Source organism: Pinus tabuliformis, chromosome 6 (genome assembly GCF_031772625.1).
Source record: "Pinus tabuliformis cultivar Carrire ecotype Pingquan chromosome 6, CPIR1, whole genome shotgun sequence".
In the NCBI taxonomy this organism is placed as follows: domain Eukaryota; kingdom Viridiplantae; phylum Streptophyta; class Pinopsida; order Pinales; family Pinaceae; genus Pinus; species Pinus tabuliformis.
In genome coordinates, this window is record NC_142292.1 from 1088182576 (window position 1) to 1088254664 (window position 72089).

General features: G+C 38.3%; 1 long non-coding RNA gene across 1 annotated transcript; it reads left to right on the plus strand.

The window, feature by feature from the left end:
- The first annotated feature begins 45137 nt into the window (after nucleotides 1–45137).
- LOC149262701 (uncharacterized) lies at nucleotides 45138–46396 on the plus strand. The gene is made up of 2 exons (XR_016249508.1): nucleotides 45138–45723; nucleotides 45856–46396. It is a non-coding gene; the product is annotated as an uncharacterized LOC149262701 (long non-coding RNA).
- The last annotated feature ends 25693 nt before the right edge of the window (nucleotides 46397–72089 follow it).

Below are 72089 nucleotides of genomic sequence, written 5' to 3' on the forward strand. Positions count from 1 at the left end.
GATCTGTGGGATCGATTCTGGTGGTGAAAGAAGATGGTGAGCAATGGAAAGATAGAGATTGAGAAATTTAATGGTCAAATTTTTGAGTTGTGGAAACTCAAGATGGAGGATCTGTCGGTGGATAAAGATCAGGGGATCGCGGTAGATCCGGGTATTAAACCAACGGGAGTGTCTGATGAAGAATTGGAAGAAGTTGAATCGGAAGGAAAAGAGCACAATACAATTGTGTGTCTCAGATCCAGTATTGTTGAATGTATCAGGGGAAGCTGCGATGAAGGCTTTGTGGGAAAAGTTAGGGACTTTGTACCAATCTAAGTCTCTGGTGAATAAACTGTTCCTATGGAAAAATCTGTATAACCTGAGGATGAAAGATGGAGACTCAGTGATAGAGCATTTGAATGCATTTAATACAGTGGTAAGTCAGTTATCGTCTGTTGATATCAAAATTTCAGATGAAGATAAGTGCATTAGTTTGTTGTGTTCTCTACCAGATTCGTGGGATAGTCTGGTTATTGCAATAGGTAGCAATGTAATTGCCTTGCAATTTGATGAAATAGTCTCATCCTTTCTAACGGAGGAGATGAGATGGAAAAATATGGAGAGCCAGAATGGTGATGCATTGTCTGTATAAGGACGGTCCCAGAATAGAAACAAAAATAAGTCATCAAGTGGGAGATCTAAATCTCCAGGAAAACCTCTAAAGGTGGTGTGCTGGAAATGCGAAAAGGAAGGGCAATACAAAAGGGACTGTAAATATAAAGCTCCTGATAAAGGAAAGGGATCTGATGATGCTCCTTCTGCAGAGGCAAAAACCACCTCAGATGAAGGTGGGGATGTGTACTTGGCTTCTTCAAGTGCACATGTAGATCATGAGGCATGGTTGATTGACTCAGGTGCATCCTTTCACTTCACTCCCCATAGAGAGTGGTTCTGCGAGTATGAGAAATACGATGGTGGTGATGTCTTCTTAGGGGATTATAGGAAGGCCAGAATCATTGGTCGCGGAAAATTAAAGTTGAAGTTGCAAGGTGGAAGGGTTAGAACACTTCCGGGTGTAAAAACAGTGTTTGAGAAGGATACCTACAAGATGGTTCGAGGAGCACTGGTATTGATGCGGGGAGTTTAGATTGGAACTCTGTACAAGCTACAAGGTAGCACTATTGTTGATGGGTGCAACAGTTATGTGGTTCCTGAAAGTGGAGCAGAAAATCTAGTGGTCTCTGGAGAGAAGACCATGTTGTGGCATCAAAGGCTTGGACATATTGGAGAGAAGGGCCTTCGAATACTTCATTGTAAAGGTATGGTAGAAGGTATGAGTAATAGCTCTCTAGATTTTGATTTATGTGAAAATTGTTTATATGGGAAGCAGAATCAAGTGAGTTTCCCCTCTGGTAGTAAGAGGGAGAAATAAACATTAGAGCTTGTGCACAGTGATGTGTTTGGACCTATGAAGGTTCCATCACTGGGTAAGTCTGTGTACTATGTATCATTTATAGATGACTTCTCAAGGAATACATGGATATATTTCCTTAAGAAGAAATCTGAAGTCTTTGACAGGTTTAAAGAATTTAAGGCTATGGTGGAAAACCAGATAGAGTAGAAGATAAAGGTGCTGAGAACAGATAACAATGGAGAGTTTTGCAGTAAGGAATTTGAATAATTCTGTAAGAAGTGTGGTATAGCAAGGCAGAAGACTACTCCATATACACCTCGGAAAAATGGAGTTGTAGAAAGAATGAACAAGACGTTGATGGAAAGGGCAAGAAGCATGCTCAGTGGTGCCGAGTTAGGACAGGAATTATGGGCAGAGGTGGTGGAGACAGCATGTTACCTGGTCAATATATCATCTTCATTAGCGTTGGAGGATAAGACTCCATAAGAGGTATGGACTGGTAAGAAACCCTCTCTTTCACATCTGAGGGTATTTGGATGTGATGCATATGTACATGTTCCAAAGGAGAGACGAACCAAGTTGGATAGTAAATCTGAAAAATGCATCTTTATTGGGTATAAGGATGGTTTAAAGGGTTATAAGCTTTGGAACCCAATAACAACAAAGGTTGTGTACAGCCGAGATGTGGTGTTCAGAGAGGTGAAAGATGTTATTAAACATGAAGTCCAACCAAAGGAACTTGAGAAGATAGAGTTTGAGCTAAAGGAGAAAGAATCAGACTCTACAGCAGAGGAGGAATCAAAATATGAAGAGCCACAAACTCTGGGTGTGAGAAGGCCAATTCGAGAAAGAAGGTAGCCAAAAAGGTATAGTCCATCTACTTTCTCTTCAAATTTTTCTTTATCTATTACTGATGATGATCCCAGAACTGTGAAGGAAGCAGAAGATTCAGAGGATGGTAAACTCTAGAAAGAGGCCACGGTTGATGAAATGACATCTTTGCACAAAAATGAAGCTTGGGATCTGGTGGAGTTGCCGTCTGGAAGGAAACCCATTGGTAGCAAATGGGTGTTCAAGAAGAAGACAAATGCAGAAGGAAAGGTGGAGAAATACAAAGCTCGATTGGTAGCAAAAGGTTATTCCCAGGTGCCAGGAATTGATTTTGGTGATATTTTTTCTCCTGTTACCAAGGTAACTTCTATTAGATTACTTTTATCTGTTGCTGCTACTTTTGATTTTGAGGTAGAACAGATGGATGTGAAAACAAAAAATTTTCACGGGGATCTAGAAGAGGAGATCTACATGAAGCAACCTAAAGGATTTGCAGTGAGGGGTAAGAAAGAACTAGTATGCAAGTTAAAGAAGTCTCTGTATGGGTTGAAATAGTCACCAAGGATGTGGTATCAAAAATTTGATACATTTATACGGGGACTTGGCTTAACCAAAAGCAAAGCAGATCACTATGTGTATTTTAAATTAGTTGGTGACCGTGTTATTTATCTGGTCATGTATGTGGATGATATGTTGTTGATTGGAAATGACAAATAAATTATCCAGGATTTGAAGACCCATTTGTCCTCCAAATTCGACATGAAAGATCTCGGTGCTGCAAACTATATTTTCAGCATGGAAATTAAAAGAGATCGAGAAAAGAGGAAGCTCTGGTTAAACCAGAGGAAGTATGTCGAGACAATATTGCAGAGGTTTAATATGTAGGATAGTAAACCGGTGAAGGTTCCTATTCATGTAGGTGTAAAGTTATCTATTGAATAGTGTCCCAAGACACAAGAAGAGGAAGAGGACATGTCTCGTGTTCCATATGCAAGTGCATTTGGTAGCCTGATGTATGCGATGGTATGTACTAGACCAGACATTGCACATGCAGTGGGAGTATTGAGCAGGTTTATGTCAAAACCAGGGAAGGAGCACTGGACATCAATGAAGCGGGTTTTTAGGTATTTGCGTGGCACTAGTGATTATGGTTTGTGCTACCAAGGAAGACCAGGATTGGACAGGGTGTTGGATATTCATGGCTTTGTTGGTGCAGACTGGGCTAGAGATCTGGATCATAGAAAATCTACAAGTAGGTGTGTGTTTAACCTATTTGGAGGTGCAGTCAGTTGGATGAGTAAGAAACAATATGTAGTGGCACTATCAACTATAGAGGCAAAATACATGGCAGCCACTCATGCAAACAAGGAAGCAGTTTGGTCATAGAGATTGTGTTCAAGTATCGGGTTAGTACAAGGAGCTATAAGGATAGACTGTGACAGCCAAAGTGCGATTTTCTTAGCAAAGAACCCTACATATCATTCAAAGACAAAGCACATTGATGTTTAGTATCACTTTGTGAGGGATATGATAGAAGACAAAAAGGTGTTGCTGGTAAAGGTGGACACTTTGAAGAATTCTGCAGATGCATTGACAAAATCTATGAGCTCTGAGAAGTTCTCTTGGTGTATAGAAATAGTGGTCGTTGCAGGGCTAGATAAATGATTAAGCTCTCTTGTGGCCCCCTGTGGAAAGAAAACAACAAGTGGGATAATGTTGGGTTGTGTTATATTCTTTCAACGACTATCCCACGTAGTTAACCAGGGGGTTAGAAGGGGGGCGGAGCCCCCCCTTTGTTGCGCAAATTGCATAGCGAGGGGAGTCACAAGGGGTTTGAGGGGTGCAGGTAACCCCACTATATGGGGTCTGGGGCAGCACCCCAGAAAATTTTTGTTTTGGACCCTATGTTAGGTTGGGTAGACCTATCTATGGTTTTGTGCATGATTTTCGCACATGGTTTTGGACGCGATGGTTTTCGGTCCATGGTATTGGATGCTTCGGCATGTATAAATATGTATTGTAACATTGACAGGAACATAATGAAAATTCAAGCTAGTAGTCCCAGTTTTGGGATCCAAGGGAAAATCTCTATGTATATGTGTTTTATGTGTTATGCTCTCGCATTGTTTATTTTATGTGTTTTAGAATTCCTATGCAGGTAATTTCTGTACTGGGTTAAAACCTACACAGATGAGTTTCGTAAGAAGGAGTTGATGCTAGATGTTCCTTTGTATACTCAAGAAACTCTAATAAAATGCATATGAGGTTTACCTGAGTATATTCGTAATATTGTATTTATGTTCAGTCCTACTAACCTGGATGAAGAGGCAATACAAGCAACTTACATTGAAGTAGGTAAGTTAGGAGTTGAGGTATCATCAGAATCGACAACCAAAAATGAGAGCAAGGGAAAAGGAAAAGCGAAGAAAGTAAACTACAATAATATGGAGGTTGAAAACCTCTCTTGTAAACATTGCAAGAAAGAGGGCCATGACAAAGATCATTGCTGGAAATTTCATCCTGAAATGAAACTAAAGTGGATCAGAAAAGAGAAGAAAAAGGTTGCACCAACAATGAAACCGGTGGACTTAGGGTAAAATTCAGGTGATGAGGCATAGATCACATCATTGGTTATGACCGTAAATCTGATGAAGGTAATTATTCTAACAGTTCCAAGCACAAGTTATTTAATATAAGGGTTGTTATGAAACATACAAAGATCGACAACATTACTAGATAATGGATCTAAAGCTAACCTAATTTGAGAAAAGGTGGTTAAGCAATTGGGATTGAAAACCATAAAGCATTGTAAACCCTATACTTTAATTTGGATGAGAAGAAACCAAAAATTGTGAGTGACTAAGCAATGTATGTTACCATTCGCAATAACTTCTCAATTTAAGGATAAGGTGGTGTGATGTGGTAAGACTAGATACATGTGGGATGGTCTTGGGTAGCCCATATTTATATGATCAAAAAGCAATATTTTTCAAGGAACAGAATCAATATCACTTGTTCAAAAAAGGAATTGAATATATTGTACATTCACATCCCATAAAAGCAAATAAATCTATTTTCACAGTGAAACAGTTAAAACAAGCAGCTTATACCAGTAAAAATGTTGTTGTACAACCTAAAGTACCTAAGCATGAGATCATTAAAGTTAATCACAAACAAAGAGACATGGTTAAGGAATCCAAAAGTACACCAACAAGAGTTGCAACATGATAAGTTGAGTTTTGTTTTATCTATGAAGAAAAAGCATGGTATGGATTCATCTATGTCAATACTTTCAATGTTGTTAATGGGTTTATTACTGTTTAGTGGTGCCTAGATATTAGTAGCAAATATGAATGTAGATGTGGGTGAAAAGGGACTTGATATACTTTGTAGTTTGTGTGTTTTACTAATGATTGTATGGATGAGTAAAGCGTACATATTTAGAATAGAGTGGACATATATCGGCCAAGTGGGAAGATAATACCCGCATTTGTTTTATGGAATTTAAGACTTTTGGTGGTCCAAAAGGTCTCAGCAGGGAGGAAATGATCTGAAATTGATCAATGGATGATCAAGGATCCAGAAAAGGCCAAAAATTCAAAGTTGTTGGATTCAGGTGAAAATAGTGCCATTGCGTAGAGATCACAAAAACGATTCCAATGCAACTTGAACGGGAAAAATCTGAGTCCATATGTGAAAGTTATTCAAAATCAAATTTTTTAGGGAAAACTCGAAAAATTCAACAGGCAGTCAATGGTCAATAGGCATTCAATGGTCAAGGTTTGACCGCCACGTAGCAGCACGAGAACGTTACAAGTGGCAGGTTAAGATTGGCATGTATGGACCAGTGCTATGTTGACAAGTGGCAGGCTGCGGTTGGGTGCATGAGGACCAATCCCAAGGCGACACATAGACCTATCAGAGGGTGACACTTGGCCTCGTCGGATTCTCTAAAAGATTTTTTAAGATCTCAGCACAGCTATTGGGATTCAAACCCGTGACCTCTTAATTACAAACTCCACACCTTACCAATCGGGCTATACAAGATTCTTGCTATAATTTTGTCATCACATATATTTAATGGATATATGTTGTTATTAAACAAAAAAAATGGCAGAGTCCACCATTAATGGTGGCCCCTCCATACCTCTGGTATAACAAACCTTATCTGCTATTATCATTACTCGCCAGCGCATCTTAAATGTAATGTATATGTGGAGTGATAAGGGTTATGGTTATACGCATATGGTTATACATTAATCCTTCTCCGCTATACATTTGCCACCATTTAGTATATGGTTCTATGCAAAGTGTGGTTTGGGAGGGGCGGGTCCAAGGATCCCGCCCCCTATTATTGTTTAAAATGTATTACAAATAACAATATAGTTGAGAATCTGAACCTAACAATAATGAGGTCGAGATTTGATCCCCTGACCTCCTACCTATAAATTAAGTTTTTCAACAGTGCTCCAAAGGGAGGAGTGGTGACATTTTATGCAGCGGAGAAGTTTTTGAGTAGGTACAGTTAGCAACGCTGAAACTTTGAATGCACTTTTGGGGAGATCCGAGAAGCCTTTTTCAGAACTGAGAGTTGCTATAGGATTATGAGACAGAGCAAATTACAGCAGGATTGTTCAAGATTGTATCTAAAGCAATTTTATTTTATGTATTTATGGTTTTGAAGTTTTAATATAAAGGCCTCCCCTGCTGAAGATCAGGGCCCAGAGATGTAGGCTTGAAGATAGCCGAACTCCGTTAACAAACTTTTGGTGTCATTGTGTTCATGTGCTTGTTTTTATATTCTCTGAATTGTTGCTATTTACATTCTCAAGATCTTATTCTCAATTTCAAGTTTTTGAAGCAATTTAAATGGTGTTTTAAAAATTCATCCGTTAACACTTTTTAAAAGATAATAAATCACATTTCAGTAAAAGATCAGATATGGAATCAACTATATTTTTCTTTGCTTTAGATAATTACATTTCACCAGTTACACATTGAATTCACCCCAAACATCATAACATTATTCAACAACATATGCATTTATATAGAAAGAAAAATATCATCATCAATGTAGTGGAACATAAAGGAACAATAGAAGAAAATCATTCACACAGACACGCCAGGATGGGCTAAAGACCAAGGAAAAACCCACTATGAGGAAAATCCTTTCAAATTCTTCTACTTACTAGATTGTCATTGAATGATTTCTCAAAAGAGAGTATAATGATCCATTCCTTTATTCGTAATACTATCCAGAAAAAATAACTAAACCATATCTAATAGATGAACCCGACACTACGCAAAATTAAAAATATTGATTCAGAAGCCTGTGATCAACTATCGAACTCTACAGTCAACCGATGAAATCTGTGGTCAAATGTCGAACTCTATACTCAACTGATGAAATTTGCGGTCAACTACAAAGTTCAAACTCTAGTTTCCAATTGCACACAAAGAGTGTATGTGTGTGTGGTTGAAGCCCTCCAACCACACACATGAGCCTACGAGCCTGCAGTTGTGACCGAAACCGCCTATGTCATCCCTCCAGCTAGAATCAAAACCCTAGATCTCACATGTGGGCTTCCGACCCTGTAATTTTGGACCTGTACGAACCCATCTCCATCAACCATCTCAGACCTATGTGAGAAAAAAAAAAAAAAAAAAGAAGAATTATCATGATGATGTCCAAATGTGGGTCACTTGACTTGTATTGATAGTCATCCATGGTTGTCCAATTTCTCTTTTGGGTTGACTTCTCCTTTTTTTCGCATGTGGGCTTTTCTTCAAAATACACTTTCCCTTGTCCTAATTTAGTGCTTCAATAGTCAAAATTGGTCCTCTCAAAAGGAGGAATCTAGTCCCATGATTGAAATTTGTCACTAAGTTTCGAAATTAACAGTTGGCATGTTCCCCTTGACTTTATTTTTATTTTTTATGTTTTATTTTTTTCTTTAAAAAAGGTAAGCCCTTTTCTTCTTTTTTCAATCGAATTTTCTTTTTTGTTTGACCCAAAAAAACACCTGTAAAAAATTTCCCTTGGCCCCAAGAAAAAATTTCCACCTTTAAAAACAAATTGTTCATATGATACAAACTAACTAAACTTTGGCATTATGATATAAACCTTGACCTGTAATTTTGAGATCAATTCAGTGTTTTAGCTCTGATACCATGTTAGAATTTTAGAACCCAGCACCCAGTATTCAGTTCCCAACAATTAATAAGTGGAACGAATGCACAACCAGATTCCTAATTCATAAACAAATATAGCAAAAGAAAAAAATCACTCGATTTGAATCACACACACACATAAACAAATTTATGCCCAATCACCTGTTCTTCATTAATAAGTTAATCACAATAAATTACTTTGGCTCTCGTACTAAAGATAATGGCCCAACTGAGAAAACAAAATATTGATCACCAGCCTCACTACACTCTCTTAGACCTAGTAAAACGCTAATTGAGAAGCCTTTTTCAATATTGTGCTAATGTTATGTGTCTTTGCAGCTCACATTAGGCTCAAGTTTTAAATTTCCTAAGCTATGATTGAAAACCAAAATTAGCTCATCAATTTAATTGAAGATGAGTGACATTACTTTAGTTAACTACCCTATCTTTAGCTTTCTCTACTTTAAATCTAGCACAAGTCATAAATTTAGCTTTCCTTATATGCGCAATGCATCAACATGCATGCAACTCACTTTCACACTCTACATGTTGAATGAAAGCTCCTAACAAGGAAAACCAAGGTCCTTCTAGTCATGACACAAGACTAGAAGTACCTTCCTAGCCACGAAGCTCAACACTCAAAGCTCTGCTACAAAACACATATGATGTGTACTTTCCATGCACAGGTTGCTAATATCTACCCTTTAACCCTTTGTTCAATACATCAACACATAGGTCATTCAATCTAGCTCCATGTGTAGTTTTATTCATTTTTGTAGATCACGTCACACTCTCTCTAACGTTGCATGCACCCTATGCTACACAAACAATAATTTTTTATCCATACACAAAATCTCAACGCATTGGCATTTTAATCAAATCTCTACATCATGCCATCAATCTCTATCACTCCATTTGCAACTCCTCTGCTCAAACACATTGTCTACAATTGACACAAGTAAGTGGATATACACTTTGTCTGACCTTGGAGTCGATTCGATGGAATTTAACAACAATTCCCTTCACTTACATTGAACTCAATCCACACCTCAATTAATGGACAACTAGATCCACAACTAGGCCACTATGCCTTTCATTCATTGCAATGACCACAGAGGACCAAATCAAACCACTAACATTCAATCCAATCAAATAATGAATTCCATGAACATATCCATCATTAACACAACATTCAAATATTAAGTGTGTCCACATTCATTTAGAGGACCAAATACATTAATTCAACATGAAAGTTGAAGACTCAATCAAGACTCTCAAATCTCAAACTTCTCGTGGGATTTTTTTTTGGTTTTAGCCCAAAGTATTTCTCTTTGCATAGGTGTGAGAGTGTTTTTGTCACCTAACTGTCACCTTGCAGAAAACTCCATGGGCAGAGCATGGCAAGAGCACAACACTAAGCTAGTGCCACATTGTGACCATAGGGATACCACATCACTACTCCAAAGTAAAGGATAATTAAACTTTATCTTATCCAAGGCTCTGCCACTTGCTTCAACATCTTTCTAGGAACCTCCAAGACTTGTACACACCTCAACAAACCTCAAAAGCCTCTAATCATCATCACAAGCCATCTAAGCATTTTGACATCAATGCCAGCATGGCTCCATGGTTGACATCAATTTCAACACCACGCTTCCAAAATTATCCCCTTTTAGCATTGACGGAAACCTTTAGCCACATCACCCAAACTAATCTTCATCACTGCTAATTGGTTGATCTCATTCTCCACTTGTGGTTGTGTTACTCTCTCCCTTTGACTTCGATGGAAAAGGATGATTGCATCTTCATTCAATACACCATGCCGATACCAATAGGCAAGTATGATTCCAATAAGTTTGTTGATGAAACTTGATCGACTACCAACATCCCTACAAGATAAGCATTAGAAGCAAGTAAAATTGTTGCCACATACCAATTAAGCCTCTTTGTCTGTTATGAAACCAGCTCACAAAAAGATAGAAAATATAGATCAACGCCTTAGAATTCAGCCTCTTCGAGGGGGCAACCTCCTTTACATTACACGAATGAACAATTCTTGGATGATACAAATGACAAGACCTCCTTTCTATATATAGGAGTCTAAGGGGTCATAATATAATCAGAGCCGACGTAACAATAATAATGTAAGGGCACAATAATAAAAATAGTGGGCTTCTATGGGGTACAATAATAACAATATGGGGATTACATGGGTACAACAATATAATAAGGGGGTAGTACTAATAACAATAAAGGGTTACACTAGTAGTATAGGGGCCTAACATGCCCTTCTCCTTCAAAAAGTGTTATCCTCAATACTTGAGTAGTTATTGATGCTTCTGTATAAAATTCTTGTTCTCCCATGTGGAATCTTCAGCGGGTAAGTTCTTCCACTTGATGAGATACTCTGAAATTGATCGATTTTGTAGTTTTTGGGTTCTTTTTTCTATGACTGCTCCAGGTTCCAATATGATTTTTCCTTCATCTTCGAGTTCTGGAAATATTGTTTGAACTGGGATCTTCTGCAACTTTTGAATGAGTGGCCACACTTCTTCGTCCTTCTTCCATTCATCCCTTGCTTCATTTATCCAATCTTGTTGGATAATAGAAATAGCACAAAACAATGCTTCCACATCCTCATCCTTTCTTGAGAGTGCATCTGCAACAAAATTTTTCTTCCATTTTCTGTAGATGATGTCAAAGTCATAACCCAACATATTTGTGACCCATTTTTTCTGTTCTTATAAAGATAATATTTGTTCTAAAAAGTATTTAAGACTATCATGATCCATTTTTACCTTGAAGTGTCTTCCCATTGAGTAAGGTCGTCGTTTCTTAAGTGCATGTAGTATTGCCAACATTTCCTTCTCATAAATATCTTGCTTGAGATGTAGTCGTAAAAATACCCAATCACCTACATCAAAACTTTTTTCACTGCAATGTTGATCTACCTGTTGTTTCATTCGATTCTACACCAAAGTGGTGTTATCCTATAAAAGTTGGAGAACTTGTTGTTGATGCTCGATGTGATCTTTCACTACTTGAATCTTTTTCTTCTTAATATGTCCTTCTATCTTGAGAGTTTGAGGAGTCGTAATTTCTTCCAATGCATTACAAGATATGGTTGGATTCATTTCTTAATGCTCGATGTGATTTTCACTTCTTCAACATTTTTCTTCTTGATATGTCCTTCTGTCTTGATAGTTTGAGAAGTGGTAATTTCTTCCAATGCATTACAAGATATGGTCAAATTCATTTCTTGATGCTCAATGTGATCTTTCACTTCTTGAACATTTTTCTTCTTGATATGCCCTTCTATCCTGATAGTTTGAGGAGTGGTAATTCTGGCCAATGCATTACAAGATATGGTTGGATTCATTTCTTCTTTCTCGATGTGATCTTTCACTTCTTTCACCATTTTCTTCTTGATATGTCCTTCTATATTGAGAGTTTTAGGAGTGGTAATTCTTGCTAATGCTTTACAAGATATGGTCAGATTCATTTCTTCTTTCTCTGGGGTTGGGTCCTGTTATCACCCCAAGAAACTCTCCTAGGTTGTATCTCAGAGATGCTCGGGAACATTACAAACTCAACAAAAATGTTGGAAAATGGTGGATGAATGAGAGAAATGATGCATATTCAAGCCAGATAACCACTTCTACTATGCTTGACCCCAGACATGGGTGAACACCCCCAACTACAAGGCTTTAGACCGCCAATTGCTCACAGTTAGAGGAACGGGTGAAAATGGAGAATACTGATCACACCAGCAGATGCACAGGACCCTATGATGGCCAGCTGCAACCAGTTTAAAGGTCTGTAAATCTATTTCCTAATGCATAGACAAGATGACAGCTCTCTGGCATCAAAACAATAGAAACCTGCATATACATTCAATAATACATACTAGATTCCAACACAAAGGTGGGATGACAGCCCCTCTAATGCTAAACATCAAGAGTACATGAAAAATGCATAACAGGCACAACCTAGAACAAAGAAGTGGAAAGTGAGCAATTAACAACAAAAGAAGCTTGCATTAGCTGAAAATGAAGACCAAAAGCTGTAGGTATCATAATAGTTACAGTCTCTAGAAGTTGAACTTTACATCAAGATAGCATTCATCAACCCTCATTACATCTTCTTTCTGGGTATATATGGAGTTTGTTTACAAAATTGCTCTACTTCTCTATGCGTGGAGGGGTCATAATGGACCACCAACCACATTTACAATCAGATATGGGTTTCTGCTGCAAACTGTGTGTTTTAATGAACAAAATCGGCCTTTCTGGTACTCTGTTGTACTTCACGAACTAGTGGAATGTCGTGTTTATCTGCTCAAGGTTGTACTTCTTGTCCTTCAGATGTACAATGTGTTGAATGTAGTGGTTGAAGCTTAATTGCGCTGAAAGCTTTTAGGTAATCACCTTCTTCCTTTGGTAGCGCAGCGCATTCCAGGGTGATGAAGACTTCATGGCGGAAGCATAGATAAGACCAGGACAACATCAGCCGTTGCATCGTGCAGATGAATGGCTACGATCAGCTCACAGAGGGTATTGGGAGATATGCGGATGGAGGAGTGTGGGCCGTCAGATCATGTAATCAAATGGTGGAGGACAGTTTACGGAGGCTAACGGAAGATAGGGGAGCAGGGAGATCACGACCATTGGATCGCGAGATGGATGATCGGATGGTCGACGAGTGGCTAACATGCGCGGGTGATAATGAGCGGGGGCCGTACGGGAGGGCGGTAAGCAGTTTCCCCGCACCGCTTATCGGAGGCAGGCGATATTCGTACGCGACCATGCGATCCAAAAAAATTGCGATGCGTGGCTGGAGGGTCTGGCGGGAAACCGCTTTCCCCGCAGGCTATCGTACGTGTAGGTTCACAGGGCGGGAGCTGCGAATATCATCAGATCCGCGGGAAATGATCAGACAGCCCAGGTTAATCACGCATGTTTTCGGGATTGATGTGACAAGGACAGTGACAACGCGCGGTTAAATGCATATGGTCATGTGGGTTTAGACCTTGCGCCTGAGATCCGAGGGAAAACGGTTTTATACGGGGTTTATAGGGTTTATAGAGGAAAACATAAATAATGGAGTTAGGGAGAATAAGGAGAATGAAAGGGAAGGAGGAAATAGGGGTAGCAGGAGTTATAAGGGTATAAAGCACATAAAGGGGGGGGGGAAGATAAAATGAACAGCTGCGAGCTCACCTTTTTACAAAAAACACATGGCCACAGTGTCTTTGATCCAGCAAATGTCGAATTATGCAATAGAGCTAACACTAGCTCGTTCTGGGGATGAGATCCTCCCTATGAGGGCTCAAGAACCTACAAACCATTGCCCACCCAGTTGAAAACAAATTAGCCAAAATTCCTAGTGTTCCATTGGGCATGGAGTCTACTTTGCCTACACAAAACTGATAAAAACAAAATATTTACAATCTTTAAGGCCAAAGACCTTAAACAACATAATTTTTTAGAAAACGCCCATTGAATGGGCCATCAAAAACTACCTCTCCTCCCATACTTTTCAGTATGAAGGTGTTGTTCCCCTGAATCTATGAAATGATCAAAGGCCTTGTCCAAAAAGTATCAAATTTCCCATGGTTGCCTTTCTTTTCCTTCAATGCATCCCACTTCAAAACCAAGTCACCAACCTGAAAGTTATTTGTTTTTGCCTTCTTGTCAAAGGTTTCCTTGATCTTTCTCTGATGTGTTGCAGACTTTTCAACCAGTTGTTCTCTAATTTTATGTACCTCTGCTAAATTAGTGATCCTATTTGTCATTTCTTCTTCCTCATTCTGTTCTATTTGAAGGAATTTTGCCACAGGGAGAGTTAGCTGAATTGGGAATACAGCCTCAATGCCATATACCAGCTTGAAAGGAGAATTCCCTGTGGATTTTTTAATAGTCACTCTGTCAGCCCACAATGCATACTTGAGCTTTGAATCCCAATTCTTTTTGTTGTCCTCTAACAACTTCTTAATTATCCTGATTAGACTTTTATTAGAGGATTCCGCTAGACCATTTCCTTGAGGATAATATGAGGTGGAATGAACAAGTTTAATACCCATAGAATCAAACATTTCTACTAATTATTTTGCCCTGAAGGCTGTTGCATTATCTGTGATTAATTTCTGTGGACAACCAAATTTGCTGAAGATATTCTCTATCAAAAACTTCATGACCACATTATGATGAGCCTTTCTAGTAGGAATTGCTTCAATCCACTTAGTGAAATAATCAGTGGCTACTAATATCCACCTGTGTTGGCCACTGGAATGAGGATTGATTTCTCCAATAAAATCCAAGCCCCACTGTTGAAAAGGTCCTTTTTCTTGTATTGGTTGTAGGGGCAGGGACTTCAACTGCTGCTTTCCTTCAAATCTTTGGCACCTATCACAATATTTAACAAAAGAAAATACATCAGAAAATAAAGTGGGCCAATAGTACCCGGCTCTGAGGATTTTATGGGCTGTAGTCTTCCAATAATGGTTCCCTCCACACATACTGGAATGAAATTGTTGCATAACTTCTTTTGACTGTTCTTTGTCCAAACACCTTAAAAGCACTCCAAATGGATCCCTCCACTAGAGAAGATTTTTATTAATGCAATATTTTGCTGCCCTAAGTTTTAAATTTATGGCTTGACTTTGAGTAAGGTCTGAAGGGATTTCTAGCTTCAACAAGAAATTAATTATTGCAGAATACCAACCACAAGAAGCTAGATTTTCAGCCACTAACTGCTCTCTTTTTGGTTCAGCTGCTTCCTCTTTTTCATCTGTCTGACCAATTTCTGCAGTTGTGCACAGGAAATCAATGTCCAATGATCTGCAATTTTCTTCAGCCAATCATTTCGCAAGACCCTGACCTCTGACCAGCTTGGTGGGCTTTAATTCTATATTAAATTCAATCAGCTTTGCAATCCATTTAGCCCTTCTTCCATCAGCATCAGGTTGTGTTAAGACATCTTTGATTGCAGCAGAGGATACATATGCAATTATCTTGGAATGCAAAATGTAAAATCTGAAAGCTTTCAAGGATTTGACAAGAGCATATGCTTGTTTCTCAATAATATCATACCTTAGTTCAGTATCCCTTAAGTTTTTGCTGAAACATGCCACAGGATGCTCTGAACCTTCTTCATCTGCTTGCAATAGGACTGCTGCAATGTTATCTTCAGAAGCAAATGAGAATACATGGAACTTCTTGTTGTAATCTGGACTTATCAAAGTGGGAACCTCCATAATAGCTTTCTTGATGGAATCAAATGATTTTCTTGTTGTATCAGTCCACCTGACCTCTGATCCTTTCTTCAACATGGAGGTAACATGTTTCACCAGTTCTGCAAAATTTGGTATAAACCTCCTCACAAAATTAATTCTGCCCAGAAAGGACTGGATATCTTTCTTTGATCTTGGGACAGACAAGGCCTGTATTGTTTTTACTCTGTCTAGATCAACCCGGACACCTGCAACAGAAACTATATGTCCCAACAGCTTGCCTTCTTCTAAAGCAAATTGTGATTTTTTAGGACTGACTGAAATCCCAAACCTTCTGCACTTCAGAAACACTTTTTTTAAACGCTGCAAATGATTTTGATGGCTGTTGCAGTATACTGTTATGTCAACAAGGTAGATAAGAACAAATTTATCCTTCTCTCCTAGAAATGCTATATCCATAGCTCTATGAAAGGTGGTTCCAGCATTCATCAATCCAAAAGGCATCTTAGCATACATAAAATTGCCCCAAGGAGTGGTAAATGCAGTCTTTTCTTGGTCATCTGGGTGCACAGCAATCTGATTAAAGCCTGAAAATCCATCCAAGAAAGACATTACTTTAGCTCCTGAGACCTTTTGCAGCAAATGCTCCATCTTTGGTAGGGAATAATTGTCCTTTTTTGAGCACTTGTTCAAGTTTTTGAAATCAACACACAGTCTGATTTCTCCATTTTTCTTCCTCACTACCACCAAATTTGCTACCCATTTGGAATATCTAAGAGGAACTATAATCTTGGTAGCCAATAACCTCTTAATTTCTTCTTCAATTAGAGGAAGAAGCATAAGATTTATTGATCTCAGCTTCTGTTTAAAAGGAATGGTGTCCTTCTCCAGAGGGATTTTATGCTGGATTATGTTCTTATCATATGTTTTCATATCACTATACTCCCAGGCAAACACATCAGCAAATTGTCTCATTAAATTGCAGTATTCAGCACTTTTATCAGCAGACAGATGAGTGGACAAATTTATGTATCTAGGCTGACCTAGACTTCCTATATCATGCTTATAGACTGTAGATTGGTCTTCTTTTTGGGCAGCCTTGTAAGGTACATCATTTTGGTCGAACAATCTTTCAAGAGGAATTAGACCCTTTGGAATATGATTACTAGGAAGCTGGACAATGCTATTTTTGCCAATTTTATTTCTAAGCTGGGATTGGGGGTTTTCTTCCAAGGCTACATTTTCTTGGTCAATTTGCATTTCAGGAAACTCATCAATGACTTGTAGAAACCTATTTATCTCATCATCATCTTCAAAACCTTCCAATGGTAAACATTATCAGGCAAGGATGGTCTGTATTTCATTTAGACTTCATAAACTAGTCTGGGAAGCATTGGAGGGATAAATAGACTAGTAGAAATAGCCAGGGAATCAGAAAGCTGATTTTTGGCTCTAGGGATGTATTAAATACAGAAATAATCAAAAGAGTATCTGATTCTCCATACCTCTTCTCTGTACGCTTTCAGCCTTGGGTGCTTTACCTGAAATATCTTATTTACTTGCTGAATGATCAAATCAGCATCTCCAAATACCTTCATATTCTTGATTCCTCTGTCTTTTGCTGCATTAAGGCCCAATAGCAGAGCCTCATATTCTACTATATTGTTTGTGACTTGGAAAACCAACTTAAAATACAGCTGAATGCTTTCTTGTTTTGGAGATACTAGCACCACCCCTACTCCTGCAGTCTCCCTGGAACATGCTCCATCAAAGAACATCTCCCAAACTCGACCTCCTTATTCTTCCTCAGCCTGAACTATTGGTTTCATGTTCTGCATTGAGGCCTTCTGAGATTCTTCTATTTGGAGAATACATGCTCCAAAATCAGTGTCCACTGCATATATGGGATGATTAGTAGAATTCTTCTCATCACTGATGATGTATGCCAATTGTGCTTCTCTGTACAATCTCCTACTCTCTCCTCCAAAAAATGGGACAGTGGCATAAGATAGATCATTTTGTAATATCCCACCTAGTCTCTTAATCCATCCTCTGGACAACAACATGCCAAACTTAGGAAGGACATCTGCTACCACAATATCCATCATCATACTCTTCATGGGCAGCTGAGTTAGGGTAATGGCCAGATCTTTATTAAGCCTAGGCATTTTACTTTCCTTGAATCAAAAGAGAATAAATCATGATATGGTCTAGTGATATCAAGGCCTAACTCTTCCATGACAGCTTTAGGCATCAAATTGTGGTTGGCCCCTGTGTCTAGCAGGCAATTGTGGATGATTTTGTCATGAATGGTCAAAGAGACATAAAAAGATGGAGAATTATTATCAGCAGGTTCAATCATGGGACTAAGAACAATAGCAAGCTTATCATCTTGCAAATTGACAGAGTCAGTCGAGGTTTGTGTGGTTTCCAGCTCAAGAGATTCAAGGACAAGCTTTCTAAATACTTCACTCTTTACCAACTCTACCAGAGGCACATATATTTTCAATTTCTGAACTTCTGACTCAAAGCTAAAAGAAGGAGATAACTTATCAGAACATTTTACCTCTTGAACTGGAGCTTTGAGGATGACTAGATCAACTGTTGGTCTTCTCTGTTTGATATTCTATGATTCTATTTGGATAGCAGCTCTTTGGGCAGGATTCTCCTTGACATTTTTTGCATTCGACCTCAGGTTATATCTCTGCTATTGTTCAGTTTGTAGAATAGCTTCTCTATCCCACTGCTGTTGTTCAGTTTGTAGAATAGCTTCTCTATCCCATTGCTGATTGTCTTGTTCCTGCAGCAATGATTCTTCATAAGCAGCCCAAGTCAAAAATGCAGCACTGCCTTTATCTTCCATGCAGTGAATTTCATCCTCATCTTCAAATTGTTTCTCCTCCATGACTACATTTTGAAAAGGATATTTAACTTTCTGTTCTTCTTTTGATTCTTCACCCCTTTGAATTATTTGCAACTGTTCATTTTCTCTTCTGAATGGATTTGGATTTCTTGGAGCAAATGTGTTCTGCTGCCTTGTTTTTCCTGAATTCTGCTCAACCTTTAGCTTAGAAATTTCAGTAGCCAATGACTCTATCATCTTAGTCATTTTGTCTAATTTAGGCTCTGAAGATGATGTAGAGGAAGTAGAAGCCTGACCTCCCTGCCTCCTTCTGTCAGCTTGACTTTTAAGCTTTTCTGCAGCCATAATATTAGACTCTACTTCTAGGGTTGCATCATGCATGTCTACCAGGGTAGCACATCTCCTTTCTCTCAATAACAAGCAGAAATCAGAGTCAAAAGCATTGGCATAAGTGATTTTGGCAGAGGTTGGGGTAGGCTTGACCTCAGCTGGTATCTTACTATACATACAGTTGAATCTTTTATTAAAATCAGGCAATGATTCCCCATTTTCCCTCTTCAGGTTACCAAACTCTGTATGGTAATACAGCAAGTCCTTTTTATCTCCCTGGTGCTTCAAAAATGCATCATTTAAGGCTTCAATATCTGTTATAGATATCTGGGGTAATTCTCTAAACCACTTCCTAGCCTCTCCATCAAGGCTCTGGAAAAAAACTCTCATCCACACATCATTTTCACTTATATCTAAGTTATCAGCATAAATGTAAAATGCTTCTAAGTGTTCTTCTGCTGTCACTCCCTCTGTGCTAGTGAACTTAGGCATATATTTCTAATATTCTCCCACAAGCATAGGATTTAAAGGAACAGGCAAGACTAAAGGTCCATATCTAGCAGCAACAATTCTTTCTATCTTCGTGGGTGCTTGCTGGCCTGCCATTATTGGGATATGAGGAATGATAGTAGCAAATTGAATGGTAGGAAGTAATGCAATGGATGGCAGAGACAAAGGGATGTTTTGGATTGTATGGAAAGTTTTCTTTGGACTGAGATTCAAAGGGGAACTAACTGAACAAGGGGCTGTATTAATCTCTGAAGGAATTTCCTTATTAACAGTGTTGGGCTCTAAATCTTCAAACTGTATATCTTCAGCTATAACTGTATCTTTCAGAGATGAATGAGATTTCTTAGGCTTACCTGATCCTGATGCCCCTTTCTATGATGCTTTCTTCGATTTAACGGTCCTCTTAGGGTCAGGCACTGGTTCAGCTGGTGATTTCTGAGGATTTCTTAGAGTGTGTCTCACAAACTGAGCCAGAACTTCAATGTGGAGTTGCCAAAGGTTGGTCTTCCTCCAGTGGAGTCGCCAGATAGATGATTACAACCAAAAATGTTCCCAGACCTTGTCTATCATCAAAATCTAGAACTGTGTCATTCTCCCAAGGAAGCTGAGCTTCAATTCTCCTCTCCCCGGTAATGGCGCCAATTAATGTTATTACCCCAAGAAACTCTCTTATGTTGTATCTCAGAGATGCTCGGGAACATTACAAACTCAACAAAAATGTTGGAAAATGGTGGATGAATGAGAGAAATTATGCATATTCAAGCCAGATAACCACTTCTACTAAGCTTGACCCCAGACATGGGTGAACACCCCCAGACTATAAGGCTTTAGACCACCAATTACTCACAGTTAGAGGAACAGGTGAAAATGGAGAATATTGATCACACCAGCAGATGCACAGGACCCTGTGATGGCCAAATGCAACCAGTTTAAAGGTCTATAAATCTATTTCCTAATGCATAGATAGGATGACAACTCTCTAGCATCAAAACAATAGAAACCTACATATACATTCAATAATACATACTAGATTCCATCACAGAGGTGGGATGACAGCCCCTCTAATGCTAAACATCAATATTACATGAAAAATGCATAACAGGCATAGCCTGGAACAAAGAAGAAGTGGAAAGTGAGAAATTAACAACAAAAGAAGCTTGCATTAGCTGAAAATGAAGACCAGAACTGCAGGTATCATAATAGTTACAGTCTCCAGAAGTTGAACTTTACATCAAGATAGCATTCATCAACCCTCATTACATATTCTTTCTGGGTATATATGGAGTTTGTTTACAAAATTGCTCAGTTGCTCTATGCGTGGAGGGGTCATAATGGACCACCAACCACATTTACAATCAGATATGGGTTTTTGCTGCAAACTGTGTGTTTTAATGAACAAAATCGGCCTTTCTGGTACTCTGTTGTACTTCACAAACTGGTGGAATGTCGTGTTTATCTACTCAAGGTTGTCCTTCTCGTCCTTCAGATGTACAATGTGTTGAATGCAGTGGTTGAAGCTTAACTGCGCTGAAAGCTTTTAGGTAATCGTCTTCTTCCTTTGGCAGCGCAGTGCATTCCAGGGTGACAAAGACTTCATGGCAGAAGCATAGATAAGACCGGGACAACATCAGCCATCGGATCGTGCGGATGAACGACTACGATCAGCTCACAGAGGGTATTGGGAGATACGTGGATGGAGGAGTGTGGGCCGTCAGATCATATAATCAAATGGTGGAAGACAGTTTACGGAGGCTAACGGAAGATTAGGGAGCAGGGAGATCGCGGACCATTGGAATGAGAGATGGACGATCGGACGGTCGACGAGCAGCTAACAAGCATGGGTGATAATGAGCGGGGATCGTACGGGAGGTTGGTAAGCGGTTTCCCCGCACCGCTTATCAAAGGCAAGCAGTATTCATACGCGACCGTGTTATCCAACAAAATTGTGACACGTGGCTGGAGGGTCCAGCGAGAAACTGCTTTCCCCGCGGGCTATCGTACGTGCAGGTTCACAGGGCAGCAGCTACGAATACCCTCAGATCCGCGGGAAATGATCAAACATCCCATGTTAATCACGCACGTTTTCAGGATTGATGTGACAGGGACAGCGATAACGCGCAGTTAAATGCATATGGTCATGTGGGTTTAGACCTTGCGCCCGAGATCCGAGGGAAAAAAGTTTTATACGGGGTTTATAGGGTTTATAGAGGAAAATAGAAATAATGGAGTTCAGGAGAATAAGGAGAATGAAAGGGAAGGAGGAAACGGGGGTAGCGGGAGTTATAAGGGTATAAAGCACATAAAGTGGGGGAAAAGATAAAATGAACAGTTGCGAGCTCACCTTTTTACAAAAAACACACAGCCATAGTGTCTTTGATCCAAAAAATGCCGAATTATGCAGCAAAGCTAACAGGTCTTGGCATATATCCTCTTCTTTTGATGTTTCTTGATCCTTTTCTTCCTCCTCTTCATACTCTATGTAAAATAATTTCTTCTCATCATACTTATGACCTTTAGTGCATTTGTTATCACAATTGTAACAAAGCCCTTTGTCTCTTTTTTCTTCCAATTGTTGTGGTGTAAACCTTGTAGGTTGTGGAAGGCTAGGAGAAGAAACACTTCCATAATTATAGTCATGAGTGGTGGGATTCCTTGTTTCCATAATTTCGCTTTCAATTTTTCTTGCCCACCTGAATGCCTTCTCCAATGAATCAGGTTCCCAAAGACGAACCTCATGTTAAATGTTATCCTTTAAAGTACCTATGAAGACATCAATCCTTTACTTCTCTAGAATATCATTTACCCTTATATTAAATTTTTGAAAGTCCTCAATGTGCTCTGCGATTGAAAACTTTTGTTTGAGATTTATTAATTGGCTAAAGAAGGTGTTTCTCTTTGTATCCTCATAATGTGCTATCATTTCCTCCGTGAAAATTAACCACATAACAAGTGGTTTACGAGAACAAAGCCCTTTATACCATAAAAATTGATCTAGTTCTAAATATGAAGATGCAATACATACCTTTTGTAATAGTTGCACCTCATGCAGATCAAAATATTGCTCCATCTGTAGTATCCAATTTACTGGATCCTTGCCATCAAACTTTCTCATATCACCTTTTCTTGATTTTAGGAGCTTGATATTGAAACAACTATAACTCTATAAGTTCAGCTCTTCTAGTACTGCAATTGTGACCTGAAGTAGCCCTCTGTGTCCTCTTTCCAATGCCACCATTCTGATCAAAATTGGATTCTCCAAGAAAGAGTTAATGCACAATCTCCCAAGATGACCTGATTATATACCTTTTCCGAAGAGCGAACTTGTATGAAGTGCCACGTGTCCCTGTTTTGACCTTTGGATATGAAAAATATACACAAGTAATTACAGTCTGTCCTCTTTCTGCAACTTCTTACAAAAATTCAATTTGATACTCAGAGCGAAAGTTATGACGATTTTCCCAAGGTGACCTGTTTGGAATGTAATTTGGGGGTCTGCAAAAACCCTAACTTCCTCAGATTATATCTCCAAAAATATAGAGATACAGGAACTGAAATTTGGAGCCAAGGTTCAGACCTATTTCATCTCAAATTGATTTTATTTTTTTTAGCTTCTGAAACTTTGTAGCGAAAGAATTATAGCACAAATTCCATGATGACCTATTTCAGAGGAAATTTTGGAGCTTGCAAAAACCCTAACTTCCTCAGATCATATCTCCGAAAATATAGCGCGAAAAGATTTGAAATTTGAACTCGAGGTTCAGACCGATATCTTCTCAAATGGGTTTGTTTTGTAGCTTCTGAAACTTCGTAGCGAAAATATTATAGCGAAAATGCCACGATGGCCTGTTTGGGGCAGCAAAACCCTAGAATCCACATCTCTGATACCAAATGTTATGAAACCAGCTCAAAAAAAGTTAGAAAAGATAGATCAACGCCTTAGAATTCAACCTCTTTGAGGGAAAAACCTCGTTTACATTACGCAAATGAACAATTCTTGGATGATACAAATGACAAGACCTCCTTTCTATATATAGTAGTCTAAGGGGTTATAATATAATCAGAGCCGACATAACAATAATAATGTAAGGGCACAATAATAACAATAGTGGGCTTCTATGGGGCACATTAATAAAAATATGGGAACTACATGGGTACAAAAATATAATAAGGGGGTTGTACTAATAACAATAAGGGGTTACACTAGTAGTGTAGGGGCCTAACATTGTCAACACCATACACTTCTCATTTGTTAAACATGCTCCAGATCTTCTATTCCAAGCTATTGTAAAATGATTTTTTCTAAAATCCTTTGCCTCCTTGCCACATGCAAGAGGCTACTCAATTGGACCAAGACTTCAACCAACTATGACTAATGACTCCATGCGATATCAATACCAAATGATGGACATTGAGATACAGGGCTTCATAATGAAATTACATGGTTAAAATGGATGTATCATTATTATTCATGTCAAGACTCACGACCCATGACTTCCTTCTCTCTCTCTCTCTCTCTCTCTCTCTCTCTCTCTCTCTGTTAAGTTATGGTATGTTCTATGCTTATAACAGTTTACTTCTTTTTCTTATTATATTCCACCGATTAGCAATCACATGTACATAAAGTAAAGTGCAGATAGAACATTAAACGATTGACAGAAAACAAGCCAAGACAAGAGACACAAGATGTGGCGGCTAGCCAGGGACAAACCCCACAATGTGTGGGGAAACCCTTTGATCAAATCTTCTTTTATCTTCAATAATTCAGCAGAGAGAAATAGTACAATAAATCTTATTCATATCAGTAGTAGCAAACCCTAGATCAGTAGCATCAGCATTAGCGGCTTCATTATCAAAATAGGGCAGACCATATCTCACAAACCGATAGTCGGATTGACTTCATTCCACCACAAAAAGTTACGGCTTTCAAAGGAGGTTCAGATGAACCTACAGCATAGTTCCAAAGAGGAGATATTCTAGGCCACGCAAGTCAATCTTTACTTCTGCAGTTGCAGCTTCAGTTTCAGCAGTTTTCGGCTTCAAACTAGGGCAGTCGATATCTTGCAAACCGTTCGTCGGATTGACTTCATTCCACCACCAAAAGTTGCGGATTTCAAAGGAGGTTCAGATGAACCTACAGCGCAGTTCCAAAGAGGAGATATTCTAGGCCACGCAAGTCAATCTTTACTTCTGCAGTTGCAGCTTCAGTTTCAACAGTTTCCAGCTTCAAACTAGGGCAGTCGATATCTTGCAAACCGTTCGTCGAATTGACTTCATTCCACCACAAAAAGTTGCGGCTTTCAAAGGAGGTTCAGATGAACCTACATCACAGTTCCAAAGAGGAGATCTTCTAGGCCACGCAAGTCAATCTTTACTTCTGCAGTTGCAGCTTCAAATTCAACAGCTTCCAGCTTCACATGTGTGAGAGAGAGAGACCCATTTCAGCGCAGTAGAGAAGAGACTCATATCTGCGCAGTAGAGAGAGAGAGAGATGTGATGAGATGAGTGAGTCCAAATGAGGAAAAGTCCTCTTATATTTATACACAATGTTGGTGGGTGAATAGATGCGACTGTTGGGCTTCTGAGCCTACATGAGTTGTAGGTCGGCTTGATAATAATTCCATAATCAAAATAAATTCATATCTCCATGAATACTTATCGGAATTGGATGATCTTTATATCAATCCTACACCTCTCGACGAGTGGAATCTAATAAAAATATTATTAGCCATGAATAAGATGACCCACATGAAGTTTTCCCTGGTTGCCAATTTTAACACTCCCTCTCAACCATGGATAACTTCATCTGCAATCTGTCTATCGGTCGTTACTATTCATCCATCAAATGCACTGCCTTGTACAGCCTGACCCTTGCCCTGTTCTGCTCTATTTTGCCTGTTCTTCTTTGTCTTGTTCTGCCCTGCATTGATCTGTACTGTTTTGTTCTGTTCTGCTCTGCTCTTGCATTGTTCTGTTCTACTCTGCTTTTGTCCGAATTATGAAGAAGAAGAAATGATCGAGGATGTATCATACTGACTCAAAGTCAGTCTCAGAGTATGTACTACTGGTCCCAGACCAGTCTCAACCAACCCAAAGTCAACGTCATAGTGAGTACAACTCCAATGGTCCCAGACCAATATCATCCTCCACTTACTCAAAGTCAGTCTTAGAGTATGTACCACTGATCCCAGACCAGTCTCAACCAACCCGAAGTCAGCGTCATAGTATGGTACAACTCCTACCACTGGTCCCAGACTAGTATCATTGATCCTAGATCAATGGAGGTCATCCTAGCGTAGGGAGTACGGTAGTTACAACGATGCGTCCATCGGTACTACTATGGTCCCTAACTTCATTTCCTTGCTCATTGATCAGATGAGAGGTACTTCCCATGAGTCCCAGACTACATGGGTAGGATGCCTCGACAGGAGAACTAATTAATCCTGTCCTCATAGGAGAACACATCAATCCTGCTACAATCGCCATGGAGAACACATCAATCCAGGCCTCACAGGAGAACTAATCATCCTGCTACACAGGAGAGCGAATCATCCTGTTCCACAAGAGAGCGAATCATCTTGTCCCACAAGAGAGTGAATCATCTTGTTCCACAAGAGCGCGAATCATCTTGTTCCAGTGCGCACCACCAGGGGAGGGTGAGTCACCCTGTGGTCGAATGTTGCTCCAGTAAGAACCACAAGCCCTCAGAGCTCCCAGAGCTCAATGTATGCAACATGCAGGACCCTTGTACAAGGGTTTCTTGATGACTCCAAGTCGTTTGGGAAAATCACAAATTAGATCTTTCCTCAGGGCTTTGACAAGGTGTATCAACCTGTACATCATCTTAATGCGATGGAGCCTCCTTGCTCATCAACTTACCATATCCCAGATGATGTCTATCTGTTGGAGCAATCGACGAATACGGGATTCCTCAATAATCGAATCCCACCTCTGGTTGTTATAGAGAATCACAATGGTATCCAAACAGCTCACTGAAGAGCTTTCGCAACCAGACTGCCTCACACGAGGTCATGCTAGCAACAGTATATCCTGCTTCAGCGGTGCTCAAAGTCACCGACTTCTGCTTCCTGCTCATCCAGGATATCGAAGCAGATCCCAAGGTGAAACAGCACTCGGAAGTGCTCTTACGGTCCACCACACTGCCTGCCCAATCAGCATCAGTATATCCAAGTAGTCTCACATCTTCGACATTGTATCTTAACCCATTGTTCCACGAAGATATCTCAGAAGATTCTTGGCACCAATCCAGTGTATGTGGTGGGGTTCAACCATATGCTGGCTCAACGTGTTGACTGCAAAGCATATATCTGGACGGGAGTTCACTAAGAACATTAATGCTCCGACGAGTTGCCGATACTCGGTAGCATTTCGTAACACAGGTCCAGCAGCACTACCGCTTAACTTCTTGAAGTCAAGCTCCATCGGAGTAGTTACAGGCTTGTAGTCCACCATTCCGAATCTTTCCAATATCTTCACCACATATTTTCCTTGAGATAGGAAAATTTCTCCTGGCTTTTGCCACACTTCAAGTCCTTGGTCCTTCATTTCAAATTCAGAAGCCATCTCCCCCTTACATTTGTGAATGAGAGGGTTTGCACCTGTAGAAAGAGGTCATCCACATGCAACACCAGTATGATAGGCTTTTCATCTTCAACCTTAAAGTAAAGGTTAGGATCGGCTTCTCTCCTAGTGAATCCCAACTTCATCAAGTAGCTATCGATCCTCTCATACCATGCTCGAGGTGCTTGCTTCAGCCCATAGAGAGCCTTCTTCAACCTGCATACATGAGATTTTCAATCATAAATCTCAAATCCTTCGGGTTGCTCCACGTAGACCTCTTCTTTGATAAAACCGTGCAAGAACGCAGTCTTGACATCCATCTGATGTATGTTCCATTCTTGTGAAGCGGCAAGGGCTATGATCGAGCGGATGGTCGTATATCTGGCAACAGGTGCAAGTATCTCATCATAATCTATACCTTCCTCGAGCCTTATACTTTTCCGTGCTTCCATCTGCTGCATGCTTTATCTTGTAAAGCCATTTGGAAGTAACAACAGTCTTGTCCTGGGGTCTGGGAACTACTTCCCAAACATCATTCTTTATGATAGACTCATATTCTTCGGTCATAGCATCCTTCCATACTTGATGCTTGACGGCATCTGAGAATGACGAAGGCTCATTTTGTATGATCGTGCTCATGATGGTCAGGTATCCTTGATACCTATTAGGTTTCTTACTTTCACGAAAGGTTCCTCGGGGTGCAGCATGTCCTTCAGCATCATCAAGTAACCTCTTAAGCCATGAAGGCCTCTTCCTAGAAGAGGAAGGCTCATATGGAGGAGGATCAATCGGATCCATGGGTTCTTCTACATCAGGCATTGATTCATCATCCTTTTCTTTCGATTCCCTGGTGTCGGCTTCTTGAGAGCTCCTCAAAGTCGGAAGATTGATCACCTTGCTGAGAGCCATATCTTCGTCAAATGTGACATCATGACTAATTATGACTTCCCTTTGACCGGCTACATAGATTCTATAGCCTTTAGTATTTTCACCACAACCCACGAAAATTCCCTTCTTTCCAAATGCTCCCAATTTATTTCTTTTCTCTTTCGGCACATGAAAGTATACAGGGCTTCCAAAAATTTTAAAATGAGAAACATCAGGTTTCTTACCAGTGAATTTTTCTTCAGGAGTCTTGGAACCCAATGCTTGATGAGGGCATCGGTTTTGTACATATACGGCGGTGATTGTAGTTTCAGCCCATAGAAACTTTAGAAGTCTTTGATCATGTAGCATGGCCCGGACAGCTTCCATCATCGTGCAGTTCTTCCTTCCCACCACACCATTCTGCTCAGGAGTATGTGGTGTAGTAGTCTCCCTCTTAATGCCAACATCAGGTATGCCTGAGTGAACCAACTGTAATATATCGGAGGTCTTGCTTTGGCTTGAGGGGAATGGTCCCCTTTTGAGCTTTCCTTCGGCACATCCCGAACATACACCTTCTTTCTCTACTTGGAATTCGGGCATCCCTGTTACCATCTGTCTTACATCGGGTAGAGCTTTGTAATGAAGGTGGGAAAACCTCTGATGCCAAAGTTCGGACTAAAGCGTTGTGTCACAAGACATGACACCTAGCGGACTTCCACTGACTTGATATAAAGAATCAACTCGAAACCCAAGAGTGAAAGCATCTTTAACATTATTTTTCCATATGCGTACCTTACCATCGCTGAAGGTTACCTTATAGCCTTTGTCTTCCATTGTCGAGACGGATACCAGGTTCTTTTTTAGATCAGGTACATATAATACATCTTGTAAGTGAATCGTATTACCTTGATTCAGTTTAAGAGAAACATTGCCTACACCTTTCACTGGGTATTTCATGTCATCTCCAAGGACAATTTCCAGGTTAGTTTCTTTCTCTACCAGATTATAGAGTACTTCTTTGTAACCAGTGAAGTGTATTGAGGCACCACTATCAATGAGCCAAATTTCCATTGAGTCCGAAGGAGCGCAGGTAGATAGAGCAGCTGGTAGATAATATTCAGCCTACTTATCGTTAACAGTGTTAGATTCATACCTGGAATTTCTAGCCTTCTTGAATGGTTGCCTTCTTCCTTGATTTCTCGCATCCCTTTTTCCTTTGTTGTTGAATTTTCCATTCCTTCGATTACCATGAGAGGGATTTTGATCATCATCACAGTGAGAGTCCTTTCTATCAGGGCATTCCCTTGCATAGTGACCTGCTTTATTGCAAATGAAACATCATCCTTTTCTTCCACCCTTAAATACAGCCTTTCTTTTCGATTTAGACCCAGAATTATTCCTTTTCTTAGCATGAGAAGAAAAAGCAGCAGGAGGACCTTTAGGCAAGGGCATTTCCTGCTCTTCTACCCTTGTTTGTTCTTGAATGCATCTAGCCATTAATTCCTCGAAACTAGGAATTACATTATTGTTCAGAAGAGTAGTCCTGAACACATACCATTCAGATGGTAATCCTCCGAGAGTTGTGAGTGTCATTTCTCTGTCAGTAATGGTTTCCCCAATAGATAGGAGATCGTTCTTGATCTCAGTGATTCTTAAGAAGTATGCTTGCATACTTTCATCTTTACCCTTCTTGATTTCCCTCAACTTATTTCTAAGAAACAAAACTTGATTTGCATCATTAACTTTAAATAAACTCACCATTCTGTCGTAGATTTCCTTGGAGGTGTCTAGATCAGAGATGTAGGCCACCAAGCGCTTGTTGATAGAGTCCTGGATGATCTTCTTTGTTTTGACTTCTCCATTTTTCCATTTGTTCCAGGTAGCAGCAGATGCATTTGATGAAGGCTCAACAATATTGCCTCTTACATGGTCCAGCACTCCTTGATCTTCAAGGGTTAGATCGATAGACATCTTCCATCCATGATAGTCAGCTTTCTCACGGAGCTTGTCTTCGACAGGAAAGAGTGTTGAGGACCCCATAGTTCTTTTAGGATAGCCTTTGCCAATCTTCTCTTCAATGATTGCTCTTGCTCTTGGTTGGGCTTTGTCTTCACCTCAGCTCTGATACCATGTTAAGTTATGGTATGTTCTATGCTTATAACAGTTTACTTCTTTTTCTTATTATATTCCACCGATTAGCAATCACATGTACATAAAGTAAAGTGCAGATAGAACATTAAACGATTGACAGAAAACAAGCCAAGACAAGAGACACAAGATGTGGCGGCTAGCCAGGGACAAACCCCACAATGTGTGAGGAAACCCTTTGATCAAATCTTCTTTTATCTTCAATAATTCAGCAGAGAGAAATAGTACAATAAAACTGATTCATATCAGCAGTAGCAAACCCTAGATCAGTAGCATCAGCATTAGCGGCTTCATTATCAAACTAGGGCAGACCATATCTCACAAACCGACAGTCGGATTGACTTCATTCCACCACCAAAAGTTTCGGCTTTCAAAGGAGGTTCAGATGAACCTATAGCGCAGTTCCAAAGAGGAGATATTCTAGGCCACGCAAGTCAATCTTTACTTCTGCAGTTGCAGCTTCAGTTTCAGCAGTTTCCGGCTTCAAACTAGGGCAGTCGATATCTTGCAAACCGTTCATTGGATTGACTTCATTCCACCACCAAAAGTTGCGGCTTTCAAAGGAGGTTCAGATGAACCTACAGCACTATTCCAAAGAGGAGATATTCTAGGCCACGCAAGTCAATCTTTACTTCTGCAGTTGCAGCTTCAGTTTCAGCAGTTTCTGGCTTCAAACTAGGGCAGTCGATATCTTGCAAACCGTTCGTCGGATTGACTTCATTCCACCACCAAAAGTTGCGACTTTCAAAGGAGGTTCAGATGAACCTACATCGCAGTTCCAAAGAGGAGATCTTCTAGGCCACGCAAGTCAATCTTTACTTCTGCAGTTGCAGCTTCAAATTCAACAGCTTCCGGCTTCACATGTGTGAGAGAGAGAGACCCATTTTAGCGCAGTAGAGAAGAGACTCATATCTGCGCAGTAGAGAGAGAGAGATGTGATGAGATGAGTGAGTCCAAATGAGGAAAATTCCTCTTATATTTATACACAATGTTGGTGGGTGAATAGATGCGACTGTTGGGCTTCTGAGCCTACATGAGTTGTAGGTCGGCTTGATAATAATTCCATAATCAAAATAAATTCATATCTCCATGAATACTTATCAGAATTGGATGATCTTTATATAAATCCTACACCTCTCGACGAGAGGAATCTAATAAAAATATTATTAGCCATGAATAAGATGACCCACATGAAGTTTTGCCCTGGTTGCCAATTTTAACACTCTCTCTCTCTACCTCTACAATTATATACAATGTAAGTACATGGTTTCTACATCAGCGAACTCAAGTTGCTTACATGGAAAAAATATATATCCACTACTATGCAATCCAAATAAATGAATCTCATGCATGGCTCAACTAAGGCTATTTAACAACCATGTCAATGATATACAAGTATGTATAGGGCTTACACAAATGACTCTAAAATTCACATACATGGTTGTAACATGACTCTCCTCTACAATACATGCTTGATACAAAAAAGAAATCTCCTACACATGGCTCATACTAAGGTTACACAACCATATCAACAAGTAAATGACCATGAACAAGCGCAACAAGGATTATTTACATGCCTTTTCACCCATGAATACAATAAATACATTTGCTACAAAAAAATGAGTGAATACATAATGAAAATAGAGTGCAAGCCTTGAAACCATAGATGCATGTATAACTCCCCCTGAGCTCTTTTACCTTCCATATTTCTACTGATCCTATGGACTTGTTCATGCATTCAATATCATGATCACACTATGTTGTTGCTACTACTCATCTTCAACACTTCATCAAATTGCCACGCTAATGCCATGTGCTCCCTCTAAGGATATGTGTTCCCTATAACACATCTGTAGTCCTCTCTAAATAGATATGTCAAGTAACAATGGACTGCGGTGGGGGAAATCCTCTCCTACTTCATAGGTTGTTTCTCCTTCTTCACCCACAATGTAGTAGGATGCTTCTTGACATGTACATTCTTCTTGGACCTTTTTCTAGGCCTACTCTATAGCAATTACTCATTTTGTGGGATCTAACTTGAAGAACTGAACAATTGGCATTCTCTAGCCATGTGACCATAATTGTGAGATGCATATCATCTCACATGACCAAGATATGTAGCTAAAGGATCAAATATCCTCATATTTCCATATCTCTCTCTCCCATAAAATATGCCTCTACTCTATGGACTAGATATGCAATTGATTGCCTTGTGGCCGAATAGGTTAAGTGAGAAACAAAATCCATTAAATGAACTTGTATATCTAATGTATATTGACCTTCTCTACTATCCAAATTGTTGTATATGTTGTTGCATGCTCTGTTGATTAGATCTATACACTTTGCTTCTACAACTGGCTACAACATGTCCATAATTGTGGCAAGCATAACACTCGACCTCATCCATTAAAGGAGAAAAGGGACTCCTTTGAAATCTGGTAGATCTTCCACAATCCTCTCTTGGAGTGATTGGTATTATTTTCATAGCTTTTCCTTGATTTTATCTCCTCGGTTGTTGCTTGTTTCCTCTTTTGTTTCTCTTGCTAGTGTCATTTTCAGCTATAGGCCTTTTAGGAGTTGCATTATGCTTTGCATGTGCCTATGAGCTCGATTCTCCCTTTTTAAAATCAAGACAAGATCTATTCATGGAAGATCTTTGACTACTAATAATGTTGTCAAATTCCTCTGTACCCTTCACTTTCTTCAGCTGAATATATTTTTGTTCTATATAATTCCTCATGGAGACCACTTAAGCATCAAGCTCTTCAACTTGACCCTCTCTTTCTTTCAACTGAATGGCCTTGACATATTCAACTCTCTTTGATTCTTCTAGTTGGATCTTAAAACTAATTCTCTCTCCTTTGAGTTCAACCTCATTGATCTCTACACACAACTGTCAGAATACTAACTTCAATAGATAATCTATCAATAATCACCATGGTTTACTTGTATTCAAATCTGAGAAGCTTATTATCATCATCCTGACTGATCATATCTGAATGGTTGTCATAACAACTACCCAATGCATAACTCAAAATAACTCATCAATATTTTTACCTTCATATCTGGTCTACTGCTTCTCATCTGAGCCTATATTTTCGGATTTATCATGATGATTAGCTAAACCATTCACACTAAGAGGATGAGACCATTCTAGCTGCGATTATTTGTTCTGAAAGGCCTTCTTCTTCTTTTTATTTTTTCTCTTCTTCTCTTGCTCCCCATTGCTAATATTCATTTTTTCTCCATACATCACCTTCAATCTATCCCAAATATCCTTGGCATATTTTAGATCAACTATCTTCTTTAGATCTACATCATGGAGATTATCATATATCACACCCCTCGCTTGGGCATTTTGCTGCATCATTTTTTTTTGGCATGGGATCCTTTCCACAACATTCATACACTAATTTCAAAATGTTAGATCCAAGAATTGATAACTAATATTTAACTTTTTCATCCCACACCTAGTACTTTGCAGCAGTGAGCACATATACTCCTTGATGATCCATTCCATTTTTTTTCAAAATTTACTAGATCTACTTTCCAGTGATCAAGAAACACTCGAAAGAACTCAATTTGATACTAATTGTTGGAATCTTGACAATACTAAGGGGGGGTTGAATCGGTTTTGTGCAATGGATCACTAAATTAAACTTTTTCCTTCTTTAACACTTAACTAAAACATTCATTCATTATCACCATACATAAACATCACATGCACATATCATGAGAAACTTATAAATCAATAGAGGATATAACCATCAACACATGAACATCATCAAAAATTAACTATGAGCAGCAATACACATGAATAAACATCATCAACCATATGGACATATGGTATAAATTTGGAAACCTTTCCGGGAGAAAAACCACCATCTTATTTGCTCTTCTTCTCTTCTTATTATTATTCTAATTCTTCTGTTACATCATCATCATTAGCCACCACCAGTGTGCAAGCCACAACTTGCTATCATGGAAGAAACCACTCACTCCAAGGAACTACCTAATGGAAGCCACCACTTATTTAACTTTTCAGGTCACCACCTATAGGAAGCGACACTCCCACAACTATGCAGGCCACTACCCGTTGCAGGCTACCACCTATTAGATGCCCCAACACCCAATACTTTTTCCAACCACCATTGGATGGAAGCCACCACTCCCAAGTTCTCAGACCACAATGCGAAGGATACCACTACACCCTAAATCAACAAGCCACCACTCACTCGCTGAAGGCCCCAACCTTCAAGCTCTCGTGGACCTCATTTCACAATGTTTCATACTGGATCCACCTACAACAAACTCAGAAAACCATGGCCCTTTTTCCATCCCATTTTCATTCTAGGCCCACATAAAATTTATGCTCATCAATTGAATACAGCCAAACACTCCCTACAAAACAAGCCTCTTCTCAACAACCACTCACCATACTCTACCCAGACAATCCAAGACTCTGCCACTTACTTCAACATCTTATCAAGAACCTCCAATACCTGTACACACCATAACAAACATTTGCAAGCCTTTAATCATCATCACAAGTTGTCTAAGCCTATTGAAATCAATGCCAACACCATGTTGCCAACAAGTATTTCTAAGGGGAGTTTATATTGGAACTCTATATAAGCTACTAAGAATCATTGTTAGTGATGGGTGCAATAGTTCTATTGTTCCTGAGAGTGGAGCTAAAGAAGGAAAATATCCTACAGTTTTTGGAGAAAAGACTATTTTGTAGCATCAAATACTAGGGCATATCAGAGACAAGGGCCTTTGAGTACTACATGGTAATGGTATGTCGAATTTCTCTTTGGATTTTGGTTTATGTGAACATTGTTTATAAGGGAAGTATAAGCATGTAATATTCTCCTCTAGTCTGCAAGGGGAGAGGGAATATTAAAGTTGGTGCACAATGATGTGTTTGGCCCTATATTGATTCCACCACTGAGTAAATTTGTGTAATTTGTCTCATTTATAAATCAATTCTCAAGGAATGCATGGATTTATTTCCTTGGGAAGAAATTTGACATCTTTGACAAATTCAAAGACTACAAGGAACTTGTAGAAAATCAGATAGGGAAGAAAATTAAGGTGTCGAGGTTAGATAATGGTGGAGACTTTTGTCGGATTGAATTCAAAGAATTATGTAACAAGTGTGGTATACCAAGGAAGAAGACTACTCCATAGAAACCTCATCAGAATGGAGTTGCAGAAAGGATGAATAGAATGCTAATGGAGAAAGTAAGGAATATGGTCAGTGGTACTAGGTTAGGAAATGAATTCTAGGTAGAGGTAGTGGATATTATGTGTTATCTAGTAAATATGTCACACTCATTAGCATTGAATGATAATACTATGCATAAGGTATGGATTGGTAAAAATCCATCTCTTAAACATCTCAAGGTAATTGGATATGGTGCTTATGTACACCTTCCAAATGAGAATAGTGGTAATCTAGATAAGAAAGGTGAAAATTGTATTTTTATTGGATATAAAGATGGTCTAAGATGTTATAATGTTTGAAACCTAGAAACTAAGAAGGTTGTATATAGTTTAGATGTAATATTTAGAGAAATTGAAGATGTTTTCAAATAGGAGTCCTACCAAGGTAGAAAGAACTAGAGAAGATATAGTTTGAATTAAAGGATGGTGAATTAGAATCTATAGAAGAATAGGAACAAGAAGAAGAAGAACCACACACTCTAGTATTGAGGAGATCAATTTGAGAAAGAAAGCAACTAGAAAGGTATACTCCACCTAGTTTGAGTTCAATTTTTTTGTATTATTATTGATGATGGTCCTAGAATTGTTAGGGAGGCAGTGGATTTAGAGGACAAAAAACTATTGAAAATGGCGATGGTTGAAGAAATGGTAGTTTTAGACAAAAATGAGGCTTAGGATCTAGTGCATTTACCAATTGAAAGAAAGCCCCAATAGAAGCAAATGATTGTTTAAGAAGAAGTCAGATATAGAAGGAAAAGTGGAGAAATACAAACCTTAGTTAGTAGAAAAAGGTTATTCCCATGTATATGGAATTAAATTTGGCGAGATATTTTCTCCTATTGCGAAGTTAACTTCTATTATTTTATCTGTTGTTGTAGATTTTGATTTTGAAGTAGAAAAAATGGACGTGAATACAACATTCCTACATGGATGTCTGGAGGAAAGAAATCTACATGAAGAAGACAAAAGGATTTGTGGTATAGGGAAAGAGAGAGTTGGTATTAAAGATAAAAATTTCCATATATGGGTTAAATTCATTGCTATGGATATGGTATCAAAAATTTGATAGTTATATATTGGGACTTGGCTTCACAAGGAGTAAAGCACATCGTTATGTGTATTTCAATTAGTTGGTAATGATATTAATTATTTGGTCTTCTATGTGGATGATATGTTGTTGATTGGAAATTATAGAGAAATCATCTAGGAATTGAAAACTCAGTTGTCCTCTAAATTTATCATGAAGGATCTTGGTGCTGCAAAATTGATTTTGGGCATGGAAATTAAAAGAGATTGGAAAAACATGAGGCGTTGGTTAAATCAAGGGAAACATGTTGAGGTCATATTGCAAAGGTTTAATATGAAGGAATGTAAACAAATAAAGGTCCCTATTCTTGCAGGTGTAAAGTTATCTGCAGAATAAGGTTCCAAGACATGGGAAGAGGAAGAGGACATGTCCCATGTTCCATATGCTAGTGTGGTTGGAAATTTGATATGTGCGATGGTTTGTGACTAGACCATACATTGCACATGCAGTGGGAGTATTGAGCAGGTATATGCCAAAACCATGGAAGGAGCGTTGGATTGCAGTAAAGAGGGTTTTCATGCATTTGTTTCACATTACTAATTACAAATTGTGTTATCAAGGAAGACCAAGAGTAGATAAAGTGTTGGACATACATGGCTTTGTTGATGAAAATTGGGTTAGAGATATTTATCGTAGAAGATCTGCAAGTGGGTATGTGTTTAACCTATTTGAAGGAGCAATATGTGTGATGAGTAAGAGACAATATATAGTGGCACTCTCAACTACAAAAGTTGAATATATGGTAGCCACTCATGCAAGCAAGGAAACACCATGGTTAGAGAGATTGTGTTCATGTACTGGGTTGGTACAATGAGTTGTAAGGATGGCTTGTGATAGTCAGAGTGCAAACTTCCTAGCAAGAACCTAGTGTGTCATTCTAAGAAAAAGTGTATTGATGTTCAGTATCACTTTGTGAGAGAGATTATTGAAAAAAATAAGGTGTTATTAGTGAAGGTGGACACTTTGAAGAATGTTGAAAACTCATTAAGAAAATTTATGACCAATGATAAGTTATCTTGGTGTAGAGAAATAATGGGCATTATAGTTTTGAATTTTTGATCATGTGTACTCTTGTGACCCCTTATGTGCAAAGAAAACAAGAAGCAGGAGAATGTTTGGTATGTGTTATATTATTTGCATGACTATCTCCATGTGTTGCACATTGTGTTGAGTGCAACACCCCCCAAAAAAATTAGGCATTTTTTTTGTGTCCATTCTGGAAAAAAAATTCAACACACAATTTTCAATTTTAGCAATTTTATGGTGCATGATGGTTCCAATCCTAGTTTTTGTATCTTTGGTTAAGGAACTATGAATGTATTCTAATCCAGTGTAATTCTATTGGAAACGGATGTTGCGGGATATATATATTGTCTTGTAATATTATAAAATGAATATATTGAAAAAAATTATTTAAAGTTTTCCTAGTTTGGCTTTCCAAGGTAAAATATTTGTGTTAATGTATGTGTTTCCCATTGCATATTCTCTATTTTATTAAGAATTTGTTTGCAACAATTAACTGCACATTGTTAAAACCTACAACTAATGGCATGAATAACTAGGGTTGCAAACAATCTCCTTGAATTCACTTACCTAGAGGCCAAACACCATCAATGTTTTACTACAATTGTTCCCCATTCTCAATGTCCCATATTCCAGTATTGCACCATGTTGGTACAATTGCATGTTGAAGCATTTAATACACAAATCCAAGATTAACGGTTGCATGCAAGAGAGGCTAGCTGTTATCCTAGACGATCTCTTACTAAATCCATTGAGTTTATATGTGTGTTAATGATCCATGTGAATATTAAGTGATGATTGTTGTGTAATAACACCAACCTTAGGGGATGTGGCATTGGTATGGATAGTATAGAGAGAAATAAAGACAAGAATATGAATGGAACACACACATAGAAATACTATAGAATCATAGTAATATGGTGAACCCCAAATTCTATTAATGAAAGAAATAGAAAAATACTAGAAAATACAAAGCAATACAAACTATATAGAATATATTTAGCTTATATTTGAAGAGAGAGGTGTCAAATACAACCATTCACAAGATTTCACTACAAGAGGTAAAAGTGGACTTTTAACATAAAGTACTAACCTTAGGAGGAAAACCTCCTAACCTTAGTAGATAAGGTATCAAAAGAATTGTGAGATCTAGGGTGGTTAGTTGACACATCAACCTCCTAAGGTGATAAATTTTGCATACAGTCTTCATTTGGGGCACACAATAGATCATTGGAAAATTGTAAATGAGAAGTTTAGGACCCAAAAAACTATAGATAAAAATAATCTACCAATAAGGAGAACTATGTTAAGTTAGTGGAATATGTTAGTCACCACTAATTCCCACCCGGATCCTGCATGTAGTACGGTCCCCATTTTTTATATATTCACCTATGACAAAATTAGTGCCCTTTTTTGCCTATGTATCATCTTTGCAATTCAAATTCATGTCTTATATGGAAGGAGGCATTATCTAAAGAAATTTCCTCTTTCCTAGCTTGATCTATGATCATAGCTAGCTTGATATTCACTAGAAACAATCTCCCAAACATGGCTTTGATGACCACTATGCAGTCTCCTAAAATTATTAACATACTAACCTTTGTTTCCTTAGTTATTTGAAAACCTTTCATAAGAGCACAAGCTTTTACTAGATTATTAGGTGTTGTTCCAAGTCCCCAACCAAATTTTGTTATTATTGTTGCTTTCATGTGTAAGAAAACATGAAAATAACACAACAATAGAAATTCATAGGGGACAAAATACTTTTTTTAAAAGAGGCCTAGAACATTGCCTTATTCATAACTTCCATTAGCTTATAATATATCTCCAATGAACATACTTTGAAAATAAAGGTTTGTAGAAATTATGGTGTAGATTTGCAACTACTCATGAACTTTTAAGGAAAAACACAAGACACAAACCTACTCTACTGCTATGGGGAATTCAATTCACAATTTAGAACATAAACCACAAACATGCAATGAAAAATAACACACATGCACATAATATTTTTCCCGGGGAAAACAATCTATTAAAACCCCCTTTGCCTGCTTGCATTAATATAATGAATAGAGATGTATTACAATTGATTTTCTCAAATGAGCACAACTTGCAAGTGAATAACCTATCTCTCTACTCATTGAGAATCTTTGATCTAGAATTAGTAAATTTCTACCTCCACTTGAGCCCCTATTTCCTTGCGCAATTCCTTGAGAAATTAGGCCCTTATTATTTAGGAAATTCCTCAAATTGATTACACAATTCCCAAGGTTGCTCATATGAATGCATACAACACCTGTACACTCAAGGCTAATCTACAACTAATGTTACACTACCTTGGAATCTCCACCACAACTGGGGAACTCGAATACTCTACCTGCACTAGTTATTTTCGATTGAATGATCAGTTAACAGGATGACCACTGAGTTAGACTAAAGTCTCACTACACAACTGACCTTCCACTAGTTCCTCCAATAGTTGAAACTAGTTTAACTGAAAACAACTTGAAATAACTGACCTTGATTGCTACAAATTACAAATCACATATGCTTAACTGAAATCCAAGCCCTCTAACTCAAATTTACTAAGTAAACTGGGTGACATAATACATGTCACACAAGTTAACTACATCCAAGTTGTTTTCTGATGTGGAAATTCGAATTTTCTCAATTTGACAAGGCAAAATCAAATTGAGACTTTCTTGTTGCATTTTTCAACAAGATCATCATACCTATTACAATCAATAGACTAATAAAATAAAAATGTAAGCTATGGTAACCCACTAAAATCCCTAGCATGATGAATAAACTAACCCACCCCTTTTTCCCTAGCCTCACGGGGATTTTATACAATGATAGTTGCCATAGATGACCATGTCAATATGGTTAGAAAATGAGATAAGGATGATGTGTCATTATATTACCCAACTTTTCTAATTAATTACATTCCTTAGCTCATAAGCATTGAGAGTTGATGAGGGAAAATTTTAGGGGATAAATTTCACCCATTGGTTGATTTTTCATGTTTTCTTTCAAAAAAACTAGTTTACAATTTCCATTTTTTCTAAAATTATTCATCCAAATAATATAGGATAAAAGTATTTTACTTTTAGATAACTAAATTTTTTCTAGAATCTAAATCGAATCCTTTATTTTAAAAATATTCAAAAATATTGCCTAAGTATTTTATGGTTTGCATTGTTAAGAATTATTAAGATTTGCCAAGGTTTCTAGACTTTAATATTAGCAGGAACCCTTAAATTTTCTTTGTAGTTTATTTCCACTGTATCCCTTTTTGACTTTTTTGTGTCCCCTATGTTAATCTTTATGCTTTGATTTTCTGTCATTTGTCCATTCATATTTTTGCAGCTTTTTCCAAAAGCTAAAGGACCAACAACAATGTTTAATTTTGACCTTTCAAAGTGGAATTAGAATCAACCCAAAAATGACCCCTATAGGCCCATGGTTATGTTTCTTTACCCACGAATCACTAAAAATGATGTCAAACATGCAATGATCCATTTATGACCAATTATGATCTCTAGCCTTAAAAACCTTTAGGAATGCTGAGTTTTAGTATTCTTGTGGATCTAACACATCTAACAAAAGGATTGTGATTATTTAAATGCATGATCACAATCCTTTGGCTGAAACCATTTCTCTTTTAAATGTGACCTCTCTCTCACTCAATGACATAAGGGGATCATCTTACATGTTTGACAAATACTATGAGAGAAAATAGAAGGGATATTCAATTTTTTTGAAAATATATTTTGATATAACGAAAAATAATTCAAGGCAAGGCCATTAATATTATGAGTGATTACAAATTTGTAATTCATAAGTGTTTTATGATAAAATGGTAAAATTTCCACTAGTGGTTAATTATAGTTGTGAATCAATTTACCATTATCAAATAAACAAGAGGATGTCGTAAATTTTAAAAATAAAGTTATTATTCATAAACCCACAAATGCACATGTTTTAAAGACTCTTTTCCAAGTGAGTTATCATGTTCAATGATTTATAAATTACTTAAATCAATTGTGAACAAATAATGTGTTGTGATCGCCACTGATATGATCAATATAAAAATAATACTCATTAATCACATTATAATAATTTACAATGTTATCCCTACATCAACATTGTATCTGCATGTTTATACATGATGTAGCACAAGAATACAAATTCAAGATGAATGATAATATTCACTTTGTTTCTATTTTTGTACAAGAAGTATGCATTTTTTTAAGTAAAATTATCTACGAATAATATTTTGTCTCATGAAAATGCCTTATGAGGTTGTTCAAACTATAAATAATGCTTCCTATCTTTATCTGAGTACTTAATATGTTTTTAAAATTAATCTTTATATGTATTCATGAAGTCTATTGCCAAAATATTATTCTTTAATAAACCAAGGTGCACTTAGAGAGGAAGTGGAATTAAAATTAAGATATCCTCATAACCATATTGGATCATTTAAGATCATTAACATCCAACTCATAATAATTTTATCATTTAAAATCATTAACATCAATAATAGGATTAACTTACTATTAAGTCTCCCAAATTATCACACCATTAACATATTTTCCCACTATTGATTTTTTCCAAAAAAAAAAAAAAAGTCATGGACTTCTTTTCCATGTATGTTTTAGATATAAAATCATGAATGATAAATGAAAAAAGATCATTTATCATTAAATTTCCCTAAAATTTAAAGATAATCAAAATATAGTGAAAATTCAATATTGTAACGTTAACATGTGTCATTAACCACAATGACCTTGATAGACTATGGTTTAGCCTTCTCAAATATAACAAATGCAATCTTAATCCTGAAATTTCTTTTTGAAATTTTAAAATTTAAATATTTTTTTAGTAATTTTATGGCGTATTCTTTAAACATACCTTTAAATGCTTGTCATTGCACGACTTCTTTCTTACTTGGTAAAACATGATAACTTATTTTTGAGAAAAAAATTCAGCGTAAATCACATTATTATTTAGAAGTTTTCATGTTACTCTTACCATTATTTAAAAGTTTACATAAGTAGGATTTCTGTCATTAAAACTTAACCAACTAATTCATTACTTTCATTTGAATTAACTTAGAATTTTGTAGAGTTGTGCATTATTTTTTGGGTTCATAATATTATTATTTATAAATATTTAATATGAAAAAATATATTTTTATTATTTTTATTTTCTTAATAATCTTAATATTTAATAATCTAATTGAAACTTTTAATTTATAGTGGTTTAATCAATTAAATAGCATTTAATTCATGGTACTATTAATTTATATTTTATTTACATAATTTTTATTAGAGAATTATAATTTTCATTAATATCTGAATTTTGATTTCATTTATATTTAAAAAAAATTAAATAAATTATAATTATTTATTCATTATAAAATCATTAATGGATTTTATTAATGGTTGTGTTAACTTTGCTTAATTTAATTAAAGACATCAAATACACATTAACTATTATAATGCACATTGATTTGATTTGATTTAATGATAATTCATTTTTTAAAATAAAGTTTTAAAATAAATATATTATTTTCAATAAATTAGGTTGGAAATTAATGAAAAGTTAAGTGTTTGTGTCCAAGTAAATAATTTACATATTAAATAACTTTATATTATTTTAATATTTTTTAATCACTCAAGAATATAGTTAATTTTAGCAAAAACATTTAACACTGATTTATCTGGTTTAACGTTATTTGGTTAGGTTTGAAAATTATATTAAAATAAGGGGTATATTTTAAATTATTTATTTTTATTTTGCTTTTTAACATTAAATTTTATTTATTTATTTTAAGATAGATGATATTTGGTAAATTATTTATTTGTATTTTTACTTTTTACTTGAACTTTGATGATGATATTAGTGGAGATATTTTGTAGATTTATGATAAAAGTTGGCGAAAGTTTTATTATAATAAATAATTTATTTTTTCAAAAATATATAATAAGGTGATTATTATTTTTCATATAAATATCATTATAATAATGATGATAATGTTTATTGTCCTAGTAAAATTTCTCAAATAAATAAAAATAATTTAAAAGTAATAAATTACCAAAATTTTATTTTATATATATGAAATTATATAAAATTATTTCTAATATTATATCATAAAAATAAAATAATAAACATAAATTTTAATTTTAAACACTATTTATTTAATTTTTCATAAGTATTAATTAAAATAATTAAATAAAAGTTAATAAAATGTTTAATTATTATTTTTTTAATTAAAATAATTACACAAGAGCAACACAAAACAAAGTTAATAAATTATTTGATTAAAGACCCACAATAAAGATACATACAATAATGTTTGTTGACCAATTTAATCATAATTTGATCAACTTCCATTTAATGAAATAATATCAATGGAATCGTAAAAAGAAATGCTTAAATTCATTGTTATATGATGAATTACAATAAAGTGAATCGAAATAATTGTGAAGAGGTCTAAGAAGGCATGATGCTATAATAATAATGCCATACACATTTACATAATGACTTCGTCTAATCACAGTTTGAGGTGGAGGTCGAGATTGTACAGACGAGATGAAACAACTTGAAAACACAGATGGTTTTTGATTAAACGGCGGCTTAAGGTAAAGGATAAGGACCTTGCCCTAATGTTATTATAGTGTCAACATCAAGTTAAGAAAAAGTGTATATCGATGTACGTATCACCTTTAAAAGACCGGTTGCCATCTTTTTCCAATTCTCACTCATGATGTAAAGGCTTTTCAATTGACTTTCTTTGCTCAACTTTAGTCATTGTCGATATGGATATTATACCCATAATCATGATATATATTACTAACTCTGTCGCCCCTTTTCTATCATATAACTTTTATTTTATTTCAATAATGTTCATATTGCAGATATAAGGCTTTGGATTTATGAAAAAGTGGTTGAAAGTGCACAACTTTTTCTCATATAATCAACATAAATAATCCCCCCTCACAATATGGTGTGAAACACGATATTTTATGAAATAACTTTTTCTAGGCTTTGACCTGCGTCGCTCCTCATTCTGCTCCACCAATTTCTCAACCTCTCATAGGCTTGACTTTGACTATAGATGTAAAAGAAATAAGTCTCTCTTTCTAGGTGGATGACAATTAAGTGAAAGGGTTGGGTTGGATGGAGAGCACTCGGAGCCATAAATTTCAATAATATATAATTGTCAAACCAAATTTATTTATTTATATTATGATTATGGAGTAAATGACATTGTTGTATTGTACAAGTAACCGAGTGGTAGACTCATATCCCGAGAGAGGGGTCATATATTTAATTAGAGCTAGATTGAATCAAATAATTTGCATTTACATCAATCCCCGTTGGACTTTTTGATAGCTCTTTGTCTTTGTGGAGATTTTCACCAATCTTTATATATAAAAAACAATTAGCTAACATTACGTTTATTGTGCGGGGCAAGAAAACAAGGACAATTTAGTGATTTAAAATTGAAGATTGATAATTCCAAGGTATATTTTTTATTAAAATGGAGCTCCTCATATTATGACCAGATTTGACATATGTAACAGCTGATCTCGAGAGCGAGGGCGTTGTCGTGTCGTTTTCTTAGGGCGAAGGTTTGATGTCATCTTCTACTAATGTTAGTGAGAGTGAGGGAGTACGGGCGCCGCTAGTGGTAGACGTGGTAACAGTATTAATGGAGTTTTTACCTAATATTTCTTAGGTAGAGAGGGGAGTTGTCATGAATAGGGAGTGGGTATTGGGTGCGGAATCAGCGACAAAACAATGGGACGGTCCAACTTATAGGTGCACTTCCACCAAACGAACGAGTCCATGACTGCCGGTCGCCAATGAAGTTCCATTTTAAGAATAATGATTTGCAGCATCTAAAATTAGTGGAAGATGCCATCCGTCCACGTCACCTGGGTAAATGCATTCAATAATAAGCGGTGGGTCACGGATGGATAGAGCAGGGTCCGTGAGCGAGGCGTCGTCCGAGGTGCCGTTGGTAGAACCAGCAGGGTGTCGGGGTCGCCGGGTGCAAAGGAGCCGCGGCGCACTCAGCGAGTCGACACTGCAGAGGAGGCACGCACTTTGCTCATCTGTTGCGGTGGCGCTGTGAGCCGTACACATATTGAGTGCCCTGCAAGCAACACAAATTTACGATACGATTCATGTGTTGTGAATGGCCATGGATTGCGCCACACATCCATCCCACATGATTTAGATGCGCACTCGTTATTACCATATTCTCTCATTCAACCTTTTTTCCCGTTTACTCTTAAAAATGGTTTGCACTTTGGAGGATTTGGTGGGCGATTGATTCAGTTGCCTACTTGGTGGACTTCATTTCTTTAATGCAGACGGTGGGAAAATGCAGGGCGGCTCTGTGAGACGTGTTTAGCTAAATCTAGAGGTGTTGTGGCGCTATTATGGTAAGTGATTAATTCGCAGTGCTTTGATATTGGTGAATGGGTTCATTGGGTTAAAGGTGCATAGTCAAATTTAGACAGCTTGTGCGTTCAGTTGGCCGTCTTTTTGAGAAAAATGTTTTTTTGGGAGTGTAGTTTTCAATGCATTGACTTGTGAGATACCTCGTGCGGAGTCCCAATACGCGCGGAGGAGGAAAATAAGCAGCAGATATCGGCGCAGCAGCCTCGCTTCGGCATCAAAGCCGAGGTTGCTTTTTCCTTTCAGTACTAATGACCCATCTCGCCGTGGGGACTCTGCAACCGTTTTGACAATATTTGATCCCCTCTTCTTCCGCCCCACGATTGCAAAATCTGGACTTTCGGATTCAGCTCGCATATCTGGTACGCCCCGCCCCACCCCACCCCACCCCACCCAGCCTCTTGCTCGTAATTTCATAGAAGAATTGTTCATATCCAAGAGACTAATTGTTGGTCGGGGTTTTGGACGGATTTGTTGGGATTCTTGTACAGTCACGGTAGGGGAATATATATTCTACAAGCCCAGATTGTGTTCGGGTCCGTTTCAGAGATTTCTGTGATGATCGATCACTGGAGCAGATCAAGATTGAGCAACATGAAGCGTTTGTTCCTTTGTGTTTTGTTCGTGCTGTGGATTGTACTTTGCTCTGCCTCAAGAGCACCGCCTTCGACATTTTTCAATACACACGAGTCTACGGAGAGCCCGAGCAGGTCGTCCGCTAATTTTCAGCCCTCTTTCAAACTGCCCCATCCTCCAACTGGACAGGTAGATGCAGGCAGATTCGGAGTGGATAAAAGACGAGTCCCCACGGGCTCCAACCCCTTGCACAACAGGTAGCCGGGACGCCCTAATTGCCATATTAGTATGCCTACTTGTGCCTGCAACTTCAATCGCAAAGTTTCACAGCAAGAGAATTCTAGATGTTTTTAATTCCTGATCTGCTAAATTAATACTTTGGATATAGACAACTTAGGCAGAAATTAGAGTTGAATGAGAAGAAAAAATTGCGCACAGACGGCAATAGTAAAATGTAAGCATAGAGAGGATGTAAGTAATACATGGTATTGTACGATGTGTGCTTGCATTTGACTACACAACGTAACGCTGTCCGGCAGATCCATGTTTTATTTGCAGCATCATATTTTCGTATTTACGGGCTTTGCAGATCCCTTGCGCTCCAAGGTGCAAGGTAAGGATAATTTTTAGACCGTGCTTTCAAAGTTTTCGTAATCAGATTCCTGCTAGCTGCACCACCAGGCCATCACGACACAATAATTAAAAAAGCTCGCGGTGACTGGGTAGCGGAATTTGCTGATCTGATTATGAAGAGCCCCAGATCCGATGACAGTATATGTGCTTCATATATTATGTACATCGGGATTCCGAAACGACATTTCGAGGAGATGAAAAATCGTGTTTTCTGAAACGCTTCTGCATATTTATTTGGATGTATCAGCTGTAATAATGATTCTTTAAAATATATTTATGTTTCAAATAAATCTTAAAACTATGTCTCTATTCTTCACTTTGTTGCGAATATTGTGTAAATGAAGCCTGTGAGAGAATTCTGTATCATCGAAACACAAACCAGTTTCTTGGCAAATTGCAAATCTTTGCAAGCTAACGATCATAAAGTTGATTAATTAATGTTGCAGAAGATGTGTGAAAATAAGATTAAGAGTTAGTTTGGTCATGCATACATTTTCTTCGGTGTTATCTTGAAACGTAATAGCCGTGGATCTAATTTGATTGCCTTTATTTTTTGCTATATTGTATTTTCCATTTTCTCAATGGAATTCGAAACGCGAGTTGTACAATATTCTTGGAACCCTATCTGCACAAGTCAACATCTTATGCCTACAATCTACATTTTCCCCCTGTGCGTTCTATATGATTAGTAGAAAAATAAAATTTATTTATGATTATAAAAGTCAAAAGTGCGCCCAGCGCTCTAATTACGCCCTGCACCCGGAAGGATCTGGTCATCTCCACTTTACAGAAGGCTTACTCAGGTTTTAGAGACGAAACAAACTAGAATTATTTTTTCACAGTATGAGCTGGGTATTTACTATTTGCTACAATCTACATAATAATTTTAAAAGTCCGTATGAATGTTCTGTGAAGTGCTAGCTGCGATGAGTGATTGAATGTGTTTGTACAGCACAGATATAGCTGTGATATTAATGTTGACGAAACTAAAAGAGTATGAGATTACAATTATTATGGCAAGTTTTGGCTCTGGCAATGGATGATGGTTGATCAGGAAAGAAGCAACACCACTGGCATGGCATTAATTAACAAGTGGGGAAGTTTCTGAGAACGTCACTTCCTGTCTAGGTATAGGTCAAATATGGCATACAGGCACGTCCAGAACTTGGATAGCACAGGCCAGACGTTGCAGGAAAGCTGGACGCTCCAGTAATTAATTAATTGATTAATTAAGCCATTAACTTCTGTCAGCGCAGGACGCGTCAGGCGAGTCTTGTCATGTATTAATTATCGCTGGCAACACATTAATGCGTACGTTGAAGGTTCACTAACTTAGTAAATAAAAAGGGAGTTGTCTTAAGCGGGATTTTGTTTTTCCCATAGGTTTTTTTCATTAAATTTTTCTAAAATCTGGGAGCAATTTATTGAAATCATAAGCTTGATGAGTAATCCTTGCACTATCAAAGTGTTTTAGAGGTTTTTCAAGCGCTGAATCCAAATTTGTAGTGAAAAAACAAGTTTAAATAACACAAATCAAGATTTCACATCAAATTTTCCACCTGATTCCGCATCGGAAAGTCCAAAAAATCGCACTAAAGACAACTCCATGAAAGTCCTACGGATTCTCCAACTCAACTGGTCAGGATAAACCTCGATAATGAAAAACCAATTTCCCATTTCAGAGAAAACCTTAACCATTGCAGAGTTTTCATAAATGTAATGTTTTCTAAATAACCTTTCGCTGTAGTCTAACGAGGCAAAGGAGTTGCCCAGAAAGTTATGAAAATTCCGGTCATATTTAGAAAAAATCCGACAAAGATTTTTTTTAAATCCAAGTTATAGTTGTTAAACTTCAACCTTTGGATGTCCTAGATGTTTTTGATGGGGCTGAATCCATTTCCACCATCAAAAACACGATTCAGACACTCTTTTATAAGATTTTTTTGAAATTTTTTTACCCAGATTCCAGCCACTTTCTCCGCCTCAATAGACCACTCCTATATATTTCACTTTTTATTTATAAAGTTAAATGAATTATAAATAAGATCCCATTTTTCCAGATTTTAATTCGGTTTTGAGATTAAGAAATTCTTAAATATATAAATTAAAAAGATAATTTATTAATGACAACCCGAAACTTTCCTCCCTTGTAAAATAGCATTGATGATGGTGTAAATCCATAAATAGAGAGTTCTTTGCGAAAAAAAATCCAGAAATAGAGAGTTGATTAATGACGGTGGCATGCGGTCATGTTTTTGTATGGGAGCGGGCCATGTTATATGGTGTGGTTATGGAAATAGAAATGCGGGCACTTTACTGATAGTCAAATCCGCACTCATTAACTAGTCCACTCACCCTCACCATGGTGGGCCCCAAGCAGCAACATCCACTTTCACATCTTCATCATCTCCTGGGTGGCTTCATGATGACACACAATAGGTTGATATATATATGTAGAGTTAGAATTAGACACCACTTGGTACGGCCAAGGTATATAAATGATAAATGATGCCTTGAATAATAATCAGTGGCGACGCTGATTACACCATAATGGTTGTTAAAACTAGTAACGAGCACGCAGAGTGTCATGTTTGTTATTAATTTTGCTTGACCTAGATAGGATCAATTTTATTATTATTTAATATTATGTTATGTTGTGATTTGAATTTTATAAAGGTATATGTTATTATCATTTCATTTAAAATTTTATTATAAATAATGAGAATGATAATTTTTAGTGATTAAAAATAACTAATATATATGGTAAATAGTGAGTTTTATTTTTATAATATAAATATAATATTGAAAATTGGAGTAGTTGAACGAAGGTGTAGTTTGATTATGAAATGATTGTTTTCATAGGAATGTTATATAATTTTAAATAAGATTGTGATTTTTTGTTATTTAAAATACATTTTTGAATGTGTAAATGTATTTAGCATCTTGAAAAATAATATTTTTTGAATTCGTAAATGCATTAGCATCTTGAAAAATAATATATTTTTGAATTCGTAAATGCATTAGCATCTTGAAAAATCCTTGTGATATTCGAATTTTACAGATTAAACAACTTAAACTCAATTTTTTAAATTTTTGTTGGGATTTTGATTAAAATTAACCATAAAAAATGCTCTCAAAAAATTCATTTCCTCTATTAGTTAGAATACAACGTTTAACTAATAAATGAGATAACTTTTTTTTATCAGAATCTAACAATACAATTTCGAGCAAAGTGTTGATTACTTATTGAGCCGAGACGCTCATTCTACTCCTTCAAAATAAAAATAATTAGCAATTGTCCCAAAAGGTACAAAGAGAGGCGGATAGGATTATTAAAAGGAAGAAAACTCTACAGATAGTCAAGCATATACAAAGCTCGAGTGACCAAGGCAATAACCACGATGACCATCCCGTACCAGCACATTTGATACTAAAACAACAAAACCAAAACCAAACCATTCATATCAATATATTAAGTTTAAAACGCGTTCATACTAAAAACTCAATAGATTATTGGCAACACACTTTATTTTTTTAAATAAAAAATAAATTACACCGTTTTACCTGGTAAATGAAAAGCGGAGAAATTTGTGATTTGCAAATATTAAAACAAACCACTTATTGACACTACAACTAAAACATTAACTAATTGTAATATGCTTTTCCACATTGTAATTTAATATTTTAAAATAACCACGGGTTATCTAATCTATTTCTATCTTCAACTTGTAAACTCATTAATTATTTCTAAAATTGTTGTCCACTTATACCATATATAAAACCACCTTAATTCATAATGATAACCCCTCAAGTGAAGGTCAGATCAACAATAGTTAACTTCAAATAAGAAAAAACATTGCTTTTTCCATTTCACTGTTAATTATTTCTAATGAGAGGTGGCTAGACTTTTACTCTAGTTGCGTTTCCATCTCTGTTATGGCCTCAATGGCCACCTCCTTAGCCTTGCCACAAAGTGCTTTGTCCATCCCCAGTGGAGATTCTGATCCCCTCCCTGTGCCCATTGAAAGATGTTGTTTGGTTCTTTTGTGTCATCAAGCTTTGTAACCTCTACATTAATCACTGCTATTGGGAACCCATCCCCTACATACCTCTAAGATAAAGATGGACACAATGGGTGCCCTTGTGTATGGACCCTTGAATCCCCTTAGTGTTGATCCATCTAGCTTTGTACCTCCTCCCTTGACAGATCCAAGATTGTCTTTCAAAGATGCACTTTTGAAAGCAATTTGATAGAGACCTTGATAATAGCTGCTTAGACCTAATGAGTAAGAATGGTAAATGAAGCCCCAACCTCAACCCCAATCATCCTAGTTGTAGTAGATGCAATATAATCATTTTAATTCTTACACTGACTAAAGTTCCTACTCCCCTCCAAACTGAGTTCTCTGTCACACAGAAATAGTTGATCCTGCAATGGAATTTTGGATGAATGAATATGTCCTGAATGACATATGATTGTTTTCTTTGTCCGTATGCTGACTACAGTTCCTATTGCCCTTCTACCTGAGTTCTCTTTGGCATATAAATACTAAAATAGTTAATCCCGTAATGGAATTTTGAATGAATTAATATGTGCTGAATGTGCTTATACCAAAATATAACTTCCAACAACATAGTGTTTAAGTGCATCCATCAGACACAAACTACAATATCTAAAAATAAAAACGCAGCCCAACACATACTATGGTCTAATAACCTATAAAAGGAATATGATTACTTCCAACAAAGTAAAGTTCACCCATCCAAAGAATAACTACGCATTCATACTAACCAATTGAATACTTCAAATAAAATAAAGTTCACAGGTCCAAATAATGATTACGCATTCATACTAAACATCTACTTTGTCTAGGACGATATATAGAAGTTAAAACATTTTCACTCACGAAAAGAAAAGGCTTCTGATAAATAACTCTATCAGACACTCCAAAAGATTTCTCATAAAGGATGTTGTCAATGGCTTTGCCATGGTGATTGATAACTTAATACAATGGTTCTCTGTTGTTTTTATATTTTATCAATTGAATAATTTAATTTTTCATATATTTAGTATCTGGGATGAGAACGCTATTTCAGGCACTCCGATACCACCCATGAGTTTCCTTAATTTAGAGGGAATCGCCACATGTCCCCCAGACATATTCCCATGTCCTGATGTTCCAGAAATTTGGTGGAACATATGAAAATAAATGGATAAAAAACAGGGTGATATTGTATATGAGAATAAAAGGATTTGGACTTTTGTGTATATGGTGTTTCAGTTTCGATGCCAAAAATCTGCTAGAGCGGTTAAGAGGAAAGCGATTAATGTTTGTTGGAGACTCAATAAGTCAAAACCAATGGGAATCCATGGCCTGCATGCTTCAAGCAGTGTTTCCTAGCAATAAGAAAACTGTTAGTCAACAAGCTTCAATATTCAAGGCCCTAGTAAGCTGATAAATGTAGTTTCCATGGATAGTTGTGCATTTGATTATATGGTGAGTAATGAAGTCTTACAATCTTCTTTTTCTTAAAAGGATTATGATGCTTCTGTGGAGTTTTTCTGGGCTCCACTTCTGGAAACAAGTTTAAGAGTTTGACACAAGGTATAACATAGTTATTATGATTAATGCGTGTGTATTAATGCGTGTGTAAACTAAAATGATACAATGTAAAAGTAGGGTATTGATTTGTAGTAGGCTCTTGATCTAGTCTAAAAACTATATGCATATTCATTGCACAGACAAGATTTCCAGAGCACATTGAGATGCATTGTCGATTCTCCAGGAAGCTTACCTAGCATTGTCACTAAATATGTGGGGTTGAAACCAACTGTTTCAAATACTATGTCATCCCTTCATCCAGTTGGTACTAGGTAATCAAGATCCTTCTCTGCATGTTATCTTCGGTGCTATTGATCAGAACAGATTAACTTCATGAACACATGTTTATCACCTAGCATTACAAACTTATCTTCTGTCAAGTGGCGCGGCAGCACTATTCCTGCAGATTCTTACAGTCTAGATCCACTGCTTCAAATTAGGGCGCCTCAATAACATTACAAGTATTTTATAATTTTAATGTAAATGTTGAAATTTTTTATTACTGAGAAAGACGAGGATGGAGAGAAGCCTAACTCTAAAGTCTACACTTCAACCTCCTCTTCCTGGAAGACAAATTCTAAGAGTATCAACGTCATTATATGAACACTCAATATTATGAAAACAGTTCGTCCATACTATGAAAACAATATATGGTGGCTCATCTCTCATTACCCATAACTATAATATAAAATTAGCACTACAGAAGTAAAAAGATTAACATGGATCATCTTCACCATGGATGAATGAATGAAAAATAAAGTGAATTAACAAGAAGAGATTGTGCTCAACCAGACAAGTAGCATTGGCAAAACAACATAGATGATAATGAACATCACAACATTGTGGGATTCACTGCAATTTATTTCATATGACAATACACATTTTCCTCATGAAAGATATGACAATGGATATCACAATTTTCTGGGATTAATTGCAAGTCATTTCATATGATACAAATTTCTCTACTCGAATTCATTGCAATTCATTTCAAGTGGTGATGGATATCACAATATTTTGGGATTCAGGGGGCTTTTTTTCATTTTATAGGAACAACATTTCTCTTTCCTTGCCGATGGCTAAGTATTGCAAGGGATTGATTGATTACTTTATGAATTGATGCCCTTCTTTTACAGAGACATAATTGGGATCTATTTTGTTGTAATGAAATATTCTGAAATACAAAACTCAGTGGAGAATATAGCCACTGTAAATTATGAAGAGAAATTTAAACACTGTAATTCCATGAGTTGCATAAATGGATCTTAACAAAATGAGAACAAAACAACAGAGTTTGGTTCCGGCCAGAGCTAAAACGCTCAACATCCATAATAATCTAAAGACCCTAAAGTCGACAGAGAAAAGTCACTCTACACATAGAGATGTGTTTGGTAAGTTATAACTAAACATATATACAATGAAATTATTTGTTGGCTTCTAAACATATGTACAATAAAAGCATTCTATCATATAGAGATGTAATTGAGAATGAGCAGCTAATCATATATGCATGATGGGCCATGGCATCGACAACACCAGTTAGCGTTTATTGTGGTGCCATATTGTGCGAGTTGTTCCTGCAATTGATGGCGCATTTGCCTATGTGCATCCCTTTCATGGATGTGAATTGTTATCTTAAGTGTTTTCCTTATTTTCTTTAACAACTTAATGGTTGGGCGCAAACGGTAAAGTGGCAATGATTGTTGTGGCAAGATCCTTGTTTGTATATCTTGTAACGTAAGTTCCTGTTGCTAAATTTCTTCGCAACACTCATACAACCTTCGTAGGTAGCATGTATCCATACCTGTTGCCATCCAAAAAGGAAACATTGTAAGTGACAATGAATATGTTTGACGAATTTTTTTGAATATTCAAAATACATTAAACGATTCCAAATGAGTATAAAATCATATGAAACTAAATGTAATAGCAAGCAAATCTATGTGAAACTTGGTTATGTAGTGAGTGGTGTTTACCATGTGGGTAATTCTGGAAGACAGGTTGTACGATTGGCTAAAATGTATTATGCTGAATAGATTTTGATGCAAGGAATGATTCCTCTTACTGTCTACGCTTAAGATATGGATTCTTGTGCATTTGTGCAATGCGGGAGAATGGGAATGTTGGATTGATGTGTATGTCTTCTAGTGACCGCATTCTTGAAATTGCAGTGAATGTTAGCCCTTGGCGTTCTCTGGTGCCGATGTCCACTGTTGCTTTGTTGAATGTCATTCCTTGTGACTTGTGTATCGTTAAAGCCCATGCCATTTGAAGTGGTATCTGACGGCGTGTACCCCTTGTGATGGGAGAAATGGGTACATATGTTGGGTGTGAAATGTCCCACGGTGTTCCTCTGTATTGTCTAAAGTCAACAACCACAAAGAATGGTAATGCTGGGGGCTTTGAGTCAATTGAATAAAATATTGAGATGACCTTCCCAAGTGCGCCATTGACGAGGCCTGCATGTACCCATAAGTTGCTGGTGAGCATAAATTTTTGTTCATTGCATAAGAGAACCTTTGCAGGCAGATGCTCATCTTCTGTTGTAGTAGGAGTTTTCTACCTTTGTTGTTCCGCAGAGCAAAGCGCTACTGGGATGTTCAATTTTTTAAGCATTTTCTTATTATGCAATACAACTGCGTTGTTTGTTGCGAATAGGTGCATGGATTCTTCGAATGTGCATTTCTCTTCATGTGTGAGAGACAAACTTGTTCTTGACATTAGGTGTTGCCAATCTTCAAGTGTAGATATTCCATTCCTAAGATTTGCAAGTATTTGTCGGAAAGCAACCTGGGACGGGCTAGCTCCTTGTTGACGGAAAACAGTTGAAAGTGTTATGAATATGTCGAAGCTGCGCCAAAGTGCAGTGCCACGTGATGTCCCAGCGTATAAAGGAATGTCTTTTACAGGTGGTAGTTGGCCTAAATCTCCAACAAGGATAATTGAGCGATTACCAAATGGTGCATTCCAATGAAGAGGGAATGCCTCTCTTAGACGATCGTCAATGCGAGAAAGCATTTTTGGACCAATAAAGCTCATTTCATCAATGAGGATGTATTCTACATGACGAAGTTACTCTTGCAGCTGTAGGAGCGGTTGGCCTTCGAGAGGATGCATTGTCTGGATAGGGATATGAAGGGCAGAGTGAATTGTGAGGGCATTTATGTTGAAAGCTGCAACACCGGTTGGTGCAAGTAACAATAAAGGGTTTTTGTTTGCTGGTGAGTTTTCCACAAATTCTTGGTGCAGACATTTAATCAAATGGGATTTTCCTGTGCCAGCTATTCCTTGTATGATGATTTTGCGTGGGGGTTTTGGCGAAGGGGTTTTGAAGTGTGAAAAAACAGTGGTAAAAGCTATGTTTTGGGTAGGGGATAATTTATGATCATGAGGAAGGTTGGAAAAAGAATGATGTTGGTTTTGAATGACTGAGCGGTTGAATTCAATGAAATTGATGGCAGTTTCTTGCAGGGGGGAGGGACAATATTTTGGGACCAATTATGGTTGACATCGAAGTCGCGGTATCCAATCATGTCGAGGTCATCAATTGCAATATTGTAACCTGGGTGTAGTTGAGAGAGGATTTGCCATTCATTCATTTGCATGGAATCAGGGGGGGTGTGTGGGGTAGTTTGATCTTCAGTAGGTGGGCTTTGTGGGTTTTCGATTTCTCGATGGACATGCCATGGTGTATATGTACCCTTTTTTTGTTCCCAGTGTGCAATAATTTCTGCATCAGTTGAACCAATATCATCAGGGAGTGTTCGGAAGGGGAAATACAAGAGTAATTCACTCCAGCAGAAGGTGGCATAAGAAGGATTAGCAGAGGAAGGAATGACATTGTAATGGAGAAATACATGTAAAACCATTGGGGGGAATATGTGTTTCCATTGGTTTTTTCTCCGCTGGGCAGAATATGACCACGAGCGAGCAGCTTCAAGGAGGGGCAGGGGTTCTAGTGAGGTAGGCTTGTTCATATATGCAATGATAAAGCTTGGTGTCGAATCAGGATTTTCAGTATCTTTTGAAACACGTTTGAAAACAACCTTGTTGACATTCAAAGAACAGAATGTACGACTGCAAAGAGAGAGAGGTAGCTTCTGTAACATATGGCATATTTCTTGTGCACCAATGTCTCTATCTGTAACGGTTTCTGTAAGGATTTTTCGGATGACAGCACCAGTAGGTGCTTCTGGAAGGGCACTTTGTGATAGTTGTAATAGCATTTGACGATAGCTCTTAGATCTTGTCTCTGCTTTTGTTGCATACTTTGAAATATATTTCAATACAACATGGCGAGAAAGGACTGGTTGGAAATCAACATTTTCTCTCCAAATAGAGAGTAGATCAGCATTGTGAATATTCAATCTTTCATCATTGCGAGCAAGGACATAGGTTTTATGGCCCTTATCATCAATGAAAAGTGAAGAAGTGGACTTCAATTCCCACAGTACTCCATATCGGCAGCTAAGCACATTGTCTTTCTTACGAAGACAAGAAGATTCATGACACTTTGTATGACGTTGAACGCAGTTGACGAGCTCTGTATAGTCTTCAAACTGATTGGATGCAAATATTGTTGTTGTGTCAAGGAGACACGGGCTATGAATTGTTGGCTGGTGAAGCGGAATATTTCGGTGTTCTGCCTGACGTGGATTCCAAGCAGTTACGTAGTGGTCAAAATATTTATGTGCATTAGAAACTTCTAATGCATTGTCCCAATCAAGTTTGTCCATGTCTGGTGCATTTTGTAGCCAGAGGAAGCCGTGAATGTGTGCGGATCCTCTATGTTGCCATTCGTATTTGAATATAATATGAAGGTTACATTTGGTTAATACATGTATATGCAACGTATAAAATTAATGTAGAGGGAAATGGATATTAAATAATACCTGCACCAGTAGTCGGTTGCATGGAGGCCTTTTTGCCGGATTTCTTCAAGGAAAATTGTAAATCTACAATGCATATATTGGGCTGTTAGATGTGGGTTTTTAATTATGTTTTGGATTTTCCATTGGAAGGGGTTGACTGAATTGGACGGAACACTGGTGGGCATGATCATGTGCAATTCATGCCATTTAGTATCAGCTGCACTGAGAGTGAAGAAGAATGTTGGGCTTCCTATTTGCGTGATCATGTCAGTCAGCTCAGATCGTCGTTTGTTCCAGAAAGACCGTGTTCCTCGTAGAGCTGAACCGAACCTCATTATTTGCTCTAGTAATCTTGAATCTGGAGAGTCATGAAGACACTGGCGTAGGTCTGAAACCGTTGTTGGCAAGTTGTTCTCAATCTACTTCACAAAAACACTAGTTGTTGCTTGGCTACGGTGGCGCATTAGAATGTTATAAAGATAGTAGCGGAATCTTGGGTGTTGGCCAAAGCGGTTATCATGGTAGTGCAGCAAGTGTAAAGCATATTCATGCATTTCAACTTTTGTAAGCCTTGGTTGCATGATCATTGCGATGCCTGTAGGGAAGAGTGTGGGGAATGCCATGGCAAAGAGGCCGATGGTGTTGTATTCATTTATAGCAGTTAAAGATATTGGAGGCCAATCGATAGAGCTTGTTGAACTTGAATGGGTCAAGTGAAAATAGTTACAAATGTGTTCACGCTCAATACATGAATTTGGGAGTACTGGAACGAAAGAAGAGGGTTGGATTTCTAATGGAGGTAGCATGACATCAGGATTATAAGTAGAATCAGTAGTGGTTTGATGGGGTTCAAAAGAGGAGGTGGTTACACTGTGGAGAAGAGAAGAAATGTTTGTAGGGTGATCTGGCAGCGCAGAAATTGCAGATGAATTCAATTGAACATCACGGTAGTAAGGGTCATATTTTATTTTGTATTCAAGGGCTGCAAGGACACGTGATTTGAAAACGAAGAATTCGTTAGCCTTTTCAGATGGATTTTGCCTTTTCACAATGAAGATGTCTAAGTTAGATAGCATTGGGGTAAGTATTTGGAAATAGTGGTGATGTCTTGAGGGAAGCTAATTGTATGACCACTATATTTGTATTGACCACCACGAGAATGAGTGACTTGTAGAATGGGGTTGACACGTGCAATGAGCATTTCTTCAACTTGTGTTAATTGGTGAAGGACATAGGGTTGTTCTCCAGGGTCCATGTTGTTTAGTTCAGAAAAACGATTGGTAGATTTAGATGATGCACAACGAAAACAAGAGAGTCTACCGTGGAAAAGCTTTGTTTTCATTCCTGGGTATGCTTCCTTGCATATTGTGCAAACATGCAAGGTAGAAAGTCCATCAATCCTTTCTCGAAAGCGACGGTGTTCTTCATTAAGGGGAGGGTTATATTGGATTTGATGAATGTGCGGTGGGTTGGTTTGTATAGGTGGGAGAGCATTTGAGGTGGGAAGGGATGTAGAGGAAGTAGTAGGGTTGTTGTGGTTTTCATAAAGTAGTTGACAGCGTGCATTTATTCGATCCTTTTGTTGTGCATAAAGAATACGCCGCCGCTTGTTTTTTGCCGCAATTTGATTGTTTGTTGGCATATCTAAACAAGTACAAGTAATAATTGTTAGTTTTCATAAACAAGTAGTGCATGTTTGGTATCTCATTTTATTGGGTGTAAATCCATTGTGAAATTAAAACATTATATTTTGAACATAGAATTAATATTTTTTTTATTTCAACATCGGTGAAGGTAGGTAGATTAGGTAGAAGGAAAAACATGCAATTAGGAATGCTATGAAATCATATGTTATTTCAGCATCTATCATTGAGAGGAGAGAAACAAGATTAAAAATATTTCGTTCCCTTCTTCTTCAAATTCTTTTTTGTTTGACATGTTTGAGCGATAAAATGAATAGCTTAGCAAGCAAGAGATCAATGTATAGCATGTAGACAACGAACGAGAAACATATGTAGTAACTCTTTACAAATGTTGATATCTATATTATGTAAAATGTAAATGGCAAACATACATATTTTGGAATGACTGGAAGAGAGTATTTGCAGTGAAAGCTATAGGTTGCATCATAATAACATGGGTGTCGATAAAATGAATATCTTAGCAAGCAAGAGATCAATGTATAGTATGTAGACAACGAACGGGAAACATATGTAGTAACTCTTTACAAATGTTGATATCTATATTATGTAAAATGTAAATGGCAAACATACATATTTTGGAATGACTGGAAGAGAGTATTTGCAGTGAAAGCTACAGGTTGCATCATAATAACATGGGTGTGTAATTTACAACAAGATGAGACAATTAGTTGTGTGGAAATGTTTGTTTATGTACAAATAGGCGTGGTAGAAGAAGCCCTAAGAAACAGTTCAAAGGCGGCGAACAATAGGTCGTTTTGAAGTGGACATTGCTTGAATGTCAGTGAGTGCTTCCTTGCATGCAGAGGCATATTGAATTTCTTCTGAATTGATCAGTATTGGTTGCAAGCGTTGAACACCGTTGAAGTAATCTGCTTTAATGGAAAGTGTTAGCTAGAAGCGGTGCCCTGAAATTCAGCCACAAATTTCCTGCAGATCAGTTGGTTCAATAGAAAGCAGGAATAGGTCTTTTGCCGTGATGCCCATGAGCTCGTTCCCTACATCATTGAAAACTATGACGTTCTGTAGATTCCTGGTGTGGTCATGTAGCTCAATTTTCAGTTTGTAATGGTAGTCACATTCTGGGAAGTCACCGTTACATTTTGTACAATGCCAAAGAATGTTAGAATGCTCCACAACCTTCTTCATGCATTGTTTTCAATTGAAATCTAATGGACATGCTAGAAAGTAGAAGTCGTCCATATGAAGAGTAGTAATTGTTGCTCGAACTGAAACCCAGGTTGCTTTATCGGAGGGCTGCATGCCAGCAATTTCATGAAACGTCTTTCATGGTAGGGCACGTTTCGAAGCAACACCATAGTTTCTACTCAAAGATGGAGAAGAAGAGCTATAGCCTGTTTCACGGAACCATGCATGTAGTTGGTGAGTTTCTTCAACTTGTGGATTTATTGTGAGAGTGATTTTTGGTATCGTCCCTATTGTGGTGCCATTAAATTCAGATACGTGACCTCCTTTGATTGCAAGAATTGGTGGGTTGTCGAAAGAGTAGAATTCAGAAAGATTCTGTCCTATATAGTCACAATGGTCTCCCCATAATGTTACATCAATGTTAAAACCTTACTTGTCCTTTATTATGAGTGTTTTCCTTAATGTTTCACTTCCATCTTTTCGTCGAATTGTTGATGCAGGTGAAGTGGAGGTAACAACACCAATGACATCCACATTCATATTTGGAGTTGCACTTTTTATTTCAGCAATAGTCTTGAAGTGAAAGCTCTGGTAAGGAAACGTTGGATCATATGTGGGACATGGATTGATAGTGGAAGTAGCAAACAAGTAAATTTCCCATTTGTTCTTAAGGTGGTTGTAGTTTGGATTTGCTTCTCTCACTGTGCAATTTGAAACAATGTATAGTTTCCCAACCTGAATTAGACTGTAAAGAGATACGGCCAATTCGGGAAATGCAGAAAGGTGGATCTCTTCCTTATCACGGTTGATAATGTCAAATCCAAAAACTTTTCCTGAGCCTCGCACATTGTTTTACGCCTTCAATGATGTTTTTGGAGATGCCCTACCTTGGATTGACCAATATTTTTGGTAAGGGTTGAGTGCCGTGAATGGAATTGTTGTAGTTGTTGCCGTAGTTGGTGGAGTAACTACAGAGGGCAAGGTATCTTTAGCTGACGAAGAGCTAAATTGGGATGAACCCACCTGTGCATGTTGTAGCGTCGATGCGTCCTTCATCAATGTTGTTGAGCGCTTCACAACTTCAAGCTCAACCACTCGGATGGACCTTATGTAAAAAAATGAGAAACGAATTAATGAAGATTCCATTTTCCTTCTTTTAATGAAAAAAGTGTTTAGAAGGGAAAAAGTAAAAGAGGGTGATTTCAAATGGTGGGCCTTACGAGGAGTTTTGGAGCACTGTGCAAGCTACTTTTTTAAGCAGAATTATTGAGCCAATTTGGATGTCTCCAGAAACAACTTGTGGGCCATATGCGGATGGTAGCAAAGTCTTATGTTGATGTGTTCCATTAGATAGACTAATGTGGAAGTGCGAGGATGTTGTTTTCAATGAGGTAACAGAACCAACATCGATTATCTGAAGTAGTGGTTGAATCTCGGTGCAACCATTCAGCAATAGAGGAATGGCATTAGTTGTCAAGGTTGTCTCCATAATATTAACAGGAGGTTTCTTTTTCCCGTGATAGGAGTACCCGAAATTCATCAATTTCACCACAACACAAAATTCTAGTCAAACAAGATGTGATATGAATGAGGAATCTAATCTAACAAGGCTAACTTTTGATGGTGAAACAATAATAAGGGCACAACCTACACGGGGAGGAGAATAACCTCTCATATTAACCACCCAAGGTAGACCACATTAACAAAATGCTTGTTATTTGATTCAGTGACAAGGTACATATTGTGCAAATTCGGAAGTACCTCAAGCGACTCAAAGATCCTTATAGTCTTACAGTACCGTCAAAACATCAATGAAATAGGAACATTTCCCAGCCATTCCTAATACTGATCCTACACATTAAGAGATGTGGTTCAATCAAGGCAATTGCCATGTATTTCACTCACTTAATTTACCCTTTGCAGACCCTTCTTAAAGGCTGACTGGACTCCTTATGGCTTTGTAATAATTTTTTATAAGTGGTTCATATTAGTAGGCCTTGGAGGCATCGACATAAAGTGCCCACACTTAGGGCAGACAGTGTGAGACCCATCACTTGGAAGCAGTGTGCTTCTTTTGTGAATCTTGTGCATAATTCATGATATATTAACTATTTTCTGAACAATGCACAATTTTTTTTTTAATATGCTATATTCGGGTGTACTCACTGTGCTTGTGCATTTTTGCACATTATAGGGAATCACTTTCATTAAACACATGTTGAATAGCAGCCATTGCATATAAAGAACACGCTATTCAAACACTATGTATAGCTATTGAACCTGAAAGTTCACACATTCCTTCAGTCCAGGCATATAGAAGAACTATCTGGGGCCAAGCTCATGTTTGTAATAAGAGCTATCTGGGTCCTCCCTCTTGTCAGAAACAGGACCCTGAAAACAGCATCCAGACCATAACAACAATCAGATTCCATCAGTCACACAACTGTGGCCAGATTGTAGACTATCATGGGCAGTTTCTATTTATTTGCAGCCTGACCAACCCATCTAAATGCAACGATCTAGAAAAAGAGGAGTAATGCAATTCCCATTTTCTTTTCGTACAAAGGTACAAAGAGGCAAATGGAGTATGATGTGCAAGGGGAAAGAATGTGGGCAGTTTCGATATAATTTTAGCCTTACCAACCCATGTAATTTCATGGACTGCAAGGAAGGGCTTTGAATGACCTCGCCTCCTACCTATCCTTAGGTGTGGACAATCAAAATTTTCTCTGAAAATGTGTGCTCACACCATGTTTTGTCTAATAGTATTGTTAGTATGTCAGTTTCTTACGCAGCACACATGCAGAATTCAAAGTAGAATGACATGGATAGACCTCCACAATATTTTTTGGATAATTTACACTTGTCTGTGCACTCTAGGGTATGTCTGCCTAAAAATATATATTTCTTGTAAACCTACGCTTATGGTTTAGCCACAGTTTTTTAGAATATAAATTAGTGACAAGGTACATATTGTGCAAATTAGGAAGTACCTCAAGCAACTCAAAGATCCTTATAGTCTTACAGTACCGTCAAAACATCAATGAAATAGGAACATTTGCCAGCCATCCCTAATACTGATCCTACCCATTAAGAGATGTGGTTCAATCAAGGCAATTGCCATGTATTTCGCTCACTTAATTTACCCTTTGTAGACCCTTTTTAAAGGCTGACTGGACTCCTTATGGCTTTGTAATAATTTTTTATAAGTGGTTCATATTAGTAGGCCTTGGAGGCATCGACATAAAGTGCCCACACTTAGGGCAGGCAGTGTGAGACCCATCACTTGGAAGCAGTGTGCTTCTTTTGTGAATCTTGTGCATAATTCATGATATATTAACTATTTTCTGAACAATGCAGATTTTTTTTTTTTTTTTTAATATGCTATATTTGGGTTTACTCACTGTGCTTGTGCATTTTTGGACATTATAGGGAATCACTTTCATTAAACATATGTTGAATAACAGCCATTGCATATGACGAACACGCTATTCAAACACTATGTATAGCTATTGAATCTGAAAGTTCACACATTCCTTCAGTCCAGGCATCTAGAAGAACTATCTGGGGCCAAGCTCATGTTTGCAATAACAGCTATATGGGTCCTCCCTCTTGTCAAACAAGACCCTGAAAACAACATCCAAACCATAACAACAAGCAGATTTATCATGGGAAGTTTCTATTTATTTGCAGCCTGACCAACCCATTTAAATGCAACGATCTGCAGAAAGAGGAGTAATTCAATTCCCATTTTCTTTTCGTACAAAGTTTTAAAGAGGCAAATGGAGTATGATGTGCAAGGGGAAAAAATGTGGGTAGTTTCGATATAATTTTAGCCTTACCAACCAATGTAATTTCATGGACTGCAAGGAAGGGCTTTGAATGACCTCGCCTCCTACCTATCCTTAGGTGTGCACAATCAAAATTTTCTCTGAAAATGTGTGCTCATACCATGTTTTGTCTAATAGTATTGTTAGTATGTCAGTTTCTTAAGCAGCACACATGTATAATTCAGAGTAGAATGAGAGATAATGGAGATTGCTAGCATCTTTGGGGTTAAATCCTCACAAATGGACGAGGGCTTCACCTCCTTGGGATTTTTTCTAAAACCTAACAGATACAAAATCAAAGACTGGGACTAGTTGGGAAAAATCAAAAAACGACTTTGTATGTGGTGTCACTGGTGGGTATCCCCGGGGGCGTATTATTTTGGTAAAATATGTTCTGCATAGAATCCTTATATACTGGATGCACATTGTCAATTTACCTCAAGGAGTTCTGCACAAGCTTAATACAATAATCACAGGTTTCATATGGGCCGGCACACAACAAGCTCGAAAATTCCATCTCGTCAGTTTGGACATTATAAACTGCTTGATCAAACAGGGTGGATGGGGGGGCTATTGGGTACTGTTCCAGACAGTTGATTGTTTGATAGATTTAGGAAACTAAACGTAAGGTTGGCTAAAGATGCAGGGACTTTCCCCTTGAGTTGATTGCTGGATAGATCAAGGTATCTGAGGGCATGTTGTTGAAGGAAACTCGTGTTGCAGAATGTATGTTGTTGAAGGAAGTTCTTGGCTCTGAAGTACAATAACTCCAAATAAAATGAAAATGAAAGTGACAACATTTTTTTGGTATGCCAGAGAAATTTGTCTTTTAATCTGTATGCCAGCCATTTTCCTTCTGTATAATTACTCATTCAAATAATATGTAAACATGGATCCTCAGAATAAAAAGCTAATATAGGCAATAAAATCAACCAGGCTGGGCCATAATGAGGGAAACACTTCCACACTTTCAAAAAGTGCTTGCAACAAACATAATTTCCTCTTGAATTTAACCTCCAACTTACAGTCCAGCCTGTTGTTGGAGAGGTAAATCCCCTCTACGGATAGAGGCGATCCCTACTAGCCCAGAATGGGACTAGCAACAATCAATCAATGCTACTGTGCAAGTTCCTAATTGCAATTAAAAGAGAGGCAAAGAACACCTACTTGGATTCCAACGCTATTGTTTGATGAAGAGATGCCGCTCTCGCTCCTTCGCCTTGGCCGGTCACAATCTTCCGCGATCCCCGCGAATAGATACCTGCACACACGAAGAGAAAGACAAACACAAGCGTGAAATCTAATAAAAGAAATTATACATCAGTCAGAAAGGATGTAATTCACATTAACCATCACAAGACAAATGAGAATGGAACCATAACAGTAGTCATCTATTATTAAATCAATAACAGAGAAAGGTACAACCAAAGTTCTGACGCTGAGTCCTTCTCTTGAGGGTCCAGCCAGCAAGTCTCTTAAGCATTCACCCTTGGAAGTGGATTCTCCCAACACAAGAAGCTCTCTCTCACACAAGCAATACTCACAACCTTCCTTAAGCTCCCTCTAACAAAACCACACTTGTCACACCAACTACCTACTAGCAGCAGCAATCCAAGCACTATGAATTCCACACTATCCAAACTACAAACTAGCTGCTCATGGCAATGGTGGAGGTTTAAATAGGAGAAGGAGTCTCCATGAATGGTGGGAGGATGAGCTTATCTCCAAGGAAGGTGGCTCAAATGACGAACAGACATGCCATAGAAAGGAGGGCGACATTTACAAGGCCAACAATCAGGTCTAGAGTCATATGGAAGGCCGGCTGTTAGAACAAACGCGCCCAAACTGGATCAGCGCGGGTCCATAATTGCACTGGAGCGCTGACATCGCGGCTGAATAAAAAAGAAGGTCATGTCAGCGCGATCAGATATGAATAACAAATGCGCTGGCTCATGAAATTTGATCAGCGCGGAAAACACGTGTGCTCCCGCGCTGACAGCGCATTCGATCTGTTATGGAGCGCCCATCAGCGCGGTTATTTGGCCAAAAGTCGCGCTGATAGCAAAAACTTTGGCAAAGTGGGTCATTTGGCCAGTTTAGAGAGCATGAACATGGTGCATTTGATTTCATGACACAGTAGGGAGACTGACAGGGAGACAGTGACAAATTACTGCGTAACAGATGCCCCCTAAAGCATGAAGCCCGAGAGAGTGGGAGGGGTGAAATGCTTTACAAAACTCCTGAACCGGAACAACACCAGGAAGGACCTGCACGTATGTACAACAGATATCTCGATTACATGTAGTCTAGGCATGGGCGCAGCCATCCCAAAGACTCAGGTATGGGCGCAATCATCCATCAATGAGTCATGCAATAACAATCCACAAAATCGTAGCCTGGTTCCTAATAGACAAAAACCAGGGTCTTGCGCTCCATCCCAACCCGAACAAAGTACAAGTCCAAGCATGCGAATACATGGGCTGAAGTCGAACATGCATGAACATTGTCTGATTACCAGCCAATAATGAAAACTGTTAATAGAAGCGAGAGGTACCACCAATAATGACAATGGTCCTCAAGGTACTTATAAGTACAATCTACGGTGTGTGAATCAATAAGCTGGTGTCGAACACCCGCAGAATCATCCGATCGGAGGCCAATGATGAAAACCTCACGTCGAACACGAAGAACCTGCCATTGAGGCATGCAGGCTCTAAGGCACCTGAAGGGAGTCTCTAGGTCACTTTCCTGGATAATGAGCTGAAGTTGACAAGAAGTAACCTCGATCGAAGGTGGGCCATGATGATTCCCACATCATCGACACGAGACAGAGAAGGATAAAATATTTTGTGCGAGACATCAGAGGGAGGTGGTAAGCTTGCAGAGGACAACTTCTCTTGAACATATCGGTGGCACGACAACAGATTTGGTAGTATCTGACATCAAATGAACAGAGGTCATGGTGACAAGGCAATGAGCAGATGAGAAGTCAAATAGGATATCCCAAACCCACGGAGGCTAGTGTAAAACAAGATGAGAAATCCCCACCCAGACACGAATGCAGAGGAGTGCCATGTTCAAGAGCGACATACTGCCGACACGACCATTATTACAATTTCATTTTCCCCACCATTTCTGGCAGGTACCCCGATTATTTTTGGCGGATAAGCTTGACGGGGATAGCATATGCTTGGAAGGCGTCATTTCGACAGTGTCTGATGTCATTAAGTTTTAACGAGCCTGACAAAGGAAGAACTTGGCGTCTTTTCTTGTTTAGAGAGTTTGAAAAGACAGCGGAAAAGAAAACTCCAGGGGGGTCCTTTTTCGTAAAGTTGTGTCTCTCGAGCCCGAAAAAGTATAAAACAATGCTCGAAGGAACCGCCCGACCAGTATGATCGAGGAGTACTTTTCATGAGTAGTGATTTCGACCTGAAAAAGTAAAAAAGCGATCGAAACCACGTCATTTCGTAACCGTTAACGGGCCTGAAATGACAAGGGCTCGACGATCTTTTCGTCTTTACATGGTCGGAAAAGAGTTTAAAGACGACTGCCTCTTATTCATGTTTAACGAGTTAAGAGGAATAACTCGGCAATCTTTTCGTCTTTAAACGGTCGAAAAAAGAGCTTTAAAGGCGACCGCCTCTCATTTCTTTAACGAGTCGAGAGGGGGACTCGACAATCTTTTCGTCTTTAAACGGTCAGAAAAGAGCTGAAAGCAGACCTCCATTTTTATTCTCTTTAACGAGTCAAAAAGGGAAAAATACTCGGCAATCTTTTCACATTTTACGAGTCAGAAAAGAGCTTAAAGGTGACTCGTCCTAGAGGAACGAGTGGTAAAAGGTAGCAACTAGTTCCGGCAATGGTGGAACTGCTCAAAACATGTAATGGTCAAGAGGCTGGCTAATAAAACCACTCATCGCTGCGGTTCCTCAGGAAAGGATAAACAACCAAGTGAGAGCATATGATCGGCCAAAGAGATGGTGGCGATGGAATGAAAACAACCAAGGCTCATCTAGCAGAATTCAGTGGATAAAAATGGCAATCACGAGATGTAAATCGGGTATGGGTTCATTTTTACACAAGCTTGAACCATGGAGAACTTTGCTTGGATTCGGTTTCATGTTTACACAAGCTTGAAACGAAAAACTATGCTTGTTATAAGTTCACATGCCCCCAGCATAATAACGCAAATCGAGGTACATGCCCCCCTAAGCTTCATTGCATGCAACAAAGTGGATGGAATGAAGGTTCACTCTCGAGATCGATGAAAGACTCGACTTGTATTTTACGAGATCTTAATCAAAAGACTCGATTTGGAAATGGAGGTGTTTCATTGTTTAATGAGGTTGACACAGTAAAAGAACTATCCTCATAACCCTTGTTTCATTTTTTAATGAGCTTGACACAAGATCAGGAACTATGCTCGGGACACTTTGTTTCATTTTTTAACGAGCTTGACACAAGACAAGGAACTGTGCTCCAACCAAGCCTAGTTTCATTTTTTAAGGAGCTTGACATAGGAAAGAACTATGCTCCGACCAGACTGCCTCATAATGAATAGGAAGTCGGTGCTTCCAAGAGTGTTATTCCTGGTGGAAGGACCACATCTTGGAAGTCAGGGCCCAATGCCCCTAGGACACTATGCACGACGGTGTCATCACTGGATACAGGCACCGGGTAAGCGGCCACGTAATTGATTTGCGGTGGGGCAGATACAACTGGTGGATAAAAACTAGGAGGGGGCGACAACTGCGCAGGAGGCATTGGGGGACTGGCGAACGACAATTGATCGATAGTCACAATTCTTCCATCGTGTGGAAAGCAAACCACACGGAAAAGTGAAGAAACAAGTGCCCCCATGGCGTAAACATAGTCGCGACCAAGGAGAAGACTAAAGTCTAAAACACCTTCGGTAACCAAGACGTCTATATAGACGGTTTTTCCTCCCAAAGTAATAGGGAACTTCGGGAGAACTCCTAGAGATGGACAGGCTCCTCCGTAGAAGGCCAACAGATTCTGCGTGACTGGCCCGAGCTGCGGGGAACCTAAAGCTTGCCAAGTAGTGTACGGCATAAGACTGACCGACGCACCTTCATCCAGAACAGTGCCAGGTACTGCCTTATCACAGGCAAGTACTGTAACCTGGAAGGGCACATGAGATGGAAGGCGACCGGCGATCAGGCGATTCCAATCAAAGGAAGCGACCAGACTACTTGGTGGGGGAATCATATGATTGCCCCCCTGTGCTAAAGGAACCGAAGGAGAACCTTCGGGAGCAGCTGGGTTAGGAGAGTCATTTCGGGGCTCCGGAGAATCTGAAGATACGAGAAGAACGTGAGCATGATTCTCTTCCGAAACAGAGTGAGCGAGCGGCGGACTCGAGTCGTCACTCTTTCCGACAAATGGTTGGTCTGGAACAGGCTGGACACGACCGGGTTCAGGAAGAGGGGCCTGGACAAGAGAAGAATGGGAACCAATCTCTTTGTCGGGAAGCAGATAATCTGCAACGGTAGAAAGACGTTGATATCCAACGGGAAGCTGGGACGAGGGAGCTGAGAGACTTTCCAAGACACTGGAGGCTTTATCCATGAGTGGACAAAGGTGAAGGGGATGATTGCCTTCACAAAGTCTACAAGGGACTCGAATTTTCCCTTTGCCTTTACCATTCCCAACTGATGAGGTAGCATCGCCATGATCTTCAGCGGACGATGAAGGGCAGGCCGGATCGTGAGACCAGACTTCTAACACCCGGGGAATGCCAGGACAATCACGAAGAAGATGGTCTTCCTTGCATAATCGACAAGGAAACTTAACCTTCCGCGGGGGAGCAGAAGGTGGCCCGACTTCAGGTGTACTGGAGGAGATAGCTGGACTTGAGGAGGGGACAGCATGTGTAAGCTCTCCCTTAGGGGACTTCCTCTTCTTGGTCTTCTTCTTCTTCTTCTTAGCCACCTGGTTACTCACACCGAGAGTTTCACCAGGCGAAGTACAAGAGGAAGACGTAGAAGTAGGCATCGAAGGGGAGAGATCCACCTTAGGATCAACATGATGTTGTTCAGGTGGAGGGACTGATGGACTAACAGCCGATACGGTAGGGACCAAAGAGGTTGAAAACAACCATACAGGCAACCCGACAGTTAACCCTGGAAGGGATAACGTTGCCATATAAGGAGCACCAACATTCCCGAGAGGAGGGAAATGACCAGAATTCCCGTCAGGAGGGGAACTCGGGTTGGTGAACCCCGGAAAAGTTGCCATGGCAAACGAAAAGAAACCTACTCAAGCTAACGCACACCAAATATAACCAGGTAATGTTATCGTGGCCGAATAAATTTTTAAGACACAGGAACTGAACTTGACCTTTTCATGTTTCAAGAGTCGAGAAAAGGACGAAAAGATGACTCTAGTCTCCTTCGAATGTTTAATGAGCACGAAGTGACAAGAAGCTCACTGACACCTTTTCATTTAGGGAGTTCGAAAAGGATCAAAAGTGACTGCTCTGGAGATTCTAGGCAAAGGGTTTACCAAGCAATCCGTAAAACTGCTTATACACCTTGGCAATCGTATGAGAACCAAGGACTTTCCGTACTGCAGTCAATCTTCCCGAATGCTGTGTTCGGTGCGTTACGGTTCGCAAGGCGGCAGAATCGGCTTCCTATGGATCAAGTTCGATAACCTAGTGGGGTCTCCCCTATATACGCGACGGTACGTGGGAGCTCAAATCCGTGCTAGACCACTATCGAGTCACAAGAGGAGGAATCACCCAACCGTAATGTGAAACAACAGTGACTAGGTTTAACGACGCCGGAGCACGTCTCTAGCCTAGACCTCTACAATATGAGCGTTAAGTTCCAATGCGTTTTTAGATTTATTCAGTTTATTTTATGGTTGATCTTGAATTAAGTTTTGGTTTCAGGCCCTATCGTATGATCTCTCTCAATTACCTAGATGCAAACTACATGCCAAAGAATACCATTTTGTTCGATGAATTCTAACTATGAGAAGGTTAAGAGCTTTCAATCAAACAAAATGAACTCAAACAATCAAACAATCTAATGCAGCTAATGACAAAGAAATGAAATTTTTCTTTTAAGAACACAATAAAAAAAAAAATGCTCTTCTTTTCATTAACTATTGAATGCAAAAGATGCTAGTTTGATTCCTCTTTCAATGGCACTATGCACTTTAAAATGAATTTAGAGAGACAGCAACACCGAGAAAAAAGAATTAAAATCACTCAATGAAAAGCACAACAAGCGTGAAAAGAGCCGATTGAACCCTAGCAACTGTGATCCGTGCCTGGGTAGTGAAACAATCGAAGGATCGGTTCAACAACAATCACCTCAAGAAAACAAGCAAAGAAAGCAAAAAGAGGAAGGTTTCCACGATAGCAAAGGCAAGCAGCAACGAGCTTTTGCGAAAAAGTGAACAAGTGAATAAAACAAGGTCAATCCAGTGAAGGCTGGATGATGGCACTAGGTCACGGGACACAAAAATGAAATTCGTTCGACAAGACTTCGCAAGCAAGTGTGTAACAGTTCAAACAATAAATATCAAGTCATAAACCAAGTAGAAAAAGCTGGAGATAGTGAAACCAACAGGCTCAGGAGGTAAAATTGAAACAAATTCAATTTTACAGGATCAGCGCGGGTAGCGCTCAGCAACTGTGCGCTGACAAGAGGTCACGCATAGCAACTTGGCGCTGTCAGCGCGGAAGGACACGACTTAAGCGCGCTGGTTCGATTTCAGAACCGTCGCGATTGTTTTACGTACAAGCGCGATGACAACAGGTTTAAAGAAACAGCTATGTGCTATCAGCGCAACTGTTTTGATTTGAACCGCGCTGAGGCTAAAAAAGAGGCAGAATCAAGCCAAAAAACTCCCAAACCAAGGCTAGAACTCTTTAAACAATTAATCCACTTCCCAGATTGAACCTTGAGGGCTAAAAACAGAGAACTAATCCCCAATTTCAAAAAGAGAGAACAATCAAA